This window comes from Sciurus carolinensis, chromosome 17 (genome assembly GCF_902686445.1).
Source record: "Sciurus carolinensis chromosome 17, mSciCar1.2, whole genome shotgun sequence".
Lineage (NCBI taxonomy): Eukaryota > Metazoa > Chordata > Mammalia > Rodentia > Sciuridae > Sciurus > Sciurus carolinensis.
In genome coordinates this window covers 13032082-13099273 of record NC_062229.1, presented here as the reverse complement: position 1 = coordinate 13099273, position 67192 = coordinate 13032082, and the positions used below count along the sequence as shown (strand labels likewise).

Here is a 67192-nt window from a genome sequence, read left to right as displayed (position 1 = left end):
GGCCTCCTCTGAAGGCTTGACTTGGGTACAATCTGCTTCCAGCTCGTGTGGTAGCTGATTCAGTTTATAATGGGATGTTGAACTAAGAACCAAGAGTTGTTTGTTGGCTATTGGCTGTGGGCTTGGGGGACCTCTCTATAAGGTAGCTCACAACATGGAAGCTGACTTTCATCACTTAAGTTAGAAAGCAAGAAAGTAAGCAAGCAAGACAGATGCTACAGTCTCTTTGCAACCTATTCTCAGAAGTGATATCTCATCATTTTTGCTGTATTCTATTTGCTGGAAGTGAGGTCCAGCCTATGCTTAAGAGAAAAGGCACTCAAGTGAGGCTGTTGGTTTGATCCCAAGCACTGGGGGAAAAAAAGAATGAAGTGGAGAAGGGAGGACTGGAAACATAATTCCATGCTAGAGCAACTACTTAGCATGTGGGAGGCCTGGGTTGAATCCCCAGCACCAAAAAAAGAAACAAAGATCCCACTCCATTACCCTTTTATATAGTAAAACAATAAATAAATAAAAACCTATCAAAAATACTAATTAAAAAGAATGGGACAGAGAATTTATATAGATAACATATGCATACAAAAAAGCAAGCTGCTACATGATGAGTATTACAAAATGTGTAATTATTCTATTGTACGAAAACTTTAAGTTGCTATTTCAGAAAATTCCTAGATTCATTCAAATATGTTAATGATTTCCAGAGGCAGGAGGGATGGAATTAAGAAATAAAGAAACCAAATTCTTAATAAAATATTTGAGTTTTTTCTTATAAGCATATAATTGTATAGACTTATGGCTCTAGCATAGTCTTTTTTTTTTGTAGTTATAGATGGACAGAATGTCTTTATTATTATTTTTTTTAATGTGATGCTAAGGATTGAACCCAGTACTTCTCACCCAAGCTAGGCAAGTGCTCTGTCACTGAGCTACAGCCCCAGTCCTCTAACAACCATCTTTTAAAAACAAAATTGAAGTTTATATAAATGCACTGAAAAAGGCCTATCCCTCAGGAGAGAGAATGGGGTAAGGAAAATGGTTTTACCATTAGCTTATATACTTATAAGCTGATTTTGAAATTAAGGAACACCTTGTTAGAGCTGTCATGTAATTTAAAAATATTTTTGTTTTGAGCTGAGCTTGGTGGCAATATGCCTATAATCCCAGAGGCTCAGGAATTTGAGGCAGAAGGATCTCCAAGTTCAAAGCCAGGCCCTTAGCAAGTTCCAAGCTCAGGAACTTAGCCAGGCCCTCAACAACTTAGTGAGACTGTCTGAAAAATTAAAAAATAAAAAGGGCTGGGGATGTGGTTCAGTGCCCTGAGTTCAATTCTTGAACCACACCCTCCCAAAATCTAAAAACAGATTTATTTGTGTTTTGAAATAGGTAATGTGGAGACAGCTTAAGAATAGGAAGACCACGGGTACCAAGAGACATTACTGACATGTCAGGAAGAAATGGAGTCCTAGAGACAGGAGGGAAGCCATGGGCACCAGTAGGGAGGTGATAAGAGAGACTAAGTGGGACCACTCTCAAGAAGCTGTAGGCCAGTAGGATCCCAGACAGTGGCAGGTCCACCTCCCAAGAAAGGGAGGCAGAAGATGGGGGAGGAGATGCACAACAGCCTAGACTTGAACATGTATACAGAGAGGGTCAGTGGGCAGTGTCCATAAGAAGGAAGAATGGATGGAGCAAGGTTCTGTATGATGGCTTAAGAGCTCCAGAATGAAGCCAAGCCCAGGTGGCTCTCTTGGTCTGTAAGAAGAGAGGGCCAAGGTCAAAGATCTGTGGTCAGGGGAAGAGAAGTGGGGCATCTGGCTTCCCATCTATTCATACCCAGAGGAAAAAACTAGTAATGCTATGTGCCAGGCATCCTGCTGTTTTAATTGCTTTTTCTTATTGGAATGAGTTCCATCAGTGTTTTCTATTATTGTTTTGGGGTTCGTTTTTTGTTTTTTTAGGTACTGGAGACTGAATCCAGGGGCTCTGAACCACTGAGCTACACTGCTAGCCCTTTTTCTTTTTCTTTCCCTTTTTTTTTTTTTGGTACCAGGGATTGAACCCAGGAGCCACATCCCAGCCCTTTTTGTATTTTATTTACAGACAGTGTCTTACTGAGTTGCTTAGGGTAACTAAGTTGCTGAGACTGGCTTTGAACCTGCAATCTTCTGTCTCAGCCTCCTGAGCCACTGGGATTATAAGCACGCGCCACTGCACCCGGCTCCTAGTCCTTTATATTTTGAGACAGGGTCTCACTACATTGCCCAGGATAGCCTCAAACGTACAATCTTTCTGCCTCAGCCTCCCAAGTTATCAGGATTATACACACGTACCACTGGGTCCCTTTTAGAGGAGAAACCTGAGGATCAGAGGTATAACATCCGGACTGCCTTCTTTTTGGTCACTATGATCTCATTTTTGTCTTTAAAAGAAGTGCCAGGAATGATGAATGTTTATGCATGCTACATCTCATCTCTTTACAACATAGAAGTGAAGTAGACATGAAATAGACAGTTAATTCATTAGGAAAAGGAAGGCATTAGTATTTTCTGTTGCTGTAACTGAACACCAGAGGCTGGATAATCTGTAAAGATTAACAGTTTATTCAGCTTGTGGTTTTGTTGTCAAGTCCGGGGTTGAGGGGTCTTCTAGGGGGTTCTGCAGAGTTTCCAGGTAACACAGGGAGTCAACAGACCCACTCTTGACATAACCCATTTATCCACGAATAGATCAATTCATTCATGACAACAGCCCTAATGATTTAATCACTTCTTAAAGATCCCAACTCATATTACCTTGTGAAGGAGATTAAATTTCAACCTAAGTTTTGGTAGGGACATTCAAACCATAGCAAAGACTTACGGAGGTTAAGTAACTTGCCCAGGGTGACTGGGTTGTTGGTGGCAAAGCTGACATTCCACTCATGGTTTGTCTGAATCCAGAGCCTATAATACTAACTACTACTACATCTGTCCCTACCTGGGAGCTCCATGGTCTGTTAGGGTAATAATACTCCCAGGGCCTCCTTCCCTGCAGAGAATCACAGTAAACCCCATAGCTCAGGGCTCCTAGTTTGCTGGTCTACTCTGTCACTGATCCAGTCATTCCTAAACTCTCATTAAGCAGCTATGTACTGACGTCATGAACAGATACATGAGATAGATCTTAAACAAAGATGGCAACAAAGCAGCATCTAAGTCTTTATTAATGTGAATTTTTAAAAACAAGTATCCACACCAGTGTGAGAGGTGAGCATAGGACAGGGGGGAAGGAATTCTGCTCTATTGGTAATAAAGCTCCAGGTTCATCCCATCGTGAATTTCATCTGAAGTAAAGGTGTCAAGGAATCTTCACTGGGGGGTTCCATAACCACCCCTCATCCACTCACAGCTAGATCCAGGGGTCCTACGGACTCAGTCCCTGGCTAAAGAAGTCACTTTGAACTGGGTTAATTTTGACTGAGAAAAAAAATCAAAACAATTTTTTGTTTTACAAAGTTGATACTGCTGCATAACAGACTTGCCTGAGTCTCACCCCATCCTGACCTCCTATCTAACAGGTGGAGCTCAGTAATATGTTGAACTTGAGTGACAAAGTCCTTTTAAGACAAGTCAAACGAATTCACCAGTAAACCACCCTCTTCCCTAACAAAATAATTACATAACTACTATTTTCTCAGTGCTTACCATGTGCCATATTCTAAGTTAATACCTATGTGCTTAATATCCAACACGCTTCAACACAGAACCAAGAGAACCAGAGATGGGTATGTAGACTCTTCCTCAAGAGGTCAAACAAAGGATACAGTCCCCCAGAGACACGTGGTCCTTAAAAATCGTGTACCTAGGGAAATAGAGACCTTTCAGAGAAAAGCCTAGAAAACTCTTCACCCTAGAAGCAGGCTGAGCCCAGTGCTTCCCCACCCAAAACCTTCTGGCCTAGGCCTGGGTCCAGCCGGCAGCCCCACCGCTGCACTCACCACTTCTTAAGAACAATCTTGTTCCAACGGGTGCCAGTTTGGGCCGCGATCAGTTTCTTAAGGTCCCCGATGGTGTCATCGGTGCTGGGTGCAGAGAAGTTAAGGCAAATGGAAGGGAAAGGTAGAACCAGGAAGATGACATTCCGGGGCTGAGTACACCGCACTCTGCCAGGCGCCCATCCACCCCCTCTCCTGGGTTGAACTAAAACCACCCGACCACACAGGCTGGGCTGCCTGCCTCACGCCAAGCACCGCAGGGAACACTGCCTCTCGGGCTGTCGGTGGATACTTGCACTTAACGCGGACTTTCTTCCCCAGACGGTCGTTGCAAACAACCTCGATCATCCTGACTGGAGCTACGCGGGGTGGGAGGGGAGACAGCGGTCAGGACTTCCGGGGTCTCCCAGGCCCCCGAAGGCCCCAAGTACAAATCTTCCAGGTCCCACGCCCTAAGACCCTGCTTCTGCTCACCTCCTCTCACCCCCAGACCTGAGTCCTCTTGGGCCCCAAGAAACGCGTCCCAGGACCCGGGATCCCAAACAGCCGGCGCTTCCGCCACTTCACGTCGCCTGAAGGCGAAGCCCCAAGGCTCCCGGATTCACCTCCCGCCGGCTCGCGGACCCTCGGCGGTCGACTGCCGGCCGCTGCCCGCCACTCAGGGCTCCTCCACTTGACCCGCTCACCTCGAGTCGCCTCGAACCTGAAGACGCCACAACCTCTCCGCTCGTGCACTGAAGCCCGGCCGAAGTCGACGCTGGGAACCGGAAGCGGAAGTGCGAGACCGCAAGCGCCCGCCCTTGTGTTCCGGGTACCTTTTAGAACCGGGTCGGGTTCTTCGGGGTTCCGGGCTTGTTCTGGTCCTGCGGTTCATCCCGGCGGCTTTAGGGTTCAGAAACTGAGCAGTCGGACGCCTGAGATAGGAACAGGGCATCGGTGGGCGCGGAGCCGGGGAAGGAGCACCCAGAGAGACCAGGAGCCGACGCCCAGCGCGTTGGCAGCGGTCGTTTAAGGCCCCTTCGCTGTGGGAAGACCCAGTCAGCTGGTGGGAACCCTAGAGGGTCCCCCGGGCGGCCTCTGCTGACCTGTTCGAGGGCGTCTCGCTACGGCTTTGGGGCCACCGGGTAGAGGGGATCCAGCCCTGCAGTCACCCGTCCGGCCCCCGCCTTTATGCAGAACTCATTACCCCTTGCTCGCCCCTCACCTCTAATACACAGGTTGCAGACTCCAGTTACAGGCGAAGCCCCATCCTAGACTGGAGCCCCTGTCGCCCACCAGCAATGCCTAGTAGGAAGCTGAAAACCGCACAGTTGCAAAATCATTTGCTTTTGTGTCTTCAAGGAGCATTTTGTTTCTTATTCAGGGGTCATGAGGACTGGTGGGACAGAACTCCACAAATTCAACCAGCTTCTGCCAATGGACCTGTTGAATAATTACTTTTCAGCAGACAAGATTCTAAGCCTAAATTGATTCATTCTGAAGGGAAGCTTCCACTTTTTACCGACCGATCCACCTTCTCAAACTAGAACGTGAGATTAGGTAGAAGCCGTGAGAGGCTGTGTGCTCTGGTTTGGATATGGTTAGACTGTGTCTCCCAAGGATTATTGGAAGTTTGGTCCTGGTGTGGTGATGATGTTGGGAGGGGGCGGAATCTTTAAAAGGTGGAGCCCAGTGGGAGGTGATTAGGTCATTGGAGGTATTTATGCTAGTTTAGAAGAGTAAGTTCCCTTCAGAGTGGGCTGTTATAAAAGAGTGAGTCTATTCAGATATGGTGGGATATTGTTATAATCCCAGCTACTTGGGAGGCCAAGACAGAAGGATCACAAGTTCAAGGCCAGCTTGGGCAATTTAGTGAGGCCATGCCTCGAAATAAAAAAGACTGAGGCCAATGACAGTAGCTCATGTATGTAATCCCAACAACTCAGGAGGCTGAGGTAGGAAGATCAAAAGTTTGAGGCCAGGGGCTGGGGAGATAGCTCAGTCAGTAGAGTGCTTGCCTTGTAAGCACAAGTCCCTGGGTTTGATCCCCAGCACCCCCCCCAAAAAAAAAAGTTTGAGGCCAGCCCTTGGCGGGCCGCCAGCGCGCGGGACTGGAGGCAGCGCCCCGCCCGGCCGCGAGCACAGGCGGCAGGCGGCGCGTGGCCGGCAGCGGACACCGAGGCCAGGAGCGATGCCACCAAGAAGAAATGGGAAATACAAACTTCCTGTTCCACTTCCAGAAGGCAAAGTTCTGGATGATGTGGAAGGAAAACAATGGGTACTAGGCAAGATGATTGGCTCTGGAGGATTTGGATTGATATATATATTTAGCTTTTCCTGCAAATAAACCAGACAGAGATGCAAAACATGTTATAAAAGTAGAATATCAAGAAAATGGCCCGTTATTTTCAGAACTTAAATTTTATCAGAGAGCTGCAAAAAAAGACTGTATCAAAAAGTGGATAGAACGCAAAGGACTTGATTATTTAGGAATTCCTCTGTTTTATGGCTCTGGTCTGACAGATTTCAAGGGGAAAAGTTACAGATTTATGGTAATGTAAAGACTAGGAATAGATTTACAGAAGATCTCAGATCAGAATGGTACTTTTAAAAAGTCAACTGTCCTGCACTTGGGTATTAGAATGGGTGGTTTGGCCATTGGGCTCTCAAGAGCATAACCATTGCTGAATTCTAGTTTCCTTCCATCAGAGGTTCAGTTAAAACACTTTGTATTTGAGGATCATGTTGAATTTTTTTCCCCAATGAACAACCAGAAATTATGGTATTTTACAATAATTAACCGATAATTTTGAAAAAAAAAAAAGTTTGAGGCCAGCTTCAGCAACTTGAGCAACTTAGTAAGACCCTGTCTCAAAGTTAAAAGGACTGGAGATATATCTCAGTGGTAAACTGCCTCTGGATTCCATACCCAGTATAAAAAAAAAAAAAGTAGGGGGAGCATTAGGGATATAAACTAGTGGTAGAGCACTTGCCTACCATGGGTAAGGCCTTGGGTTCAATCCCCAGTACCACCAACAAAATAAAACCAATCAAACAAACAAAAAACAACCCACCATGTGATGCCAACTTTCATAAGGCCCTCACTAGAGGACCAACAATGTGGGCCACCCAATCTTGAACTTAGGCCTCCAAAACTATGAGTGATGTAAACCTCTTTTTTTTATGAAGTATACAGCCTTGGGCATTTTGTTACAGCAATGGAAAACAAATTAATAATATACTCTGTGACCCTGTTGGGGGCCTGCCCACCTTAGGGAGCTGGCTCAAGAGGTCCCATCACAAGGCTGCAGATTGGTGCAGCCACTTTGGAGAGCAGTATGGAGATTCCTAAGAAAACTTGGAATGGAACCACCATTTGACCCAGCTGTCCCACTCCTCAGTTTATACCCAAGGTGTAAGGAATCCCACGAAAACCACGCCGTCATGGGAAATCACATAAGGGAGTTTATTAAGCAAACAGAGTGTCTCCCTGCAGGGTAAGAGAGAAAATGAGAGGAAAAGAAAGGAGAAGAGAAAGGGCGCATGCTAGAGAGGCTCTGGATCATTTTCCTCATCTATGGACAAGGAATAGCAATTCCCATGGTTGTATTGTTATAAAGATTGATCTCAGACAATCAGAATTTGCAGAATCCAGGCATGTTGGTGCATACCTCCACACTGCTTAGGAGGCCAAGGTGGGAAGATCACTTAAGCCCTTGAGTTTGAGACAAGTCTGGGCAATATAACAACCACCCCCTGCCCAGAAAAAAAGTTTTAGAAGAATGGATAGGAAGTTAAGAGAGGTTGGAAGTTTGAGGGTGAGCTAAGGGGACTGGTATGTCTGGAGAAGCAACATATCTTTGCGTTCACATAGAAATACTGGGTCACACAGGTCCTTGACAGTCCTTACCACTAGATGGTGGAATTGCTGAGAGTCTGATTTTCCTTTTAATGCTTTTTGGTGTTTTACAGATTTTTAGCATTGAACACATGTTATTTTGTAAGGGTGGGAGTAAATTTTTCTCAGTGTTTATTTCAAAGATGGCGCAAAGGGCTGGGGATATAGCTCAGTGGCAAAGTGCTTGCCCATCACGCATGAGGCCCTGGGTCCCATCCCCAAAACCACACACACAAAATTCACTCGAGAGCAGTGTTATCCTGTGAGCTGTGGGCTGGGGCGATGGGAAGTGGGGGGTGCTCTGATGAGCAGGGAATATCAAGCCTGGGATTGACGGGGGCTTGGGCTCCATGGGGACAGGTGAGGGTCTACTGGGGGACTACGCCATCCTGGGGAGTGGGTGTGGGCAATGGGAAGTCCCTGAAAGAGACTGCCACAACTGTAGAACTCCTTCCATGCACCCCAGTGGGAGGACAGGCACCTCAAGAGACAGGACAGCTCACCTAGTGTGACTCCTCCTCAGACTTTGGTAATTGGAACTCTGGGCTGCTGTGAAGGGACCTGGGCAGCAACTGCCCTTTGAGGCAACCCCATCATGCTGTCAGAGTTACTCCTTCTGGGGGAGATGGGTATTTCTCAGAGGTGGATTTCTGGGTTGAAATGCAGGGAGTAAGTTGGGCAGGTCTCCACTACCCTTGTTTCCTGGTTTTGGATCCAGAAGGAGGTTATACATTGTTTCCTTTTCTCTTACCTGACTTACCTTCCTCCCCCCACTCCTGTGTGCTGGTGGTCCAGGAGATACTTTTTAGGACCCCCTGTACCTGAGCCAGGAGCATAGACACCTGGATTCTGCCAAACATAAAGGCAACCCACCACCGAAATTCACCAGAAGAAAAATAATCTTAGGGATGTTCAGGAGGTCCCTTTCCTCACCATCTGAGTATCTCTGCAGGCCTGGAGAGTAAGCAGTAAGCAGTAAAGCAGAACCAATGTCATAGTTTGGATCTTCTTTGCTTTTTTCTTTTCTTTTTCAAAGCAGTGCTAGAATTACTACCACAGAGCACTGTGATAATGGCTAAGGCTCAGTTTCAAAAGGTTCTGGTCTTGCAGTCCTGGCAAGTGACTTGACCTCTAAGCTTCAGCTTCCTCCTAGTATGATCATCTGCTTATGGCTGTGGAAGTAAAGTAAGCTGATACTGGTAAAAACACTCCAAAACTCAACAAAAAAGTGCAGCTGTTTTAAACTTTTCTTACTTTTTTTTAAAGTTGTAGATGGACACAATGAATTTATTTATTTTATGTGGTGCTGAGGATGGAACCCAGTGCCACACGCGTGCTAGACAAGTGCTCCACCACTGAGCTACAACCCCAGCCCCTTTTAATACTTTTTCTTAGCCAATAGGCTAGGCAAAGGAGTTGTTAGTAATTTTCAGTGTTCCAGGCAAAGAGAAGAGCCTCGAGGTTTTTAGTTAGCAATACTTTTGGCTTCAAGTAACAGAAAGCCTACAGCTGCTTAAACTGAAAACTGATTGTATTTCTCATAACGAAAATTCTGAAGTAGGCAGCACCTGAAGCAGCAGCTTATGGATGTCTGAGGTTTGTCTTGTGCATTTCTTTTGGTCTTTCCCTCCGTGGTCAGAAGATGAGTGCCAATACACAAAGTATTTTACCTGTACTCTTGTTCGAAGAAAAAATATCAAAGGGGTTTGAAGTATAAATACACATTTGGAACTTATGTTTCTTTCTTTCTTTTTTTTTTTTTTAGGTATTACTTGCACAAGATAAAAAATGTGAGCAGCATAAAAGGCAATACAACGACTCATGGTCTCCTCACCTTCCAGGGACCCTCCCACAGTAAATGCTATTAATTAAAATTTTGTGGGCTGGGGAGATAGCTCAGCAGGTAGAGTGCTTGCCTTGCAAGCACAAGGCCCTGAGTTCAATCCCCAGTGCTGAAAAAAAAAAAAAATTGTTTCCTAGAAACAGCATCCTCAAATGTGTGATCAGGAGCCCCCTAAGAAAACAATAAATCTTTCAGATGCCATAACACATTTCAGTAGGTGGGGGGAGACTGACTATATTTTCAAGCATTGTACAACATTTCAAATTATATCAGAGGTTTGATAAACAACTTGTTTTCCATGCAGGGCTTTCTTTCTTTTTCTTTTTTGCCACAAGTCTTGCAAATGCTAGACAAGTGCTCTACCCCTGAGCCACACCAGCAATCAAGCCCCCTTATAGGCCTTTATGTATAAAGTAAAACACATAATAGTTTGCATTTTATTGGAGAAATAAGAATTCATAAGTGTATCAAACTATACACACTGCTTTGTTTTTTATTCTATTTATTTAATTAATTAATTAATTTGTGATAGTAGGAATTGAACTCAGGGTCTTGCCCATACTAAGCACTGAGCTACACCCCTAGTCACTCCAATTTTCAATTTTATTTTGTTTTTCTAGTACGAGGGATCAAATCGAGGGGCCCTCTACCACCCTTTTTATTTTTATTTTGAGGCAGGGTCTGACTAACTTGCTCAGTATGGCTTTGAACCTGTGATCTTCCTGTCTCAACCTCCTGTGTTGCTGGGATTTTAGGGGTGTACCACTTTGTGCCTGGCTGAAAAGGTATATTTCTAACATACTGACAGCAATTTTACTGATCTTGGGCATTTTGAGAACCATCACAGTAAATTACAATCTATTTAGGGAAGGGACTATATCTTCTTATTTCCCACTGTATTCGGAGTCAACACCACCAATCCTGCAACACAGTAAGTCCCTGAGAGGACACAAGGAATGATGGCAATCCTACCTACTATGGCTAGGTTCTAGTAGATTTCCAGGATCACATCACAACACTGTTTACAGGTTTCTCAGAATTAGATCCAGGAAAGTCCACAGCCACAACATCAAAGCTCACTGATTCCTGTATCATCACACATATTACTGATTTGAAGCAAGTAGCATCTTCACCAACATTCCCAGGAGAATGAGGAAGTAGGACCCAATGCCTACACAGGGTCTCAAGGTCTTCAATGATCTACACCAGGTTCAAAATTTCTACAATCTTCTTTACCTAAATTCACACACTCTATCTAAATTTGCACATTCTTAATCTTCTCAAGTCCTATGGTACTTCCTGAATATGAATTTATCTCACCATAACAAGGCTAGAAAAATCTTATTTCCCTCTGAGTTCACTGCCAGGACATTCCAGTCCTGGGAATCGCACCCAGAGCCTCGCATATGCCAGGCAAGCGTTCTGCTACTGAGCTATATCCCCAGCCATTTTCTTCTTTTCTTTTTAGATACGGTCTCCTACGTTGCTCAGGCTGTCTTTGAACTTCCGATTCTCCTGCCTCAGTCTCCCGAGTCACTGGGATTACAGGCGTGTGACTCCGGGCCTCGCTTCTAACAGCACTGTGGCCACGCCCCCTCGCCCCGTTCCCGCCCGCCTTCCAGGCTCGGCCGGGTCCCCATTCCGCCCGCCAGCCACGCCTTCTGGGCTGGCTCTTCGTACGGGGTCCCACCCTTAGTGCTTGGACGCGCCCCAACCGGTTCGGTCTTCCAGGCTCCTCCGTGACATCTTTTTCCCTTTTCTTGCTGGGTTGCGGACTGAGCCCAGAGACTTGCGCATGCTGGGCTACACTCCCGGGCCCAGGCGTGGTCTTTGTCCCCTTCCAAATCAGGCTTTCCGGGCTTGGTCCATGTCGTGAGACACAGTCCTCGGCCTCGGCCCCGCCCACGCCCCGCCTCACCCTCGGTCTCCATTCCCAGCCCAGCCCCCGTCTTGGCCACGCCCCCGACTCGTTCCCGCCCAAAGGCGGGCTTGGTCCTCGGTCCCGGCCCCGCCGGCGCCCCGCCCACACCTCGCCTCACCCTCGGTCTCCATTCCCAGCCCAGCCTCCATCTTGGCCACGCCCCCGGCTCGTTCCCGCCCAAAGGCGGGCTTGGTCCTCGTCCCCGCCTCGCCCCGCCCCTGGGCCCCGCCTCGCCCCGCCCCTGCGACGCCATCCGGGCTTAGTCTTAGTCCCTAGCCAGGGGCCCCCCACCATGTCGTGGTGGTCCTGTTCCCGAACCTGACCACATCCCTGCGAAAGGAACGCGGGAGACCTTGCCGGGTACTGGAAGTCCCGGCCGCCGCCTAGGCACTCCCGGGGGAATTCCGACAGCGCTTTGACCGGAAGCGGAAGTGCGTGGCGGCGGGATCATGGTGACTCTTACTGACCTGCCGGATTCGGTGCTGCTGGAAATCTTCTCTTACCTCCCGGTCCGGGACCGGATCCGCATCTCCAGGTGCGGCCCCTCTCCTCGGGGGAAAGAGCCGGGCAGGGGGCTCACCCAGAGATGCGGATCCGGCCCCAGCGGGGCCGGGGTCGTTCTAACGGCGGGTCCCCTCCCCCAGGGTGTGTCACCGCTGGAAGAGGCTGGTGGACGACCGGTGGCTGTGGCGACATGTCGACTTGACGCTCTACACGGTACGCGGGGTCGGTGGCGCGGGCCAGGGACTTGTTTGGACTGGTTGGACCCCGAGGGCCACCCTTTCTACCCTGGGGCAGTGTGTCAGGAATTGCAAGAATTGTTTTTTCGTCAGTCCAGGCTTGGGATTTCCAGTCGGGCAGTCTGGGGCCTGTCTCTGGACCTCAGTTTCCCCATCCTAGAAACCTGCGGGACCGGTGCGCCTGCTTAGTATACGCGAGGCCCTGGGTTCAGTCCCCACAACCGAAAAAAAAGTTCCTTCCCGCGGCGGTGGTGCAGGGAAAGGGCATATAGCATTGTCTGCCATATACGCCCCATACAGTAAATGCTAGTTTATGATTACATTAGCAAACACTAATACCAGTGATTTGTAGTGGAGAGATTATTTTCCCGAGTCAGCTAACTTTCCAAGTAAATTTCCTGAGTAGTGCAACCAAACCATTTCCACTTTCTCTCATTTGCATTTTATTTTTCTTGTGTTTATTATGAAATATTTCAACTATCCAGAAATGTAAAGAGGATGATTACAACCATGTCCTCACCACCTAGATTTGACTTTTTTTTTTTTTTTTTACCGTACTGGGAATGGAACCCAGGACTTGGCGTATGTTAGGGAAGCACTCTACCACTAAGCTACATCCCCAACCCATTTTTTTTCTTCTTTGTTTTTTCTTTTCCTTTTTTCTTTTTCCCCTTGGTCGTACCGGGGATTGAACCCAGGGACCTTCTACTACACTCCCAGCCCTTTTTATTTTTGTTTTGACACAAGTTCTGGCTAAGTTGCTGAGGCTGGCTTGGAATTTGTGATCTTTCTTCAGTCTCCAGCTGCTGGAATTACAGGCCTGTGCTGCCATCTCCGTTGGTCCTTTTTTTACTTTTTGTTTTTGAGAAAGGATCTCACCAAGTTGTCCAGGCTGGCCTGGGACTTTCAATCCTAGTCTCTCACCCTCCCAAGTAGCTGGGATTGCCAGTGTGTGACCCTGTGGGGCGCACTTAATCTATTTTAACTTTTTGTTTTATTTACTGCAGATCATGCATGTGAAAGATACCTACATGTACTTAGCCAAACATTTATAGATCTATTTTTTGTCTTGAAATCCTTTTCACAAGTAGCCAGTATTATAAAAAGGATTTGTACCCTTACTTTCAATCATTTCATACATGTGTTCATAAGTATACAGTATGGTGAATGAATTTCTGAAGTTTAATAATTTTCTATTTAAATAATGTTATTTTACTGTATACATCACAACTAGATTTTACACAGCGTTGCTTTTGAGATTCCTATTAGCACATATAAAGCAAGTTCATTCCTTTTAACTTCTGTATCCATTTTCTGTTAATAGATGTTTAGGTTGTTTCCAGCTCTTCAATATTATAATCAGCTTCTCAAACTTTACTGTGTATATGAATCACTTAGGGATCTTACTTGATGGGGTCCTCCCCTGTGCATTTCTACTCCAGGCATTGTCCTCATTCCATACTTTGGGTTACAAGAATAGCCTTGTGATTGTCTTCTTTTCTTTCTTTCTTTCTTTCTTTTTTTTTTTTTTTTCTTTTTGTACCAGGGATTGAACCCCACTGAGCCACATGCCCAGCCCTTTTTAAATTTTATTTAGAGACAGGGTCTCACTGAGTTGCTTAGTGCCTTTCTAAGTTGCTGAGGCTGACTTTGAACTCTGATCCACCTGCCTCAGCCTCCCAAACCACTGGGATTTCAGGTGTGCTCCACCACACCCAGCGATTGCCTTATTGTGTCCAGGGAGATGTTACACTGAAACCTAAAAGTGAAGTTTCTTTTTTTTTTTTTTTTTTTTTTTGCGGTGCTGGGGATCGAACCCATAAAAGTGTAGTTTCTGAGGAGTAAGATAGTTTATACTTTACCATCATCAGTTCTTAATCCAAAATTCCAAAATTAGAAGGCTTGCAAAGTGAAGTTAGACTTAGTCAAGCACTCCTGTGGTATCAGTTACTCAGGAGACTGAGGTTAGAGGACTACTTGAGTCCACAAGTTTGAGACCAGCCTGGGCAACATAGCAAGATCTCATCTCAAAAAACAACTCCAGGCAAGGTGGTGCATATCTGTAATCCCAGCAGCTCAGGAGGCTGAGTCAGGAGGATCGTGAATTCAAAGCCTGCCTGAGGAACTTGGTGAGGCACTGAGCAGCTCAGTGAGACCCTATCTATAATAAAATATTTTACAAAGGGCTGGGGATGTGGCTTAGTGGTTAAGTGCCTCTGGGTTCAACAACAAAACCTCTTGCAAAGTGAAAAGTTTTTTGTTTTTTTGTTTTTGTTTTTTTTTTGCAAACTGGGCACAAATTTATTTGGTAACAATATCTGCTCTAAATTGGCATAAGGTTATCAATACCTCTTTCCTTTTCCTGCTCAATGTTTTTTTCCATGTTGTTATAAGAGATTATGACTCTGTAGAAAAATTGTTTTTATTGAGATCAACGTTTTTTGAGACCTGATCTTGTTATGTTGTCCAGCCTGGTCTTGAGCTCCTGAGCTCAAGTGATCCTTCCACCTCAGCCTTCTGAGTAACTGGGACCATAGGCATATACCCCTAAATCTGTTTAGTTTTTTTTTGTTGTTGTTGTTTGGTGGTGCTGGGGGTTGAATCCAGGGCCTCAATCATGCTAGGCAAGTGCTCAACCACTGAACTATACCCCCAGCCCTGAGATCAACTTTTTAAAAACCAGTTTTTTATAAATACATAAAATGCATCAAAGTAACCCAAGTACCCAACCTCAGTGTTTAATTACATTTATTACCTGTTCATCCATCTATGCATCTGTCTGTTCATTGCTTTTTCTGTTCATCAGTCCATTTTATTTTTTAAAATTCATTCAAATAAGTTGCAAGAACTTCTACTTCTAAACACTTTAGCACACATGCCATTAGCAGGAGATGAGCATTCGTTTACAGTTTTCCTTTTTTTTTTTTTTTTTTGAATGAGGTTTAGCTATGTTGTTCAAAGTGGCCTCAAATTCCTGGACTCAAGCAATTCTCCTGCCTGTGCCTCCTGAGTAGCTGGGATCGCAGGTACATCACTGCACCCAGTCTTTTTTTTTTTTTTTTTTAAGGTATGTTTACCAGTGAAAGTTAATTTTTAAGAAATTATGCAAGTCATGAGTGATTCTCCTGGTAAAAACATTGAAATTGCCACAGGTAGAGCTAAGAGCTGTTGAGAGTTGTCTCTGTTAACCCCTTCCCCACAGTCACCACTGTCCTTGCTCTGGAGTATTTCCCTCTCTCCCATCCTTTATGCATTTATATTTTATGAATTACAGTGCACATTATGCTTTTACAATACAGTGATTACAAAATCCAGATCAGGCTTTGGAGTCAGGCTTGTTGGAATCCTAGCTTGACTCCAACCTCTCCCCCCCTTTTTCGTTCTTTCTGTTGTGTGTGTGTTGTTGGGACTGGAACCCAGGGTCTTACACGTGCTAGGCAAGTGCTCTATCACTGAGCTATACCTGGTGGTTGCATTTAAATAAATAAAGCATTGTTTTTTTTAAAAATGATACATATGCATGATTCAAAATGCAAAACAGCAAAAAAATTCATGTCTTCTTAAGACCTTAATTAAGATCTTTCTATTTCTGCTTACCTTGTTCTTTCTGCTAGAGGCAGCAGATGTTCCTATTTGCTTTCTTGTTGCATGTATGTGTGTATAGAGGTGGGATACTGGGGATTGAACCCAGGGATACTTTGTCACTGAGCTGCACCCCAGCCTTTTAAAAAAATTTTGAATTTTGGCTGGACACACATATAATTTTAGCAACTCCAGAGGCTGAGGTAGGAGGATGGCAAGTTTGAGGCCAGCCTCAGCAACTTAGCAAGATCCTGTCTCAAAATAAAAAATAAAAGGTCTGGGAATGTAGCTCAGAAGTAAAGTTCTCCTGGGTTCAATGCCCAGTACCATATTTTTATAAAAATTTATTTTTTGAGAAAGGGCCTCACTAAATTCCCTCTCTATCCTTTTGCTTCAGCCTCTGGAGTTTCTTGGATTATAGGCATGTGCCACTGCCACAGGTTCCCATTTGCTTTTGTATTTTAGGAACACAAACAAACAGTTGTCCATTGGTGTCTGCAGGGGATTGGTTCTAGGATCCCCTCAGATTCCAAATTTCTTAGATGTGTAAGTTCGTTTTTTAAAAAAATGGTGTAGCATTTGCATAGAACCAATACACATTCTCCTATAGACTCTTTCTTTTTCTTTCTTTTTTTTGGTCCTGGTTGTTCAATTTAGGGGCACTGAACATATACAGACTAGTTTTTTATTTTTGTGTCATCATTCCCTAAACAATACAGTATAACAACTAATTTCATAGCATTTATACTCTAATAGGTATAATAAGTCATTCAGAGATGATTTAAATTTCATAGAAGCTGGACATGGTGGCTCAGGCCTGTAATCCCAGCAACTCAGGAAGCTGCCACAGGAGGATTGCAAGTTCAAAGCCAGCCTCAGCAACTTAGTGAGGCCCTGTCTCAAAATAAATATATATATAAAAAAGCTGGGGATATGGCTTTTTTTTCCCCTTAGTAGTCTAACCTACAGTTGGTTGGGTCCACTGACATAGAACCCATGGTTACAGAAGGTCAACTGTATTCTTTCAAAACAAAACAGGTGGTAGTGGTTGCCCACATTCTAAATTTCTGAAAAAACTACCAGATTGCTTTCCACAGCAGAGCATGAGAAAATCTGCCAAGATCCTGACTCAAACACATTTGATGTTGTGAAAGTTAAGAGTTTCTTATATAACATCTTTGAAATAAAAATTAACTTCGTCTATTGGCTTTGTGCCCATTTTAAATTTTAACAACCATAGCTTCTACCCTTATAAGTTACTAGTTAGTATCCAGTATTTCTAATGAGTTAGTTCTAGGGACCCAGACTTGCTGATCTATATTTGGCCAGGAAGTTTGTTTCGATTTGGTACTGGGATTGAACTCGCGGCACTCGACCCCCGAGCCACATCCCCAGCTCTATTTTGTATTTTATTTAGAGACAGGGTTTCACTGAGTTGCTTTGTACCTTCCTTTTTCGCTGAGACTGGCTTTGAACTTGAGATCCTCCTGCCTCAGCCTCCGAAGCCACTGGGATTATAGGCATACAGCACGGTACCTGGCTATTTATTTTTGATTGGTACTTTATACATAAAGGCGGAATTCACTATGGTATATTTATACTTGTACATGGCATGATTTGTTAGATTCATCCAGCATTTCCTCCCCTTTCCTGTTCCTCCTCCCTTTCTCTCAGTCTCCTCTGTTCTACCGACCTTTCCTATATCCTTATGATATCCAATGCACCCCATTTTTTCCCCTTATTTTGCTCTAGCTTCTGCATATGAAAGAGAACATTCCACCCTTGATTTTCTGAGTCTGGCTTATCTCACTGAGCATGAAGTTCCATCCACTGGTAAATGCCAACATTTCATTCTATATGGCTGAGTAAAACTCCATGTGTGTATGTATTACATATTCTTATTTCTGTCCATGAATATTTGATTCCTGTGTCAAAAGTAGTCAACAAAAATTATAATATGGACTGGGTATGAAGCTCAGTGGTTGAGCATGTTCTTAGCATGCACATGACCCTGGATTCAATCCCCAGGACTACATAGATAGGTAGGTAGGTAGGTAGATAGATAGATAGATAGATAGATAGATAGATAGATAATATGCTAGACATTTTGTTTCTTCCTTTCTTCCTTTCCTTTCCTTTCTTCTTTCCTTCTTTCTCTCTTCTTTCTTTTTCTTTCCTTCTTTCCTTCCTTCCTTTCTTTCTCTTTTTTTTCCTTACCTCCCTTCCTTCCTTTCTTTTTTCTTTTCCTTGTTTCTCCCCTTTCTTTCTTCTAGGAATTGAATCCAGGGCCTCATGCTTCCTAAGCAAGTGCTCTGTACCACTGAGCTACATCCAAGTCAATTTCTTTTTAAGGTAATATGTACATACAATGAAATGCACTGTGTTTTCAGTTTTATATATATATATATATATATTTTTTTTTTTAATTTATTTGTTTATTTTTTTTTTTCCTGTACTGGGGATAAACCCAAGACTCTACCACTGAGCTATATCCCCAGACCTTTTTTTAAACTTTTACTTTAAGACAGGGTTTCACTGAGTTGCCCAGACTGGCCTCAAACTTAAGCTCCTCTTGCCTCATCCTCCCGAATAGCTAGGATAAGGGGGTGTGCCACCCCACCTGGTTCCTCTGTTTGTTTTCTATTAATTTCCCGGAGTTAGGCAGCTCTGACTGTTTCTGTGAGTCTTTTTAATCTCTTTTTTTAACCTAGACCCTCTGGGTAATTTTAGCCTTTTTTTTTTTTTTTTTTTTTTTTTTAAGCTTTATTCTGTGTGGTATCTCTCTCCCAGAGGTGGTTATTAAGAAAGACTTATAAAGGGGTAGGTCATTTTGTTTTCTTACTCCAGAAGATAACTCGAATTTATTCTGATCCCCCCCCACCCCCCCACCCCCGCCACACACACACTGGACTTGTTCAAAGTCCTAGCAGTCAAAATGGTGGAATCAGACCCTCTTGCAATTCCTGGGGAGGAGGTGATGTGGAAGGGCAGAAACCCAAGGAAACACCAAAACCCCTGCCACCAAGCAGACAGGGTCCTTGGGAACGCCCCGCCTCTCACCCAGTCACCCCAACCTCTGACTCTTACAGATGCGGCCTAAAGTCATGTGGCACCTCCTTCGCCGATACATGGCATCTCGGCTCCATTCCCTGCGGATGGGTGGCTACCTCTTCTCCGGCTCTCAGGCCCCCCAGTTGTCTCCTGCCCTGTTGAAGGCCCTGGGTCAGAAGTGCCCCAACCTGAAGCGCCTCTGCCTGCATGTGGCTGACCTGAGCATGGTACCCATCACCAGCCTGCCCTGCACCCTGAGGACCCTGGAGCTACACAGCTGTGAGATCTCCATGGCCTGGCTCCTCAAGGAGCAGGACCCCACCGTGCTGCCCCTGCTCGAGTGCATCGTGCTGGACCGTGTCCCTGCCTTCCGAGACGAGCACCTGCAGGGCCTGACACGCTTCCGGGCCCTGCGTTCACTGGTGCTAGGTGGCACCTACCGTGTGACCCAGACAGGGCTGGATGCCAGCCTTCAGGAGCTCAGCTACCTGCAGAGGTTCGAGATGCTAGGTTGCACCCTCTCAGCCGACAGCACCCTGCTGGCCATCAGCCGTCACCTCCGAGGTGTGCGCAAGATACGGCTGACGGTGGGGGGCCTCTCTGCCCCCGGTCTGGCCGTCCTGGAGGGAATGCCAGCCCTGGAGAGTCTGTGCCTACAGGGCCCCCTCGTCACCCCAGAAATGCCCACTCCAGGTGAAATCGTTTCTTCCTGCCTCACCATGCCCAAACTCAGAGTACTTGAGCTACAGGGGCTGGGCTGGGAGGGTCAGGAGGCTGAGAGGATCCTGTGTAAGGGGCTGCCCCACTGTATGGTCATTGTTAGGGCCTCCCCCAAAGAGTCCATGGACTGGTGGATGTGACTGTGTCACTGTCCCAGCTTGCAGAGTTGAAAGACCCTCTGAGCAGCAGATTGAAGAGGGCAGGTTATGGGGCTGGAGGGAACTGAAGGTGACAGGCAGAGACAACCAAGGCCTTTGGCCTCCAGATGGTGGGCGTCTGGCCAGCTGTGTGGCCTCAGTCTCAGCCTGCTTCTCCAGGCCCAGTTCCCACCTAGACATGAAGATCCTAGCTACCTCAGGATTGTGTTGCATAGCCTTACTCTATAGCCAGACCTCAGAAGCCCTTGATGAAGGGGCATTCTCCAGGTCACCCTCAGGGTTGTCCTCAGGAACAGAATGGGTGGAATTAAGAGCTAGAAGGACCTGAGGCGCCGATACCCCAGGGATACCTGGAAAGATTTTATACATGTGTACCCACATGCCTGCACACCAGAGATCAAGGGCAGATGAGGCTTGCCATTCATAATCAAAATGTTCATGAAGGTTCTCAGTTGTATTTTCTGTATTTTCTACCTTTTCCAAGTTTTCCACAGCAGATATTATTTTGCTATTAAAGAAAAATAATGAATTTTTTTCACAAAAGCATTCAGTTTATTCATTCCTCGAGTACCTGTTTCGCAGACACCACTCAATACTGGGGCTGCAGCAGTGAGCAAAACAAAACTCCTCATACAGGACTGGGACTGTAGCACAGTGGTGGAGCACTTGCCTACCATGTGTGAAGCGCTGGGCACTGCATAAAAACAAAACAAATAAAATAAAGGCATACTGGTCATCTACAACTACAAAAAAAAAAAAAAAAAAAAAAAATCCTCATACAGTCCCCAAGAGGAAGGCAGGGTGATAAACACATTTATGGAATAATCTTGGAGACTTTGAGACAGTAAACCAAGGTTATGTGATGGAGGCATGGGTGCTTGGTAGAGATCTAAGTAGTAAACCAGCCGCAGGGCATGCTGGGGAAGAAAAGATCCTGAGGTGGGAAAAAACTTGGCATTTTCCAGTAACAGGAAGGTCTGTGCCAAGTGAGCAGGGAGGAGGAAGTGAGGTTGGAGAGAGAAATGGGGGAAGGGCAGTCAGGGCCTCACAGGTGGCTCAGGTTTTAGGGTTTCAATAACAACTTCTTTTCCTGCCTTTTGAGTCAGAACCACTTGAAGGATGCAGGTGTTAAGATCCTGAGCATTCGCCTATGAGATGAGCGTTACTTCTGAACTGGGTCTGAGGGTATGTGGCTAAGCCCCTGGCTGTGGGCTCATCACCTGCCTGGCAGGAGGGGCTGAGACTCAGAGAAAAACCAGGCTGGGTCTGCTTGATTCCTTATTCTAAGCTCACCCACCAGAGAGGAGCAGGACATGTTTCTTCCTGCTATACCCACTTTGGGCTGGAGAAGAAATTCCTTCTCTGACTTGCCAGGACTGGAGTGTGGGTGTGCACCTGATGAGGCCACAGTTAGGGCGTAATTGTCCAAAGCTATGACCAAACCTAGCAGCTCTAGCCCAGGACATTTGGGAGGCAGGGATGAACCAAGTTGGAGCAAGGAGATTGAGATTTCACAGCTGCTAGGGGTGGCAAGGGAAATGAAATTAGGCTGCCAAGGGAGCTGGATTCTGTTGTGGGGAATATGATGGAGCATCCACATCAGCCCCACACTGGTACTATGGTTTGGATATGATTTAAGTTTGTCCCCCAAGAATTCACGTGTTGGAAGTTTGGTCCCCAGGGAGGCAATGTGAAAGGTGGTGGAATCTTCAAAGGATGGATTTAGGACTGGGGATGTGGCTCAGTGGTAGAGCAATTGCCTGTAATGAACATCAGCACTGAAAAAAAAAAAAAAAAAAAAAGATGGAGTTTAGTGAGACGTCCTTGGGTCAACTGGAGGTGGGCCCTTAGAAAGGATTGTAGGATCTGAACCTCTGGCTTCTTTGGTGCTATTGTGACACAGCCAGTCATGAGATTCTTATTGGAGCCAAGCTAATACTGAGCATCATGCCCTTGAACCTCTAGAACTGAGAATAAGCCTTTTTTTTTTTTTCCATTATGACCTTAGCCTGCCTCTGTCATTTTGTTAGAGTAATGAAAAACAGATTGATACAGAGTTGGGCTCTGCAAGTTTATTTTGGCTTATGGTTTTGGAGGCTCCAGGCTAAGATCAGGCAGATCCATTGTTTGGGGGCTCTGGTTAGAGTGCTGGATGGCAATGGCAGGGAGCATACAGTGGAACAAACAGCTCACTGCATGAGCCAGGAAGCAACAGATAAAAAGGAAAAGACCCTGGTCACAATCCCAAGCAAGGGCATGCCCTCAATAAGAATCTACCACCTAAAGCTTCCACCAGCTTAGAAGAAGAAGCCTTTAACACATAGACCTTTAGACAACACATATAACCCCCTAAAATTATATGTTGAAATTCTAGCTCCCAAGGTAATGATATTAGAAGTGGGGGCTTTGGGATGTGATTAAGTCATTAAGGACATGGCCCTCATGAATGGGAATAGTGCCCTTATCAAAGAGGTCTCAGTCGGGCATGGTAGTGTACGCCTGTAAGCCCAGCTACATGGGAGACTCAGGAGGATTGTAAATTCAAGGCCAGCCTCAGCAAATTAGAGGGACCCTCAGCAACATAGTGAGACCCTGACTCAAATTTTAAAAGTGGGGGTGGGGCTGGGAAAAACAAAACAAAACACTCCAAAGAGACCCTTGCCCATTCCACCATGTGAGGACACAGAATGCACTATGAACCAGGAAGCCCTCACTAGACATTAAAACTTCTGGAGGTTGATCTTGGACTTCCCAGCTTCTAGAATTGTTAAGAACAAATTTCTGTTACCCAGTTTATGGTACAGTTGTTCCTCTTTATCCACAGGGATGGTTCTAGAATCCCCCACATATACCAAAATCCTCAGAAGCTTAAGTCCCCTATGTAAGTATTGGCATAGACCCTGCACACATCCTCCTGTATAAGTAATCTCCAGGTTACTTGTACCAATATAAATGTTACAAAATTATTGTTATATTGTGCTGTTTAGGGAATAAAGACAAGGAAAAAAATGTCTATATCCAGGCATAGTGTCCTACACCTATATTCCTAGAAAGAGCCTGAAGCAGGAGGATTTCAAGTTCAAGGCCAGCCTGGGCAACTTAGTAAGACCGTGTCTTACACTATAAAAATATATACATAAAAAAGGGACTGGGCATGTAGCTCAGTGGTAGCGTGTCCCTGGGTTCAATCCCCATTACCCCTCCCCTCCAGACACAGTCTGAACTTGTTCAATGCAGACACACACAATTATTTTTTCAGATGTTTATCATCCAAGTTTGGTCAGATCCACAGATGCAGCTCTCTGTGGATACTGAGGCTGGCTGAATTTTGTCAGAACAACAAAAACAGACCTTCCTTGGGATTACATTGCAGGTCATGGTTCCCAGGGCTTTTAAGGAAGACTGTCTAAGCTTCTTTCTTCCCATAAGGACCTCAATCCTCAATACCCTCAGTGGAAACCAATGTGGTTATTGAGAACATTCACTCCTTAAACAAAAATATCCTCTGAATTTTTTTTACTTCTTTCTGAAAAAGATATTCCCTTTCTACCTGATCTTTGAGATATTTCTGTGTGTTCTTATTGTAGTAATGGATTTCCACCTGCTGCAACAAGTGCACTCTTTCCCATTCATATTCTCTCTCTCTCTCTCTCTCTCTCTCTCTCTCTCTCTCTCTCTCTCTCTCTCACCAAGGGATTACACCCAGGTTCTCATGTTAGCTAAACACTGACCTACATCCCAGTCCCATTCTCCTTCTCAAAAAAGAATTTTTTAAACAATGTCTATATTTACCAATGTCCAGACTCATTTTCATTTGACAATGCAAAACAGACAAATGGACAAAAGTCCTGAGAATCATGAATTAAATACACCTTTAATCCATCAGCAGATAGCTATTGACTGTCTTCAGTTCAGCATCAGATGACTTCCCACCCTCTCATGCTCCAAACCACTTTCTTCCTAACTTTCTAGCCATCCTTGCACATTATATCTTTGCTTCCCTAGAATTCACAAATGATGGCGATATTTTAAAATGTTTCAGATAATGTTGTATCTTTAGCTCCAGATCCTTCCTTCAGTGGCTCCCCATTGCAATCAGAGTAAAACTCAACATTTTTAGAGTTGTTCTGGTGACCCTGTATGATCCGACTGATTTCACACTTCTCAATAGTTTACATTTGACATGATTCACAATTCATTCAAACCATTTCAGACACTGAGCTTCTGCTGCTGACAAAGAGGTCAAACACTCTCCTCTTTCAGGGCCTTTGCACTTGCTATTTATTCTTCCCTCATAAATTCACATTCTCTAAATTCCTTCAGCATTTTGCTGGGGGTGAAGTGGAAATATCAAGTGTAAATAACTCTGGGTGTGTTTTCTCATATGTTAAACTGTTGCTCTCCACTCCCATCCCCAGCCCAAGTAGTGGGCACATACTACAATCCAAAGATATAGTGAGACAGAAAAAAAATTTTTTTTTACGGTGCTAAGGGGTTGAACCTAAAGCCTTAAGCAGGCTATGCAAGCACTCTACCACTGAGTTATATATCCAGCCAGAAAGTGTTTTTCTTATTTATTTTTTAGTGAGAACTTTCCAGTACAGAAGATTTTATGGTTAGCTGCAAAAAGCAGCTGCTGGGAATGGAATGTAAAACCACAGGTATCCAGCAGGAGGCAGAATATCACCTGATTTGCCAAGTAAATCTCAGGAATAAGAGAAAACACAAGTGTATATCACTTCACCCTTTCTTTGAGATGAAGTGAAAAGAACTACCTATTGGGTATCAACTGTGTCAGCTGGATACTCTGGTTCGTTAGGTCCTTAAGTCAAAGTAACTCCATTTTGAAAATCAGCACCTGTCCACCTAGGCATGACCTTCCTGGTAGACCCACCCTGAAAGAGTCCCTAACTACAGAAACCACAGCAAAGACGTCAAAAACAATCACAGGGCAAGACAGTTTATTTTTTAACTACTCCATTATACATGACTATGTAGTTTAGAAGTTTTTCCTGCAGGCTGCTGTGCCTTGCAGAGGGGCAACCTGGCAGGCTCTCTCTGTCAATAAACCTTGGCTCGAATTCAGAGCTGTGTCTCTCATTGGATATTTGCACCAGCTCCCTATCATGGTTTACATTTGTGACTTAAATCAGAACATGTCCCTCATTTACCCAAAGTCCCCCACAACAAATAAAGTAAAATTTAAATGAAACTTGTTGTTTCTACACAAGAAATACATGTGTTGTCTAATATGTCATAAGATGTCATTTTTGTAAATCTGTATCCATATTTAATTCTGGTAACTCACTTCATAATTTGCATTTTCATTGTGCAAACTAAATATGTCCTATTTACATATATATCAACTGACATTTTTATTTTCAGGGCTGCCAGGGATTGAACCCAGAGGTGTTTTACCACTGAGTTACATCCCCAGTCCTCTTTTTTTTTTTTTTTTGCGGTGTTGGGAATCGAACCCAGGACCTTGTGTTTGTAAGGCAAGCACTCTACCAACTGAGCTATCTCCCCAGCCCCCCAGTCCTTTTTGAGAAGGGCCTCACAAAATTATTGGGAGGGTGGAAACTAGCTAAGTTGCTGACACTGGCCTCAAACTTGCAATTCTGCCTCAGCCTCCCAGGTGCTGGAATTAGGGCAACTCATTACTTTTTTTTCCAGTGGAGAGTATTGAAAAAATCCAACAGTTGGTAAGTAAATACATCAGCTGCATCTCCCTTGTCTTGGAATTTTAAAAAATATATATATTTTAGTTGTAGGTGACACAATGCCTTTATTTTCATGTGGTGCTGAGGATTGAACCCAGGGCCTCATGGATGCTAGGTGATCACTCTGCCACTGAGCCACAACCCCAGCCCCTTAGGATCTTTTTTTTTTTTTTTTTTTTTTTTTTTTTTTTTGGGTGCTTGGGATGAACCCAGGGCCTTGTGCTTGCAAGGCAAGCACTCTACCAACTGAGCTATCTCCCCAGCCTCAGGATATTTTTTTTAATTTTTATTTTTTAGTTGTAGGTGGACACAATATTTTATGTTTATGTGGTACTGAGGATTGAACCTAGGGCCTCATGTGTGCTAAGCAAGTGCTCTACCACTAAGCCACAATCCCAGCCCCTTCTTAGGATATTCTTTAGATTGAACATTTCTTAATCCTGAAAGGATCTTTATACTGATTCTTTATAAAAATTTTTTTTTGGTTGTAAACACACTTTATTTTTTAATTTATTTTTATGCGGTGTTGAGGATGGAACCCAGTGCCTCACATGTTCTAGGCAAGCACTCTACCACTGAGTCACAACCCCTGCCCCTTTATACTGATTCTTGGCATACTGATTATTGCAGAAACACTTGTTTTGACATAGTTGTACTTAACTTTATTGCAATGTGAATGAATTGCACTGCTTAGTAGGAAGATGTGTAACTTTTATTGCTATTCACATTTGAATTTTTTCTGTACACGCAACATTACATTGACCATTGACTCCTTTAGAGATTTTACTATAGTTTTTTTTTTTTTTCCCACATAAATAAAATGCTTTAAAAAAAAGATTAAGGAAGAACAGCATTAATGTATGAAGGTTCGACCTATTTTGTGGATCAGTAAAAGAAGATAAAGAATATTTGAAAGAAAAACACTTAGAGCGTCCTGAGATCTGGTCAATGGAGGTCCCACCCCACCGACTTCCCACCTCCAGCCTGGTCCCCATCATGCCTCCACTCACTGGGCTTGGAGTCTACTTTAGCCGGATCCACCAAGTCTCACGCCCACCCTGAGCCTCCTCCCTTTCTAGGACTGGTCTTCATCCCCGGCCACGCCCCCAAGCCTGTGCCCCGCTGTAGCTCCGCCCACGGACGCAGGACCAGGTTCTCGCTTCTTCAGGTTCCGGTCTTCTCCCTCTGATTTCCCAGGAGCCCTGGGGCCCCGCCCCTTCCTGGCTACCAAGCAGGAGGCGGAAGTGCGGGTCTCCGGCCCACAGACCCAAGCGGCTTCCGCCTGCGTGGGCGGCCGGACCCCGCTCAGTCTAGTTATGATTGGAGGACAGGAGTGTTTGGCGGAGGAGTACCGGGGACAAGGGGCGAGTTGTGGCTCTGCCTTCCCGCTCTCTTGGGGTCCTAGGGTCCGGCCCACCGCCCTGGGTCTCTGTTTCCTCAGGAGAGGTGGGTTGGCGGGGCCTCTTCACAAGTCGCCAAAGCAACATCCGTGTCTTTTCTCCAGAAAAGCATCTCTGACTTCCGGGTCACCATGGCTTGGGCCCCAGCTTCCTGCTGTTCCCGTAGACGTGGCAATGCCAGGGTGTTCATGATTCGAGAGGGTCCCTCCGAATCCTTACATAGACCTTCTCAGAATAGCAGTATTGAGGAGTAATTCACATACAACAAACTGCAGGTTTTATTTAGGCACTAGGGATTAAACCCAGAGGCACTTTATCACTGAACTACGTCACCAGCACTTTTTATATTTTTACTTTGAGACAGGGCCTTGCTAAGTTGCCCATGCTGGGCTTGAACTTGTGTACCTCCTGCCTTGGCCTCCTGAGTTGCTGGGATTACAGGCCTACCCTATGCCATGCCCAGCAAACTGCACATATTTAAAGTGTACATTTTCATGAGTTTGGACATACATCTACAAATCAGTCACCATCAAAATATTAAACAAGGACTGGGGACAGTAGACTGTGCTCCAAGATAGGCTTAAATGAATTTTCATGCAGAATAGCCTTAGTTTATAAGAGTTGGTGCATTTCAAAATAGCAGGAAACTAAAGAGGCTAGGGTGGAGGTGTAGCTCAGTAGTAGAGTGCTTGCCTAGCATGGACAAGGCCCTGAGTTCCAATCCTAGCACTGGGAAAAGAAAAAAAAAAAAAAAAAGGCAGTTTTAGGTTCACAGAAAAACGGGGCAGAAAACACAGAGTTTACATGGTATCCTCTCCTCCTCACATCAGCCTCCCCTTCTTTCAACATCCTGCACTGGAGTAGTACATTTAATATAATCGATGAACCTATATTAATCGACATGTCAATACGATCCAAAGTTCTCAGTTTACATTAAGTTAACTTTTTGGGGGGGACTACGGTTGGAGATTGAATTTGGGGGGCACTTTACCAATGAGACACATCTCCAGGTTTTTAAGAAATTTTTATATTGAGACAGTCTTACTCTGGGTTTACTCTTTATATGGTACATTCTATGGATTTAACAAATGGATGATGACATGTATTTCATCATTGTAGTTCCAAACAGAAGTTTTGCTGCCCTAAAAATAGTCTGTGCTCCACTTATTCATCCCTTCCTCCCCTCAACCCCTAGAAACCACTGATTATTTTAATGTCTTCATAGTAGTGTTTTTATAGAATGTCATATAGTTGGAGTAATACAGTAGGTAAGCCTTTTCATGTTGACTTCCTTCAGTTACTATGCACTTAAGGTTCATCCATATTTTTTGTGACTTGATAGTCCATTTTTTTTTAGCACTAAATAGTATTCAATTGCCTAGAGGAAAACCATTTTTTATTTTTCTGCAGTGTTGGTGATTAAACCCAGGCCTCTCGCATGGTAGGTAAACTAGGTAGGCGCTCCCTGTTAACCACTGTGCTACACAGACATGCTAGGCTGCCCCAGAACTTTTTAGTTTAGTTTTTTATTTGAGACAGGCCTCACTAAGTTGCCCAGGATGTTCTAAAATTCTGTATTCAAAGGGTAGTGCCACATATCTGTCATCCCACCTACTTGGGAGGCTGAGACAAAAATTAAGTTTGAGGCAAGCCTTGGCAACTTAACAAGAACCTGTCTTAAAATAAAAACTAAAGGACTGGGGATGTGTCTGAGTGCCCCAGGACTGTGAATTGAGAGGTGGAAGGGGGAATGTGAGAAAGGAGAGTGTAAGGGTTAGGAACAACTGGATGGGTGGGAATGACCACCTTGTTAATTAGGCGGAGGTCTTGGACCAAGCAGTAGGGCCCTGGCAAGATGGGGGTATTGCAGGGGGAATCAGTAGGAATGGGGAGTCCCTGGTTAAGCAATGATGGGTTTCAGTCCTTCTCTGTGAGCACGGGAGATAGGAAACTGAAGACAAGAAGGAAATTTAGTCTGAGGTTTCAGTTGGACAGGGATTGGTTTGTGGTGGGAAGCTATGACTGACTTGGAGGTGTCCCAGACTTGGGGATCGACTAGGTCTGGGGGCAGTGGTAGAGTAGGTGGTGTAGGAGTGCTAGAGAGTGTAAGGATCAGAGGTAGGAGGAGGTGTGTAGTAGGCTCCCTGGGGAGAAGTTGTAGGGAGCCCCTAGTAGTTGGAGAATGTCCCTGCCCAGCAGGGGAAATGGACAGGAGGGGATGACTAGGAAAGTAAGTGTGAAAGGGTGTCCCTCTAGGGTACAGACTAATTTTGCTATCATTTTTGGGAAGGAGGGTGCCTCATCAATACCCATAACAGAGACCTGAGAAGGAAACAAAGGTCCCAAGCGGGCAGGCAAAACAGAATAGGTAACTCCTGTGTCCACAAGAAAAGTTATGGACTTACCTGCTACCTGGAGCGTTACCCTGGGCTCCACGAGGGTGATGGGGTCCTCGAGTCTGGGCTCCTTTAGTCTCCCACGAATTCTAACAGCTCAAGGGAAGGGACCACCTGGCTGGTCACACCCCTGTGTGGAGGCGCTGGGGAGGGGCCAGCCACAGGGCAGTTGCTCTTCCAGTGTCCTGCTTGTTTGCAGATGGGACATGGCCTGGAGGGGGGTTGTGGGTTTGGGTACTGAAGGGCCCAGTGACCTTTGCGACCGCACTTGAAGCAAGCGGCAGAAAGGATTGCTGGTCCCCCTTTTAAATTCTTGCTGGAGCCGCAGGCCACAGGGAAGCTACCAAGGCTTGGGATTGGAGTGTCACCTTTTTCTATAAATGAGCCTGCTTGGCCAATTAGATTCTTCTTGGGCATTATAGACTTTAAAAAGGCCGTTTTTACCAGATCTTGGATAAGGGTCTGAGGACCCTCCTCAGCTTGTTTGAGCTTTTTTCTGATGTCAGGAGCCAATTGAGAAATAAAGTGGGTTACTAACACTGTAGCCCCAGAGGGAGACTCAGGGTCCAGTTTAGTATACATAGTAAGGGGCTCTGTGAGTCGATTAAGGAATAAGGCAGGATCTTCATCTGCATCCTGGGTATTTCCCTCAACTTATCAAAGTCAACCACTGTGTTGGACACTGCCTGCATGCCCGCTATGAGGTACTGGATCCTACGGGCACAATGGCAGCAACCCTGCTGGTGTTCTTGGTATTCCCAACCTGGTTCTGTTGTTGGCATTGCTGCTGCCCCTGTGGGTACAGTTACATCCATTAGGTGGACTTGTCAGCATGACCTTGTGCTGCCTGCTGGATGCAGGCCCATTCGTCTGGAGTGAGAGTGGAAGAAAGAACAACGTAAACGTCATACCAGGTGAGATCATAAGCCTGAGAAAGGTATCCGAATTCCTTAATATAAGCAGAGGAGTCAGCAGAGAAAGACTTTTTGATCTGGGAAAGGTCCTGAAGTGAGAATGGGCCGTGGGCTTGCACAATGCCCTCCACACCAGTTTGCCAGTCTGACTGGATGTGGGCTGGAGAACTCGCATGCAGCCCGATGGGTTGGCGTCTTTATAACCCAGAATGGGCGGTTGCGGGGGAAGGTTGAGGACTTCGTGTCCTCCTGGGATTGGCTGGGAGCTCCACTGGTCATCAGGTGATTGTGAGGCACCATTGGGGGGTGGTTTGTCAGTGCCTGACTGGTTGCTCCTTTGTGCATGCGCAGGCTGCTTAATACCCTGCCTCCATCCAGTCGCCTTGGACGGCTCTAACAGTCACCTTATATAAATATAAAATATATATATACATATATATATATGAATGTATATATTCAAAAAGGAAAGAAGATCTGCCTTACTCATATTCTTCTAATACATGAGAATTTTTTGGAGGGGTGGGGATTGCTTGGGATTTAACCCAGGGGCACTTTATGATGAGCTGCATCCCCAGCCCTTTTTATTTTTTGAGATAGGATCTCACTAAGTTGCTGAGGCTGGTCTCAAATTAGCAGTCCTCCTGGCTCAACCTCCCAATCACTGGGGTTACAGGTGTGCAGTGGCTTGCTTTTTGTTAAGACAGGGTCTGGATATGTTGCCCAGGCTGGCTTCAAACTTGCTATACTCTTGTCTCCCCCCTCCAATAGCTGGGATTACAAGGGTGCTCCACCACACCCAGTTCACAGAATTCTTACAGAATGAACATGAGACAGCATCTGATCATGAAGTATCCTTGAATCAACAGGAAGGAGGATGCACAACAGAAGCAATCTATGACTATGAACAATGTGGATGATGGTGATTCTGCAGTGCTGGGGATTGAATTTAGGATCCTGCACAAGCTCAGCACATTCCCTACTATTGAGCTACACTCCCAACCCTGTGGAAAAAAATTTCTTACAGAACTCTATTCTAGCCGCCCCCTGCCCCCGCCCCCATCCCTGCCCTGGCTCCCACTGGCCCCTCTGGAGTGAAGCCCCAGCTCCCGCCCAGCTCGCGGTGCTGCGGTATATAGCCAGCGCCTCTGTGAAGAGTGAGGAGGGTGCATCGGAGACCCAGCCCAGTGCTGCCCGACCTCTGCAGACCTGGAGGAGCCGCAGCCCTGTCCGCACTCCTCCCCTTGTCCACCTTCCCTGCTGGCGGAGGTGCCCACTTGCACCCAAGCCCCCGCCCCAGCCAGCGGTTGCACGGCAGACGCAGTCGGGACTGGGCAACTGCTCTTCGGTGCCAGGATGCTGAGGAGGGGCTGGGATGTATGCCTTGTCCCGGGAGTGGAGCGATGGACCCCCAAGGTGTGTGTGGGCAGCCTCAGAGACACAGATGGGGACAGAAACAGAGCCTAGCTGAATTGGTTGATTCTGCTGCCTCTCCTCTGCCCTTCCAGGGGTGGTAGGGGCAGTAGCATCTCGCTCTGGAGTGTACAATGTGGGGCCTCAAGCTCAGCAGCTAACCACCTGCCACCCCACCCCAAGGTGCGGGAACCCCAAGGTGAAGCCACAGCTGGAGTGGCAGGGAGGGCAGAACTGGCAGGTCAACCCACTCCTCAACCCCCTCAGGCCTGTCCCAGGCTCTTGCGCTGGATTCAAGGAGGTCTTAGGAGCCCCCACCCCTACACAACCTTGCAGGCAATGGGTGGGAGGTGGGGGGCCTTGGGGGCTGCGGTAGCCTCCCCCCAGAGGAAACTTCATTAAAACAAAATCTTGACTGTCCTGGGACAAGTGGCCCTGGACAGGCAGAAGCCAAAGCCGGAAGAGACCCAGGAAGAACAGAGGAGGCTCACTGGGACCATGCCTCCTCCCCTGGCAGCACAGAAGAGACCCAGAGGAGAGGGCCAGCACTGCTGCTCCCCGGCTGTGCTACCTCCAAAGGAGGAGAGGAGGGGCCACTTTCTCGGCTCCAGGCCTCTTCTCTAAAGCAGTCCTCACCACCAGCTAGATTTTTTAAAGGCTGTATAAATGCTTGAATGTGAACACTTCTGCATCTTCTGATGGTCTCGCCAAGGTCCAAGAAGTGGCAAGCTGGGTTTTGGAAATAAGTCAGGAACTTCTCTATGTGAGCAGCAAAAGAGAACCATCTGGAACCTGTCTGAGAGGTAAGAGCAACAGGAGCAGCAGCAACCAAGACAAGAGGAGGAGGAGCACACTGCAAAGAACTGTGAAGTTGTTGGAACAAAACCTAGTCCTGGACACCAAAATGATTCCCAGTAAGCACAAGTGGGAGAAAGCAAGAGTGGGTTTATTTCAGTAGACAAGGACTTCTTGGGAAGCCAAGAACAGGAGGAAGATGGAGGACATGCTGATGAACAAGAGGAGGATGAAGAGGAAGAGAAAATGGACCAGGAGAGTGATGATTTTGGTCAGAGTGGTGACAGTAGCAGAGAAGATGAACATACCCATTGTAACACTGTCACCAACTCCAGTACCGTGGACCTGCCCATTCACCACCTCTCCTCCCCGTTCTATACAAAGACAACAAAGATGAAAACCAACCTGGACTGTGGTTCTGTGGTCTCCTTCTTTTCTTTGGGAAAGGAATTATGTAAGCCTCAGAATGTTTAAGTGCCACTGGGCTTGTGCCATGATCAGCAACATCAACATCTGGGGACCCAAGGACAGCCAATGGCCTAGGGCAAGTACAACACCAGGTGACAAGGTGTCCAACTATCTAGCCTCCAGGAATGGCTGAAAATGCTTCAGGTGACCTATGTGCATGTACTAATTGAAATGTTTCACCTGCTACAAAATGTGATTATTCATCTATAAAATGGAATAAAAAGTGGATAGAAGTATATTGTTAGATTGTGTGCATGTACAAAATATGTAACAATAAATCCCAATATTATATATAATTGTAATACATCAATAAAAAGTTTTTTAGATGGGAAAAACCCCCTCTTTTCTATATGGATGTATAATTCCACTTACTCAGGAAGCTGAGGCAGTAAGATACTAATTTGAGGTCAGGATGGGCCATTTTTTGGGGGGGGTACTAGGGCTTGAACCCTGGGGTGTTTTCCCACTGAGGCACATCCAGTCTTTTTATTTTTTATTTTGAATTACTGAGGGTCTAGCTAAACTACTGAGACTTGCCTTGAACTTGCAATGCTCCTGCCTCAGCCTCCTGAGTCTCTGCGACTGCACCACTATGCCTGGCCAACCTCGGCAGCTTAACAAGGCCCTGCCTCAAAATAAAAAATAGAAAGGATGTAGCTCAGTGGCAGAACACCTGAGTTCAATCCTCAGTACCACAAAAACAAAAACAACCCTATTCTTACTCTGAACAAAAGAACCCATATCGGAGGGTTTTATAATTATAAACAACGTGGCAAGACCTTCGCCACTTGCCATGTTATTTTTCAGACTCAAGAAAGACCCTATGAATGCAGTGACTATGGGAAAACCTTTGTTGATTCCTCAGACTGTCACTGTAAGGGGTCTGAGGAGGTCTCTCTAGAGGGAGAGGGGACCTCTACTCAGATCTTCTAGTCTCTTGATACATTGAAGAGAAGAATTTAAGCACACATCAGGTTTCAGCAAAGAGGAAAAGGTTTATTAGAAAGTGAAAGGGGAAGCTGGGCGTGTTGGTGCAGGCCTGTAATCCCAGCGGCTCTGGAGGTTGAGGCAGGAGGATCACGAGTTCCTCACGAGTTTGCAGCCTCAGCAAAAGCAAGGTGCTAGGCAACTCAGTGAGACCCTGTCTCTAAACAAAATACAAAATAGGCTGGGATGTGACTCAGTGGTTGAATGCCCCTGAGTTCAATCCGTGTACCACCCCAAGCAAAAGAATAAAGTGAAAGGGGAAGACACACGTTGTCAGAGCAGCATGTGAGCTATCTTCAGAGAGATAAGCAGTGCTTTTGGGGCCTCAGACTCTTCTTTTAAAGGAAATGCTGTTGTGAGGGGTGGCATGGGAAGTATGCCAGGATGGCCTCAGCCTGGTGGTCACCAAATGGTTTGTGGCAGTCCGGTTGTTCTTAGGGTCTTTGGTTGACATTGTCTTCTCTGTTTGATCAATAGATAATGTTGGGAAGGTAACTATATTATAGGTTTCTTAAAATATCAACCCCCTTAACTTTTTTCCTAAAAACCCATATGTTAGTACATTGCATAGGCTAATTAGCAGTGCAATTTCCATAAGTGAGTGAATTTACAATAACTTTCAGATTGTGAAGGCGTTTACAGTAATTTTAGGACTTAAAAATTTGTCAAGGATTTGGGAGTGATCAGCCTAGGAGAAAAACTGGCTGGGGAGAAAAGGTTTGAGGAACTTCAGCACAAGGCTTTTCCTTCCCCTTTTTCTCTTTCCTACCTACTGATTTTCTGTCATATCATGATACCTTCTCATACCTTAAGTTACACATGAGAAGTCCTCTAGACAGAAGCTCTGAACCTAAGAAGTGTGTGGGAAGCATTTACTGATGCCTCACATATTAGTGAGCATCTTAGGAACTACTGATAGAGAAAAACTGTGTTTGTAAGGAAGATGTGGAAGCTTTCAGCTATCCCACAAAACTTATTTATACATGCAAATGTTGGGGTTGGAGAAAACCCCAACAAATGTAAGAATTGTGAGAAAGGTTTCACTAATTTCTCCTATTCTTCTAAACATGCAAGACCTTACAATGGAGAGAAGCTCTATGAATGTAAGGAATGTGGGAAAAGCTTCAATTGCTTAGTAGATTCAGAAGGACTCACATTGGGGGAAAAAAACCTATAAATGGAAGGAATGTGGAAAGACTATCTTGTTTTTAGCTCTTTTCACATACATGAAAGGATTCACACTGAAAAAAAAAACCTATGGGTGTAAGGAATGCGGGAAAACATTCAGTGAATTTTTCTGATCTAAATATCTATATTAGCTTTCACATGAGAAAGAAATCCCATGAATTTAAGAATTACGGAAAATCTCAGTGTTCCTAGGAGACTTAGAAACACATGAGAACTCACACTAAAGAACAGCCATAAGAGTGTGAAGGATGTGGGAAGACCTTCAGTTGTCCCTCCCACTTCAGGAAGCATGTGAGAATTCACTCTGCAGAGAAATTCTATTGGTGTAAAGAACATGGTAAAGCTTTCACCGATTCCTCCAATCTTACCATACATCTGAGAACTCACACTGGAAAGAAACCCTATGAACGTAAGGAATGTGGGAACACGTTCAGTAAATGTTCATCACTTATGAGACATAGGCAGATACGCACTGGTGAAAACACCTGTGAATGTAGTACATGTGAGAAAGCTTTCAGGCAAATTCTCTTACATGACAGAAATTTCCTGAAAGAATACAAATAAATGGCATGAATATAAGATTCCTTTTTCAGAGCTTCATCATTAAGGTGGAACATAGCTGTGTTACTTGGGGCCTTCATAAGCAGATAGTGAAACAGGAGAGCAAAAGATTTTTATTTTTTAATTGGAGGGAAGGGAGAAACTCTTCAAACCAAGTTGCCTCTGATAAAGTATCAGGCAGCCCAGCAAAGAGCACTGGAGCCTGATCCACCTGTTAGAGGAGCCCTGTGTTGAACAGCAACCACCCTTTTGCTGAACACTGGGCATGACCTTGGCTCAGGAGGTAAGGTTGGCTCTGGAGAAATTAAAGGCTAGAGGTGATAAGCACAGCATGTTTTTAAAAAATGTGTTCACTTCTTCCTTCCTTCCTTCCTTTCTTCTCTTCTTTCTTCCTTCCCTCCCTCCTCCCATCTCTCTTTTCTTTTCCTTCCTTCCTTTTTCTTCTTTCCTTCCCTCCCTTACTCCCTTTTTTCTCTCTCTCTCCTTCCTTTCTTTTGTAGTGTAAGAGTAGGATTTATTCAAGTGTCTTCCTTCCTTCCTTTCTTCTTTCTTTCCTTCCCTCCCTCCTCCCTCCCTCCCCTCTTCTCTCTCTCTCTCTCTCTCTCTCTCTCTCTCTCTCTCTCTTTAGTGTTTAATGTAAGAGTAGAATTTATTCAAGTGTGGGCAGAAACAGAATTCCCATAGGGTGAGAATGGACCCAATAAAGGCTGCCCATTCACTTACTTTAATAACAATACACACGCCATGTTATCACTAGTTCAGATTAGACAAGGGAATTTTACAAGTGCATTAAAGCATTCTGTAGTTTACCCAAGATTCTGTATAATGTCTGACCAGACCAGCTTACTCATAAACCATCAAGTGCTTCCATTTTAGGTAATTTGTTTAATTTAACATTTGCAATTATTACAGAGAAAATAAAAATACTGTACACATTTAAAAAGTATCCTTCATTTACATGTGTATTAGTACTTAAAATACACCTTTCCATTTCTGGATGACACAAAAAACTTATTCTTCTGGGTATGGTGGGCATGACTGTAATCCCAGAAGCTCAAGAGGATGAGGTAGAGAAATCGTAAGTTCAGAGTCAGCCTCTACAACTTAGTGATACCCTAAGCAACTTAGGGAGACCCTGTCTCAAAATAAAAAGGACTGTGATGTGGATGTGGCTCAGTGATTGTTAAATGTCCTTGGGTTCAATCCTTGGTAGCATAAAAACAAAGTAATTTCATCTTAAGGGTTTAAGAAGGTGAAGACTTTAACACTATCAAGGTGTTAGGTGACATGTTTCTTTTGTGCTAACTTGACTTCCCTGAATGACCTAGTCAGTGAACTAATCACTAATCATTTGGCCACCAGGCAAATCAAGTCTACAAATAAAGAAGTCATTATACAAAACACTGCCGGGCATGGTGGTGCAGGCCTGTAGTCCCAGTGGCTTGGGAGGCTGAGACAGGAGGATGGCAAGTTCAAAGCTAGCCTCAGCAATGGTGAGGTACTAAGCAACTCATTGAGACCCTGTCTCTAAATAAAATACGAAATAGGGCTGGGGATGTCACTCAGTGGTCAAATGCCCCTTAGTTCAATCCCCACTACCAACACCAAAAAATACTGTGTTATAGCCTGAACCCATTTAACTGGTTTATTTTGACCAAAACATATAACCTTGACATTAGATGTCTAACTAAAGCAAGCACTTCCAAGTAGACCAAGTCAGAATTTCTTCTCCCAAGGTTTATGTTTTGCCTAGAATTCCCCACACATAGAATAGCCCAAGATTTACTGCCCCTACAACAAAGCCTTGTATTGCCATACACATGTGGATCACGAGAGTGAACAATTTAGTATTTCCTCTGTCCTTAATCTGTATAATCCATATGCACCAATTGCTGCAAAGACGACTGCTTGAAGAAACTCCGGAAAGCGACAAAACCTTTCACCACTCTCACCACACTCCTACGGATTCCCATTGGAGGGATGGGCTGGCTGCAGAATAAAAGCTATGAAATGTATTTATCAGAAACAATGACAGAAGACAGAATTATCTTAAGAGTAGGGGAATGACCAGCTGTCCAAAAAGGTCTGGCTCTTACAGAGGAAGGAGCTTGCGCTTGTTTTATTTATAGTGGTAGAGAACAAAAGGGGTGTAGGAGCTTCTTCCCTGAAAAACAGGATGGGGATGTGGAAGTAAGCAAGCCATTTGGCTCTAGTGGGTCACTCCCACATTCAATGCTTATATTTGAACTTGAGCAGTGAAAGCAGGGTAACCACATGACATAGGCATTCCTGAAAAATTATCAATAACTAAGTTCCTGAGGCCGAATCCTCCTGGTTAGTGACTCAACTACGCTTGGTTCTCATACAAGCCATGGATGGCTTCCTGCACACCACCCTGCAGCTTCTGGACCCAGCCCTCTGGGGAGATCTGCTGGCTTCTCCCACTCCAAACCACAGCCCACCACAGTCTATCAGAATCTGGCAACTGGCTCATGCTCAACCATGTTTTTTAACTCCTGTGATTGCTTATATTGCATTAGATAAAACCTAACTTGCTAGCATGCTTTTTCTGGTCCCAATTGAAATAAAAGTTCTGTGAAATATCTATTGAATAAATGGATGAAAGGGAAAGCTTATTAAGGGAAATTCTTTCAACCACATAAAAGTAACACCAACAAATCACAAATATGTGAAAGACCTAAACATGCACATAACTACAGTTCTAAAACTCTTCACTATTTATGGCATTAAAAAGGAAATATTTATGGGGCTGCAGTTGTGGTTCAGTGTAGAACACTTGCCTAGCGTATATGAGGCACTGGGTTCAATCCTCAGCACTACATATAAATAAATAAATAAAAGTAATGTATTCATCTACAACTAATAAAATTTTTAAAATTAAAAAAATGGGAATATTTAAACAAAGTCAACCATTGCCAGAATAGTATACAAGTGTAAACCAATTTAAAAAATAGTATTGATATTATACTCAGATAATATTGATAACATTGAAAAGTTACTAAGGACAAGTAAGTCTAAACTAAAGAAGAGTGAAGAGGGACATATCAGTTATTTACCACTGCATATCAGACCACCTGAAAACTTAGCACATCCTTGTACATGCTGCAAAAAAGGCCATAAGGGGAAGCATTTTGTTTTGTTTTTCTTTCCAGGGATTCATACATGCTAAGTAAGTGCTATGTCACTGAGCTACATTCCCAGTCCTCTTTTATTTTGTGATAGTTAGGCTAGCCTTTAACCTTCAATCCTCCTGCCTTAGCCTCTGGAGTAGCTAGAATTCCTGAGATTATACCACATCCAGCTAAGAGAGGGTTTTTTTTTTTTTTTTGGCAGTGCTGGGGATTGAACCAAAGGCCTTGTGCTTGTGAGGCAGGCACTCTACCAACTGAGCTAATCCCAGTCCTAAGAGAGGTATTTTTAAGCTTCTAACTGCCTCTCCCAGCATGGGTAGATGCAGACCCTGTCTACCTGACTCTGGATTTTTCTGCCTGTCAATCTTCCTGCCTGGTTCTGTTCTGGAGGTTTGTAGTGGAGCCCCCAGGAGGTCCAGCTGCACCCTGGTAGGAGGAAACTAGGAGTCCTCTGCCAAAGTAGGAGGAAGCTGCCAGATCATAACTTCAGGTGTTCCTAGGTCCACCCCTGTGGAGAACAGGCTGTGTCCTGCTCTGAGTTACTCCATGATGTAGAGAACAGTAGCTTCCAAGCTGTGCCTAACCCTGAGGACTCCCATTTAATAAAGCAGTAGTTTGCCATTAGTTACTCCATTTTGAGAACAAGTGCCAATACAGAATGATTGTATACCTTGTTTGTACAAGTACATGCCATCTACCCAGTACAGCCATAAGGAACACATTGATAAATAACTTATTTGTGCCAACTTATCAGTCTGTATCAAAAGCACCTATACACATAGCCATCCTGAATCATATCAGATACACAAGACACAGGAGCTTATCAGCATCCCCAGATCGAACCCTCATCTAAGACCCATAAGAGGAGCCACACAAAACTGGACATGGGGGTACCCTGACCCCATTACTTGTTTCACTTGTCATGAAATCAACTTGCCCAGGAAAATCACAATGATAACCTCCAATTCTGCCTCCAGGGTTGAGCTCAGCATGGTTTCTCCAGGCTGTGAGGATGAGGAACCATCAACCTCACGCTAATACTTCAGGAGGCCCCTCTACCTTGACAACTCTGCAGAACTGGTTAAAACCCTTATCTGACCACCTACAGTGATTCTTTAACTTTTTCCACTTATATCTGCTCTCTGCCTGTGTTCTCCTCTTTTTTTTTTTTGGTGGGGTTGGGGGCTACCAGGGATTGAACGCAGGGGCACTTACTACCGAGCCACATGACAGTCCTATTTTGTATTTCATTTAGAGACAGTCTCACTGAGTTGCTTAGTGCCTTACTTTTGCTAAGGCTGGCTTTGAACTTGCTATCCTCCTGCCTCAGCCTCCAGAGCTGCTGGGATTACAGGTGTGCGCCACAATGCCCATTTCTGCCTGTGTCTTGCCACGGTATTCTTTAGCCCTGCAGCTGCCTAAACTCTTTCTTAGTGTCCTGTGTATAATCATTGTGTGGAGAATGATGTGTTACTTAAGTGTTATAAATTATTAGAACATGAGATTGGAATGGAATAAATGAATTTGATTGCTCAGTTTCTGAGTACTAAGTGACTCATGAGTATTCAGTGATTTGGAACTGCTGAGAGTGATCGTAATTGTTATTTGATAAATTCTGGCCTCGTGGAAAGGCACAAACATGTTTGGTGAATGTTTATGGCATAGTTCACGCAAGTTAGTCCCTCAACTCCTCCCAGGTCCAGAAGCAATAGTGTGAGTCACCTGAGTAGCTGCTGTCTTCCCTGAAAAACTACTGGAGGAGGATTTCCCTTTCCAGGGGACTCACCAGCCCACACAGCTTCAGGTGCAGTCTCCTGATGGCAGGACGACGGTGCTTTTAGTGGCTGAGCCTCCACAAAGACAGGACCATGGAGGTAAGGTCTTGAGGGTGTAGCAGAAAGACCTCTGAGGGCAGGATGGCAGCAGGAATAGGAGATGAGGGGGCAGGCGATATGGGTGGAGCCTCCACCAGAGCAGGCAGACAGAAGCCCCAGGAGTATCTGGTCTCCTACATTGGGAGGCTGACTGGATGTGGCCTGGACCTGCATCGTTTGGTCCTCCTAATATGTAGATTTTTGTCAGTTTTGGGGGTGAATGAAACTGGTGAAATTTGTATCAAGGAAGTTCCCTTTTTACCCAAAAGGACTTTCACCTGTGACATACTTGGCAACCATAGTGAAGTGATATCTTAAATTTTTTGTTTTGTTATTTATGTTTAAGAAGTTCATTTGAAGATATACTTCCACCCCGACCCTGGATTCTAGGTTAGTGTAAATAAGTAAGTGTAATAAAGAAAAGGAACGAAAGCAAGGTGCTGTGTCCCACTCTTGTAATCCCAGCTACTCAGGAGAATGAATGAAGCAGGAGGAAAGTTTGAGATCAGCAGGGGAAATTTAGCAAGACCCTATCTAAAAATGAAAAAGGTTAAGAATGTAGCTCAGTGGTAGAAGGTCCCTGGGTTCAACACCACAGTACCAGAAAAGTAAATAAAAATAAAAATAATTCAGGGAACACTGATTGCTGGTGGCAATGTAAAAGGACTCATAAATTGTTGAAAAACAGCTTGGCAGTTTTCTAAAACATCAATTTACCATTTGACACCAAGAGAAATGAGATACATCAAGACTTGGATGTCAACATGTTCATAACGGCTAAAATGGGGGCAAACATGAAAGTCCATCCACTGGGGAATGGAGAAACGATAAAAGATAGTTATCCACACAAAGATTTTAAAAAATTGAGAATTCGGACAAATGCTACAACATGGATGAGCCTTGAAAACATGTAAGTAAAAAGAGCTCAGTACAAATTCCACATTTCAAATAATTTCATTTAAGTGAAATGTCTAGAACAGGCAAATCGACAGAGACAGAAAGTAGATTAGCTGTTGACAAGGACTCCATGGGGGCGGGGCAGGATGGGAGGATCAGGGAATTATGGCTAAGGGGGTGTTGGATGTATTTTTTATGGCCATAAAAATGTTCTAAAATTGGTCATGATGATGGACGCAAAACTGCGAATATGTCAAATTGTATACTTTAAATGGGTTAATTGCTTTGTGAATTACAAATTGAACAAAACCAAAGGTCTAAAGAAGGGACTGGAATATATTAAGGGAAGAGACCATTTTATGGATTTGCAGGTTCGTGTACGTAGATATGTGCACGTCGTTTGAGAGGGCTGAAAAAACAAGGAGAAAGACTCGTGGGAAAGCATTTGCAGCACTCTGCAGCCAGTCCTCCACGCCCGGGCTGCTGTCTCTTCGGAACCACGCACTCCTGGGACAGCCCTCCACGCAGGCCACGTCCCGTTCCCACCTCCAACCCTGTCCTCGTCGTACGGTTCCCGGCTCGGGTGTCGCCCTCTAGATATCCACAGTCGGCTCTGGATCCAGGCCCAGCGGGAAGAAACGGAATTTTCTGTTTGCTTCTGAAAGCAGCGGCCGCCGCCCCAGCCCACCCCTACCTGCGCCTCACATCACGCAGATCCCAGCGCTCCCGAAACTCCGCCCCTTACGCCCATCGCGTGGCAGAAACCGGAAGCGGAAGTGCAGGGCCTGGAGGCGGAAGTCATCTCCCTCACGGTTCCAACCTGAGTCTGAAGATTCGGTTCTGTGCGCTTTTTCGCCTGGTCCTGGTGGAGTCGGCGGAGGCCCTGCTGCGAGGGTGACGTGCGTCCCCCGAGGTCGGGGCGCCTCCTTCCCGCCAGGCCCCGGCTCCCCGGCCGCCCTGCCTCCAGGGAGACTGCTCGCTGCGCTCGCGCAGCCCTGGTCCTACTCGGGCGCCGAGTGGAGGCCACCTTTTCGTCAGGCACTGGGACCCTCTTAAAAATCCACCAAGCAGTCCTTTCTGTCTCCTCCTCGCTTTTCTCTATCCTCCTCGCTTTCCACTCTCTCTAGCGCGCGCCCTTTCTTTTCCTTTCTCTTTTCCTCTCATTTTCTCTCTTACCCTGCAGGGAGACACTCTGTTTGCTTAAAAACTCCCTTATGTGGAAAAAAAAAAAAAAAAAAAAAAAAAAAAAAACACCAAGCAACGTTTGTGTCTTTTCTCCAAAAGAAAAAAACATCTCTGCTGTTCTGGGAAAAGGGCCCCCCTCTTCTTTTGGTCACCGACGTGGCGATTGCGTTTTGTTCCGGTGAGCACTAGACCGAGATGTCTTTTTGTGGAACATCGTCTATTGATGTTTGAAAATTTATTTATTCAGGAGCTTGTGCTTTTTTAGTTTGGAAGGATTTGTAGGTACATAGAAATAAAAATGTCGCAAGCCTTTCTACTTAGGGAAGGCAGCAATATCCTGTGGGTTTTATTTTTTCGCAGTGCTGGGGATAGAACCCAGGGCCTCCCACGTGTTACACGAGCACTCTACCACTGAGCTACATCCCCAATCTACTGCTCTCTTGAGACCAAAAGTAGCTGAACTTTCTAGTTAAGTCGGTCACTGAAGAGCTTCAAAATGGAGAGTCTTCCAGCAAGTAGGATGCAGCATTTTTTATGCTGGTATCAGAAATTAGGGATGTGCCTATTGTGAAATGATTGATTTTGACCAAGTGTTTCCTCACTTTTGTTTTGATTTAAATTTTCTGAACTTTCAGGAGCAGCGGCCTATGCCTGTAATCCCAGTTATTAGGGAGTCAGAAGGACCAGCAATTTAGCGAGATCCTGTCAAGGGGTTGGGGATGTAGCTTGGTGGTAAGAGTGTTTGCCAAGCATGCTTAAAGCCGGGGGTTTGATCCCCACGTACTACAAAGTGATAAAGTAAATAAAAGGAACTGCAGATGTAGTTTAGTGATAACCCCCCCCCCCCGGGTTCAATCACCAGTAACCCCCAAAATCATTTATACATAAATTTGTACATAAATATTTCTAAGCCAAAAAATTGAAAATCCTCAACATTGAACATCTGTATGCCCATGTTGCAGATTGTCTATTTGTTAATATTTTGCATATTTCCTATATTTCTGTATCTTCTTCCTGTGCATACATAAATATTTATGATAAACTCTGAGAGCAGGGATTGAAATTATTATGGTGTTTGACCTTAAATACTTAGTTAATTGCCTCACATGTAACAAAAGAGTTATGTTATAACTACTACAAATTTAATACAAATCCCAAGAGATTAATTTGCAAGAGATTTGGGTAGGCTTTTCCATAAAGAAAATGCCCAAATGGACAACAGTATGGAAAGGTGCTCATTTTCGGTAACCAAGTAAGTGCAAATTCAAACCATAAAGTGACTGTACTACACACAGCTGAATAGGTAAAAGTAAAACTAAAATAAATGGCAACCAGATGCAGTTACCACATGCCTGTAATCCTAGCTACTGGAGAGGTTGAGGTAGGAGAATTGCAAGTTCAAGGCCATCTTGGGCAACTTACTAAGATCCTGTCTCAGTGAATGAATGAATGGATAAAACATCTGGGGATGTAACTCAGTGGTAGAGTGCTTGCCTTGCAGGTGCGAACTCCTGTGTTCAAACACCAGTACTGAAAAATAACAACAACAACAATAACAACAACAACAAAACACAACTAAAATGAGTGACAGTAGCAAGTGTTGGTTAAGATTTGCACACATTGCTGGTAGAAACACATTTTTGAACAGTAGCAACTAACTAGGAACTGTTGACAATGCAACAGTAATGCATGCACATGTGCACCAAAATACATATAAAGACTATTCAAAGTAACATTATTTGAAATAACCCTAAGTTGGAAACAACTGAAATATGAATCAACAGGACAAGTGTGTGAATTGTGGCATATTTTTTTATGGCATGCTGTCCAGCCGAGAGAAAGACAAACCACTAGTACAGAGATGCAACAACTTGACAGAGCCCCACAAACATCATGTTAAATGGGAAAAGCCAGACACAAAAAATGCATAGTGTTTCTTTAAAATTTAAAAGTGGGGGGAGGCTGGAGTTGTAGCTCAGTAGTAGAGCACTTGTCTAGCACACCCGAAGCACTGGGTTTGATCCTCAGCACCACATAAAAATAAATATTGTGTCCGTCTACAACTAAAACTTTTTAAAAAATAAAATTTAAGAATGGACAAAATCAACTAGAGTGTAAGGTGTCAGGGCACTGGTTTTGATTAGGAGGCAAAAGTTGGGTTTGAGATGTAGGGTATAGGAATGTTTTATATCTTGACCTGAATAGTGGCTATATGGGACAGTTCATTTCTTGACAGTTATGAGATTCTTACTCAGGATTGCTTCCTTCCATTGTATATATACTGTAATTCAGTGAGAGAAGTTCAAGAAATAGAACTAAGTGTGAACATTTCATAAGGTTGAATGAGAAATAAGAACAAAGTGTTCTGAAACCATGAACTATAACAAAACCAGTACTTAATGGGCAAAAGTAGAATTGATCAATAAGGTAAAAAGTTGAAAAGATTTTGTATTATTCATAGCTAACTGTGAGATAATATGAAGCTACTTCAGTTTGAACATAAAAATGTTGTCATGATTAAGACCTTGTTGAAATGGTCATCATCAGAAATGTATTTTGGTTCTTTTAAAACCATAATATTCAAGTACAAGTATCTTGGGTCAAAAGTGGAACACCTCCAGTGTGGTCATTTTCCTCTTCTGCCTTTGTCTCTCCTTCTTTTATTTTTTTAAACCAGATATTGAACCCAGGGGCACATAATCACTGAGCCACATTCCCAGCCCTTTAAAAAAAAAAACAAAACTTTTTTTAGTTGTAGATGGACACAATACTTTTATTTATTTTTATGTGGTGCTGAGGATTGAACCCAGTTACCTCACCCATGCTAAGCAAGTGCTCTACCACTGAGCCACAACCCCAGCCCCACCCCCCACCCTTTTAATTTATATATATTTATATTTATATTATATATATTATTTATATATAATTATATATATTATATATATTATGGATACATAAATATATATATTTTTTAGAGACAGTGCATCACTAAGTTGCTGGGGCTGGTTTTGAACTTGTGATTCTTTTGCCTCAGCCTCCCAATCACTGGGATACAGATGTGCAACACCCTGCCTGGTGTTTGTGTGATACTCCTTATAGTTTACTGGGATTCTTAAAAAAAATACTGCTCTTCTGCAACTGATAAATCCATTATTTGTGCCCCACTGAAATTTGAGATTCAAGAGTTACTGGTCAGCACCTGATACCTGGCCTGCCACAGTGAAGGACCTTAATTAATATTTGCTGATTGGTTATAGGAAAAGCAAAGGTTTCAAGTCCATCCAAGCTGCAGCAGAGCACATCTGGGACCTTCCAAATTTCATAAAGCCTTTTGTATATGTATTTGTTTTCTTCATATGCCTAGCAGAGGTCTGGACTGAATTCTAGTCACATCAGGGATAACAACCCAGGAGTTAAGGCTTTTGACACATTAACCTGTCATCTAATCCTGGCCCATCACTTCCTAGCTGGAGAATGCAGGACAATTACTGATTCTGTCAGATCCTCAGCATTCTCAGCTATGAATCAATAATACTTAGACCAAATTTATAGAGTTGTTAGGAAATTTAAAGGATGTTATAAATGTAGAAGTCCTAACAGGTGCTAATTAAATGTCAATTGTTGTTATTAATGTTGGACTGGGATAGTGTTAGACAGCTTTAATGACTGGTGTTTGTCTTATCTGCAGAGGGGGCCAATGAGTAATAATTCATGGTCAAGGAGAAACATCTGAGGCTTAGTGACTGATGTTATTAACCCAGTTACCTAGACAGTAATGTACTGAGAAATCAAGATCAACCTATTAATTTAAATTCCCAAAATTCTTCTGAGCAAAAAATGGAATGTTTCAGATTTCAGTGCCACAGGATGGCAACCATTGATCAGACTCGTGTGTTGAGTCCGTGTTGATATTCTTTTCAGATCATCTACTTTGTGAGGTTCCTTCACAGATGATTGATCCATTGCTTAGGAGTGGTTACACAGCGGGTCTAGAAGATATTGAAGTGAACCAGGGTGTCTACAGATTAGGTTTCTGGAATTTAGAATGCAAAAATGAGTGCATGTGTTTTTTTTGAGGGGATAACCATCTGTGAATGTTGTCATGTCTGGCAAATAAACAGCTCTGCCTGTCTATGCTTTAATTTGTGTAACTAGAAAATGAAATTAATCTCCACTTCAAAGGTGGCAAGATGCAGATTTCCCTTTTTTTACTCGAGGTAACTCAGAACCACTTCGGCATGGTATGGAACTAGTGTGTCTAGTTTGTTCTCTGTGTTATGTGAAACAGTACTTTGGCATGTGATTGTTGCTATTGAGGAAAGACTTGAAATTTCATGCAATTTTTCTTTTCTCTAAGATATCTTTCTCAGGATCCTTTCTGTCTTTGTGAGAGGAACCTCAAGGAGGCAAGGATGATGACCGGGTTACTGATGAATTCTTCTCAGGCAAGTGGAAAGTAGTCCTTTCTTTAAGATGTCGTGCATGTTTCCATCAGGTGGCCTCATCCTCTTCTCATGGATGTAAGCATCTTACATAGTTAGGGCATTCCTCAGGAATGAGTGCGCTCCCAGGTGAGTTTCTCCAGGAACTATACCATCAGGTTTTACCATTAGGGATTATATTGGCAATGACTCTTTTATCTCAATATTTCCTAATTCTTTCTTTTTTATTTTTGTGCTAGGGATCAAACCCAGGGCCCCACACAGGCTAAGCATAAGCGGTGTCCCTAAACTACATCCCCAGCCCTTTTATTAATTTTTTTCTGATCTTCAAACATGCTTGTTGGCTTGTTTTCCAAGTGTCATATAACATCATAAGAAAGTGATGAAGGTATCTAATCTGAAGGAGTGTGTGTGTCATTTACCAGACTTTATAGAATGCTGCAATGTCTTCAATGCCAACTATGTCCTAAAAATAGAGGATGAATAAGATGAAAATCCATAGTAGTGTTGTGATATGGTATATTTAGACATGGGTCAGTTATACTGGTAATCCATGTGACCAAATGGATTTACCAGACAGCAATGATAGGTAGAGAAGAGAAAAGATCTGAGACCCAAGAGTGCCGTAGACTTGTGGTTCCTCAGTCCCTTGTGACCTTTCTTGGGACACCAAAGAAGATGGTAATTAGCTAAAGCCAGGATGTATTTGATGGTTTAGTATTTAGTGACCTTTGGGGATGTGACTGTGGACTTTACCCAGGAGGAATGGACTTTGTTGGATCAAACACAGAGAACTCTCTACAGAGATGTGATGCTGGAGAACTACAGGAATCTTGTTACATTGGGTAAGGCATCATTTCTCCACTGAGCCCTTTATGAAATGAGTGTTTCTTAAATGCTCATTGTCAGATGGGAATACTGTGATTTAAAAAAAACATGGACATAGCCAGGTGTGGTAGCATATACCTGTAATCCTAGTAACTTGGGAGGCTGAGGGAGGAGGATCAAAAGTTCACAACCAACCTCAGCAACTTAGTGAGATGCTGTCTTAAAAAAATAAAAAGAACTGGGGATGCAGCTCAGTAATAGAGAGCTCCTGAGTCCAGTCTCCAGTGTGCTCCCTCCTCCTCCGCCACACGAGCACAGACATAGACCCTGGCCAATGGGCAGACAGAGCATTACCCATGTAAATGAAGACTTCATTAAATAAATGACTGATAAAAACTGCAAACCTTTAAATATGAGTAAAATTCATGGATTTTAGGTCTTAGAGCTCCCCAGTCATTTGAGGGCACATGGAGAGAATGTGCTTATATTTTTGTTCCTTTTAAAATAACTTTGCTACATTATTAGAAGTGCTGCATGATTAGTTTGCTGGTTGCAAGGTTGGACTTGACCATTTTCAGAAGTCCTGTAAGCAGAGGTGTTGATTTCTTGGTTTACAGAGATGACTGTCATGTTTTACCCAGTCCTCATTGTGTGTTTTCCTTCAAGAAAGATCCAAATTATATAAATCCAATCTCATCTTTCAGTTGGACAGAGGGGAAAGCTGAGGACAGGAGGGGAGGGACTCTGCAGGTTGTGTTCACAAGCAAATATGGTATTATGATGAGGAGTTGCTAATCTGGGTAACATGGTACATTGCAAATATCACTGTGTAAATTCAGGGTGTACTCTTTTCCTGAGAAGACTAAGACCACTGGTTTCTGAGTTTCCTTGGGTACCTTCAACTTCTGTTACCTTTAAATTTTCATCAATCTTATCAATATTTTTCTGTTCTCAGGAAGATCTCTGGCTTATTTGAAAGCTTAATTTTGTGTATGTTACTCCTTTGCTAGTATTATCTTAGATAATTTTCTTGATTGTATTATCTTTTTCACTTACTGTCAGCCTCAACTTTCCAGAATAGTGTTACTTGGTAAATTGCCTACAGTTTTTGTTTTGTTTTGTTTGTTCGTATGTGTGTGTGTGTGTGTGTGTGTGTGTATGTGTGTGTGTGACTGGGGATTTAACCCAGGGGCACTCTACCACAGAGCTAAATCCCCAGACCTATTAATTTATTATTTTTTGTTTTGAGACAGGGTCTTGTTAAGTTGCTAAGGCTGGCATCAAACTTGGAATTTTCGTGCTTTAGCCTCCTAAGTAGTCATTTGGTTCTTTTTAATATTACCTGTGTCATTATTGGTAATCGCTACTTGTTGAGAAAAATTCTTCTGATTTCCTTTCGTTCTTTGTTTATGGATTCTGTTAGCTCTTTTTTTTTTTTTTTTTTTTTTTTTTGGGTTTTTTGGGCAGTACGGGGGATCAAACCCAGGGCTTTATACTTGCAAGGCAAGCACTCTACCGACTGAGCTATCTCCCCAGCCCTCTGTTAGCTCTTTCATCATGTTTAAGAAAATTGATTTATTTTCTTTATTCTAGTAACCCCAATGAATTGACTTTCAGGGACAGTTTCTATTATTTTTGTGAATTGGTGAAATAAAACCAAACCCTTGTACTTGAAGAAACTGCAACCAAGTCAAATCACCTGATGACAATTCTTTGAGAATAAGGTCGTTATTGCTCCTTTTGGCACTAGCAACTTCCACAAGGAGTGCATACTGCCATCTACACAGCTGCAGCTGATCTGGAGAGTGGGTGGTAGGCAGGCAATTTAAAATGCCACAGATTTCTAGTGAAATGCTGCCACTCTTTCTTCCTTAAATGTTTCCGTGGTGGCTACAAGTTTCAGATTAGATTCCACAGTTCTGCAACCCTTGATTCTGATAGCTTTTCTGAACTTGTGGTTTTTCTTGTGGTGAGAGGGAGCCTTGGAGTTGCCCACTGTCGTATTCTGTGCCATTTCTGGGTCATATTCATTTTTTTTTTTTTTTAAGTTTTAAGACAGGATCTCACTAAGTTGCTGAGACTGGCCTTGAATTTGTAATCCTCCTGCCTCAGCCTCCTGAATAACTGGAATTGTAGGCATGTGTTACTGTGTCTGGCTTGCCATATGCTATTTATTTATTTATTTATTTAGGGGTCCTGGAGATTGAACCCTAGGGAATTTTTCCACTGAGCTATATCTCCAGTCCCTCGCTTTTTTATTTTCAAAAAGGAGAAGAAGAAAAAAATCTATAATGTGGCGGCTGACGCTGGGGATCGCGCCACAAAGACCAAGCTAAGACCAAGCTAAGATGGTGGCTGGCACAGCACCAGTGGGCGTGTAGTTTGTCTCTCGCTGTAAACAGGAAGATGAGCACACTGGCTTTCCCTGTCAGACCATGCCTAAGCTACCAATAGTAACATTCCAAGACTTACTTCCCCTTGGCAACAAGTTTCTGATTGGTTTGTTAACTGTATATAAGTGAGTGTTCTTCCTGTAATAAAGGTTCTTTCTGTCCAAGCAAGTAGAGTGTGGTGCGTGTTTCACTTTGTGTCCCGCTGGTCGGCGACATTTGGTGGCCGGTATGGGGATTTGGATCTTCAGATGCCCTTCAGGTTCCCCACCTGGTTGAACTTTTCGCAGTGAGGGCACTTGTGCTCCCTGTCGGTGTCCTGGGTCTCCAGGTGGCGCATCTTGGACGTGAGGTCGGAGAAGGAGCGGCCACAGTAGTCGCACTGGTAGGGCTTCTCCCCGCTGTGCACCAGCTGGTGCTGCGGAGGTAGTGAAGAGCTTGCCGCAGTCCTTCCAGCGGTTGCGCGCCTAACCCTAGTGCTGCTTCTTGTGCAGGTTCAGCAGGCTGATGAGCCGGTAGCTCTTGCCACACTCCTCGAAGCCCTAGGGCTTCAAGGAGCTTGTGTGTCTTCTCGTGCGCCTTGCACGTGGCGGGGTGGGAGAAGGCCTTGCTGCATTCCCCGCAGAGAACGTCTTCTCCCCCGTGTGGATGCGGATGTGCCGCTTGAAGTTCCCCATGTGCGTGAACTCCTTCCCGCAGTCCTCGCACTTGTGGATGACGGAGCCTTAGGCCTTGGACTCGGTGCGGTCCCCGTAGGTGCCAGAGCGCAGGCTCGGGGCCTCTGAGCTGAGCGCCGCCCAGGCCCCGGCTGCCCTCCCTCGGCTCCCACAACTTTTGAGGTGGGGAGCGCGCTCGCAGCCTCACTCCGCTCACTTCCCCTGGCGGCGGGGCAGAGGCTGCCCGCTTCCCTCGACCAGCGCCGCCCCGCGCCCTCCCCGCGTGCCGGGCATGTGAGCGCGGGTGGGCGCGGCCACCATGGCCTCGCCGCGCGCCTCGCGGTGGCCCCCGCTGCCGCTCCTGCTGTATCTGCTACCGCTGCTGCTGCTGCCGCTACCGGCAGCCCCCTGGATGCTGGGTCAGCCTCCCTCCCCAGCCCGCCTAGCGCTCCTGTCCAGCGTATGGCCGGCTGGGCCGCCTGACCTCCGCAGGGAGCGCGAGGCGCCGCCGCCGCCTTTGCCCCAGAAGCGCCGTGAGCCCGCGCCCCTTGGCCCCAGCCACACTGCCCCCGCACCGGGAGCCGCGACACCCAGGGGATGCTTCGGCTGGGCCCCCGAGTCGGGAGCACGGCTACTGTGGGTGACCACTGGCCAGAGAGTGGTGCTGGGCCCCGCATAAAGAGCATCGTCTTTTGTTAGGGTCGGGAGGACTTTTCGGCAGTGGACTCCGGGGAGGGCACGGTGTTTCGGACCTCTGGAGTGAGCCAGGTGTTTTCCGGGGCTCCGGGAGGCCTCTCTCTCCTGGTTGAAGCGGTGACTATTGGAGGGGGTGGTGGGGGCGAGTCTTTGGGTGGAGCGGACTTCACCATTTTGCCTGTTGGGCAAAATGTCTGGGATTGCAGCGGCTCTGGCATCCCGGGGCAGCGCCTTGAGCTTGGAGCGGCTTCACCTTCCATCCAGCAGTTCAGGGTCAGAAGGAAGAAAAGCTCCTTCTCAAACGGAGATCAGAATACCCCAGGTCACCCTGGGGAAGGTGAGGGGGCTCCCAGAAGAAGTGGCTGTTCACACCCAAGTGACTGGCACTTCAGATTCAAGCTGGTCTTCCCTTGCTGCTTCAGAGTCAGGAGAATCAGCACAAGGATAAGGTAAGTAAAGACAGTTTCGCTAGTGTAATTAACTAGAAGGTTTCCCTATTTGAGGAAACAGTGGCCTTAAGGTTTAACAGAAGGCTGTCCCGAGAGACAGCAAAAAAGGTTTAACGGAAGGCTCCCCTAGTGAGGGAACTTAACAGAAGGTTGTCCCGAGAGACAGCAAAGGACGTCCTATAGTAAATGAATGTGTTTAAAGTGTTAGTTGTGTTAGTATTTTTATTGCTTTTATTTGCTTGGTTACTGTTTGTTGTTACAAATTAAAACAGATAATGGTCCTGGATATACGTCCCAGGCCTTTAAACAATTTTGTTCCACCTTTGGTATTCAACATGTCACAGGAATTCCCCTGGACAAAGCATTGTTGAACGTGCCCATTTAACACTTAAAAACATGCTTTATAAACAAAAAGGGGGAATAGGGGCATCATACAGATCCCCAAAAGACAAATTATCTGTCGCCTTGTTCATTTAAAATTTTTAAAATCTTGATTCTGAGGGCCGCTGGATGTCAGTCAAGAACCTCACCTGTGTTTATTGATCAAGGACATTCCTTCACCTTTTCTCCTAATTTTCTTACTTATAAAAATGAGACTCTCCAGGGATATAACTTTACTAAACAAAACCCCACACAATTTATCACTCCAGATCCTTTTGATGTTTGGCTCCTCTGCAATTCATTTGGAGTGTGTGCAGATATTTCAGCTTTATCTATGATTCTAGGAGGAGTTCTAAAGAATTGCACGTATATACAAAATATGTCTGCTACCTTTGAATCTACAGTCCAAGTACAAAATTGTACTAAGGAAAATGCCTTCCCTCCTACACCTGTGTGTGTCAGGCCTCCCTTCATGTTCCTTGTATCCAATGCTACTACTAATGGTAGCCACCTTACTTGTCCAGAAAGTTCTTGTTTTCTTACAGAATGTTGGAATGCAACCGATTTCTCCATAGCTGTCATGATGCGCATCCCTACCTACCTTCCTATGCCATACAAACCCAAGAGGATGAACTGTCTGTTATACTCAGATCCAAGAGAGACTTTGGCATCACCACTGCTATAGTAACTGCAATCACTGTCTCTGCTGCTGCTGCCACCACAGCTGCCGTTGCCTTGGCCACCGTAATTCCCACAGCAGAAGCAGTCAATAGCTTGTCAGAACACACCGCCTCTGCCTTGACTGTTCAATCAGAGGTCAATCAACAGCTGCGAGCTGGAATTCTGTTGATCAACCAGAGAGTGGACTTAATACAAGAACAATTAGACATCATTACTCATTTGATGTCAGTGTGATGTGTTCATTATTTACCTGCCATGTGTATAACTTCTGTAGAATATCAAAACTTAAGTTTGGCCGCTAATCTGGCCAAAAGTCTATCCACGTATCTTAATGGAACCTGGAACTCTAAGTTTGGAAACCTTACATTTACCCTAAGATCTCAAATTTTTGCTATTAACAGTACCCGAGTGGAGGTGGCCTCTGTACGCCAATTAGCTTCCTTTGTCCAGTCTGTTGTCCAATGGGGAAAAGATCAATTTGGATTTTTGTCCCTTGGTGGTCTATTGTGTGTTATATCTATCCTGTGTATCTGGTGTTTATACAAGGTACATAGACGTCAGCAAAGAGAGACAGCTATCATTCACCAAGCTCTGGTTGCTATAGATGTGGGAACCTCCCCTCAAATCTGGCTAAATATGCTAGACCGGTAGTCAATGACGGGTAAGATTCGGGAGGAGCCCATACCAACCTAAGACAGGTATTGAAGGACTTAGACTTCAATACCCAATGACGGGTAAGGATGTGGCTCCGTCCTGGACAACTTAAGACAGGCACGGTCTCTTTTATAAACAGAAAGGGGGGACATGTGGCCGGTGATGCCTGGGGTCGCGCCACAAAGACCAAGCTAAGACCAAGCTAAGATGGCAGCTGGCACAGCACCAGTGGGCGTGTAGTTTGTCTCTCGCTGTAAACAGGAAGATGAGCACACTGGCTATGCCTGTCAGACCATGCCTAAGCTACCAATAGTAATATTCCAAGACTTACTTCCCCTTGGCAACAAGTTTCTGATTGGTTTGTTAACTGTATATAAGTGAGTGTTCTTCCTGTAATAAAGGTTCTTTCTGTCCAAGCAAGTAGAGTGTGGTGCATGTTTCACTTTGTGTCCCGCTGGTTGGTAACACTCTAACAGTCAAATAGTATTCAAACCTCCCAGTCTTAAGTAGCCTGATGCATGAGAGGTACCTGACAATGAGCTTCCAGTCTCCACAGGCATCACAGGATGGAATTTGCTCCCATGGGAGCTACTGCTTCCAGGATAGCCCAGGAAGGCCACTCTGGCTTCCAAATGTGTTGGCAAATGGGGAGCTGTAGCTCAGGGTGTGGATATGGTCAGCTGGGGGTCCTGGAGGCAGGGTGTGGTCAGTCAGGCTGAGGGGTTCTGGAGACGGGGCTCAGTCAGTACAGCCAGGGATCCTACAGGTCCTGGCTGTTGTCTCAAGATGGCAGCAGCCATGTGTAACTAGACCTGCAGGTACTGTGACAGTGGACTTCCAGGCAACAGCAGGTAGCTGGAGATCCACTAGTGGTCTGCAGTCAGTCTTCTGGCTACCAGCAGACAATTGGCAGGTGGACCTACGGTGGGGGGTGATGGGTAGGTGAAAGGCAGGTGATGTGTAGGCAAGAGGCAGGCAAACTGGCAGATGATAGGCACCAGTCAGCGAGCAATCTTCACTCAAAAAGTAGTCAATATGCTGGCAGACTGCAGGTGATTACGGAACAAATGGGGTAAACAGCAGGAGATCTATAAACAGCTAAGACTGCCTCACAGAGAAACAGATACCCTCTGCTTGAAACCCAAGTTACAGAGCAACAAGGAATGCAGCCTCCTTCTAGTTCACCATCTTGGATCCTGCTTTTTTTATTTTGAGACAGGCTTTCACTAAGTTGCTTAGGGCCTTGCTAAGTTTTTGAGGATGGGTTCAAACTTGTGATCCTCTTGCCTCAGCCTTCCAAGCTGCTGGGATTTCAGGTATGCATTACTGAACCTGACTGCCATATGCTTTTAAACAACTTTATCCCACGATTTTTCTGCAAAACTATATTTTCCCACTTTATTTTAGATTTGGATTTGCAACTCAATACCAAAGATTCTGCACAGCTTCAAGACATTTGTGCAGAAGAAACATCAAATGGAATACAATTGGTAAGATTTCCTAGTAACAAAATTCTTCCACATTAGAACCAGAAGCACAAAATCCATGAGATTATATGAGTCAAATGGCATTTACTGAAAGAAAGCAGAGTATGTGAGAGGTTCTCTAAATATCATGAATTAAGGGACCACTCTAAACTTACTTCAAACCTATTTCTTCTCAGATCTCAAAAAAAAAAAAAATCCACATATAACTCATGTATTTCATTTTTTTACTTGAATTCCTTTTTTATTTGTTCTAATTAGTTATACCTGACATTAGAATGCATTTTATGTATTGCATTTTATGTATTATATTTTTAATACATAATTTTTATCAGACATTAATATAGCAATTATCAAACACAATCTTTAAGAAGCTCTGTGAAAGTTAAAGAAGCTATATAGGCTCTTGGTCTCAGATTATTTAGTATCAGGTAACTCAGGGCTGGGGATTACTTTGAGCTCAGTGCTCAAAGCCCTAGATTAGATCTCCAGCAACCACACAAAACAAAACAAACTGCAAAAGCAGGGCAGTATTTCTGTATACATAGTAGAAATGGCAAACTGTTCAGTCATGATAATATTTCTAATACAGAAATGTGTGATGGGGAAGACATTACTATACCAAATGTAAAAAACTCTTTATTTATCATTCATCTCTTAATATGCAGAAAAGAAACACTGCTGCAGAGAAACTCTATGGCTGTAACCATTGTGGAAAAGTCTTCAGTGAACACTTACTTCTTATGATTCATTTGAGAACTCACATTAGAGAGAAAACATCTAAGGATAAACAGAGTGGAAAACCGTTTAAAAAGAACTTAATTCATTTTCCGCCTAAAAGAAACCATGTTGGGGAGAAAATTAAGTGTGTACAACATAAAACCTTCAACTAAGTTCTAAATACTACTTGGCAGAAGAAAACTCATACACAAGACAAATTGTATGAATACAAAGATCATTGGAGAACTTTTCTCAATCAGTCATCCCTTAAAGTGCAAATGAGATCTCATGTTGGAGAAAAACACTATGCTTGTAAGGAATGCGGGAAAGCCTTCAGTCATTCTTCATACCTTATAAGACATGAAATAATTCACCATGAAGAGAAGCCCTATGTCTGTAAAGAGTGTGGTAAAGTCTTCACTCAGTCCACAGGACTTCTATTACATATGAGAACTCACACTGGAGAAAAACCATATGAATGTAAAGAATGTGGGAAAGCCTTCACCCATTCCTCCTTCCTCACAGATCATATAAGAACTCACAGTGGAAAGAAGCCTTATGTGTGTATGGAATGTGGGAAAGCCTTCACTCGATCCACAGGACTTATTTTGCACATACAAATTCACACTGGAGAAAAACCATATGAAAGGAATGTGGGAAAGCTTTTATTCATTCCTCATACCTCACAAAACATGGGAAGATTCACAGTGGAGAGAAGCCATATACATGTAAGGAATGTGGGAAAGCTTTTATTCATTCCTCATACCTCACAAAACATGGGAAGATTCACAGTGGAGAGAAGACATACATATAAGGAATGTGGGAAAACATTTACTCGTTCCTCAGGCCTTGTTTTACACATACGAACACACACTGAAGAAAAACCTTATGAGTGTAAGGAATGTCGGAAAGCCTTTAATAATTCCTCAATGCTTAATCAGCACATAAGGACTCACACTGGAGAGAAACCATATGAATGCAAGGAATGTGGGAAAGCCTTCACTCAACCATCAGGTCTTACTACACATTTAAGAACACACATTGGACAAAAGGCCTATGAATGTAAACAATGTGGGAAGGCATTTGCCCAGTCCACAAATCTTAACATGCACATGTGCACTCACACTGGGGAAAAGCCCTATGAATGTAAACAATGTGGGAAAGCCTTCCGTTATTCCATATGCCTTAATGTTCACAGGTGAACTCACAGTGGAGTGAAGCCATATGAATGTAAGGAATGTGGGAAAAACTTCACTCTTCAGTACTTACTAAACATCTAAGAATAAGGCATGTGAAAAAAACATGAAATGTTCCTGAAACCTTAGTGTTGACACCTAAATGCACCTGGAAAAGCCCTTATGAAATAAAGACTGTAAGTTAACTCAGTTTTCATGCCTCCCATAATGGATTTCAAACTACCATGGGCAGGAGTCCCATTAACATGAGGAACACAGGAGAACTGCAGTTCTTCCTTACCCAGTGTGTGGGAGCTCACATTTGAAAGGGAAAACATCTGGAGTAAGACATGGGAAAACCCTGCTTTCTTTTCCAACATTGTTATCTTACATATCTAAATTTACTGTGAAGCCCAATTGAAATAAGGATAAGATACAGCCTTAAAATATTTTACATGCTTTCATAGTACATAACAATCCACACTAAAAAACTCTTTTGTAAGAAATGTGGTTTTTTTGTTTTTGAGATGGAATCTGGTCATGTTGCCCAGGCTGGTGTCAAATTCCTGGACTGAAGCATTCCTCATGTCTCAGCCTCCTGAGTATTTGGGACTACAAGCAGATGCCACCAGGACCAGCCTAAGAAATATGGTAAAAATTTACTTAGTGATTAGGTACATGGGAATTCACAAATATAGAACCCTACAAATGTGAAGTCTGCAGGAAAACCCTTCCTCATATCATTTTAAGGACTCAGTGATTGACTGGGGATGTAGCTCAGTGTAGAGTGCCTAGAATGCATGAGGCTCTGGGTTCCATCCCTGGCACCACAAACACACACACACACACACACACACACACACACACACACACGGAGATATCAGCTATGTATGCAAATATCTGGGAGAACCTTCAGAAGTATGACAGTATCATGTGTAAGAAACCTCACAACTTTAAGAAATGCTAAATGTTCTCCTGATACTGCTAAATGACTCAACAGGAATGGAGAGAAACGCTATACAGATAAGATGCAAGAAAGCTTTAGTTCTGCCTCATATGTTAAAATCTCACAAAGGTGGCCCATGCCTTTAATCGCAGTGACTTTGGAGGCTTAGGCAGGAGAATCACAAGTCTGAGGCCAGCCTCAGCAACATAGCTGGGGATATAGCTCAGTGATAGAGTGCTCCTAGATTCAATTCCCAGTGCCAACAAAAATTTTTTTAAAAGAAGGAATATGGGCATGCTTACACGTGCGTGCGCGCACACACACACACACAGGGAAACATGTTATTTTTGCTTTCATCCTTTAATGAACTTAATAATTCATACTGGAGAGGAATTGTGATTGTAGAGAATGAGGGAAGTGTTCAACTCCTACTAAATATGAAAATTCACAATGCAAAGGAGCTGTATGAATGCAAAAATGTAGGAATGTTTTTAGTAGATGCACATATCTTTAGAGATGCAGAAAATATTCATTGTCCTTCCAGAAAGGATAAACCACAAATTTGAAAAATTTGGAGAAGATAGGTGGTATTATAATTGCATATAAGATAACTCATTTTTGAAATAAATGAACAAATTGAAATGAATGATAGAAAAATGAGATTACTTTTCTGTGTGTCTTATTCTCAAGGCACCTAAGCCCTCAATTTTCTGTGGATGTTTTACATTTTACTGTTTGTTTTAAAAATACCTTCTAAGTAGAATTTACCTGCAATATTATACTGAGGATAGCAAGAGGGAAGTATGGGACTGGTATAATGCAATAGGCATTAGGATATTATGTTTAATCTTTATGGCAATCACAAAAACATGTAGAATATACACAAATGAAGAGGAAATTTCAGAGGAACATGTATATATAGAATGCAAGACAAAAATCCCATAATAAAATTTTCATTCTGCTCATGAATCCTGGAGCCAGGAGTCACTGCCTGGCCCTGCTGATACTCAGAGTGCCCTGCCAGCCATGTCCAGACATCCGGATAGAATTCAGCAGAATAAACATCCAGCCCATCCCCACACTCCAGGACTTGGTGATACAGAACCTACTAAGCAATGAGGCCTTGCCCATCTCCATTCTGGAGTACCTGACCAAGGTACTCATTCTACAATTGTACAAAGCAGCTTTAATGGGGATCACGTGGCAATGCTGAAGAAGATGGTGCTGTCCTGCCCCTTGGCCTACCTCCCTTGAGTCCCTGATGAAGACATGAAATGTACCTTAAAAGACATTTTGGGGCCTGGAGTTGTATAGCTCAGTGGTGGAGCTCTTGCCTAGCATATGAGGCACTGGATTCAATTCTCAGCACTGTATATAAATATAATAAAGGTCCATCAACTACTAAAAAAAATTTTTTTTTAAATCATGTTGGATGGGCTGGATATGCTGCTTGCCCAAAAGGTTCACCCCAGGCAGTGGAAACTGTAAGTACTGGATTTTTGGAGCATGACTCAGCACTTCCCAGTCATGGGGTCCAGAGCCCCAGTGGGTGCCTGCTTACAAGAGGCCACGTGTCCAAAGAAAAGAGGGAAATGCAGCCAAAGGAGAGCAAAGTAGAACTGGAGAGTGTTCATAGATCTCATGATGGATGAACCCACCAAAAATGAATTCATTTTCAAGCTCATGATGTGAGTCTTGGGGAGAAAGGCCATGGTTCCTATGTACCGTGAGAAGCTAAAGATAAGTGATTACTTCTCCCATAAAGTCATGTGTGCTCCGCTGTTGGTCTGTGTTCAGGAGCTGTAAATGGATATTTCCTGGGGTTGGGAAAAAAAATGGAATGTTTTGTTTTTCTTTACCTGAGCAGGATTGAGGAAACTTCATGTATTTTATTTCACCAGCACGAGTTGGCACATCTTCACCTACCACTTGCTAAATAGATGGTTCTCCCACAAATACAGCCTTCACTTAAGAAAGCTAGACAACTTCCAGGAACTCTACATGCAGGCTGTCTTCTTCCTTTACAGAGCACTACATAAAATCCTCCTGAACCAGAGCCCCTTAAAGACTCTCTCTCTGACATCAAGTCCACTTAAAGAATTAGACATGAAGCATCTAGCTGCATGTCCACGCACTAATCAACTGAAGCATCTGGATCTCAGCAAATTATCAGTGAAAAAGATGAGTCCCAAGCCCCTCTGTGTTCTGCTAGAGAAGGTGGCAGACACCCTTGAGACCCTGGTCTTAGAGTTTTGTGAGATCACAGACTCCCAGCTGAATGCCATCTGCCAGCCCTGGGTTGCTGTTCCCAGCTTAGAACCTTCCGCTTCTGTGGAAACCACATCTCCCTGTCTGCCCTGAAGAACCTGCTGCACCGTACAGCTAGACTAATGCTGTTGACACAAGCGCTGTACCCTGTCCTCAGGAGAGCTATGATGTCATCCCCTGGACTTATGCAGATGAAGTCAACACTGTGAAATTTGACCAGGTTCAGAAGGAGTTGATGCAGTCAGTAAAGGACGTTGGGCCTGGTCACAACTTCCAGGTTCTTGCTTCCTGCTGTGTTCTCCACCTAAATATACATATTTTATTGCCCGAAATTCAGTAGCATTTGGGTAGTCAGGGGATTATTGACATGCACATAATGTTAGATGTTTCTTGGGCTGGGGAATGTGACTCAGGTAGTGTGCTTGCCTGCAGACATGAGGTACTGAGTTCGATCTCCAGAACTACAAAAAAATGCATCTTATAAACTTCTAATGGGATGCATATGTGAGGATCTCAAATTCAAGGCCAGTCTTGGCAACTCAGCAAGAGTGTCTCAAAATAAGGACTGGGGTTGTGTGGCTCAGTGATGGAGTGCTTGTCTAACACATGTGAGGCACTGGGTTCAGTCCTCAACACTACATAATGAAGTTTTTGTATCTATCTACAACTAAATAATATTTAAAAAAAAACTTTAAAAAAGCACTATCTCAAAAAAAAAAAAAAAAAAAAAAAAAACGGCTGGGGATGTTGTTTTGGTAAGTGCCCAATCCCTAGTACCACTGAAAGATGGGTTGGGGTTGACCTTCAGGATGGTAGGTATAAGGGACTCCATTTTAATATATGTTACTTAGTCTTTTGCTTGTATTATTACATAGTAAAAATGTCTTGCCGGGTGCAGTGGCACATGCCTGTAATCCCAGCAGCTTCAGAGGCTGAGACAGGAGGATAGTGAGTTCAAAGCCAACCTCAGCAAAAAGTGAGGTGATAAGTAACTCAGGGAGACTCTGTCTCTAAATAAAATAAAAAACATAGGGCTGGGGATGTGACTCAGTGGTTGAGTGTCCCTGAGTACAGTCCCTGGTACCAAAAAAAAAAAAAAAAAAAAAAAAAAAAAAAAAGTGTACTGAAGTTTCACTGCTATATGTTAATTTGATGGCTCTTTTTTGGTACTGGGCATTCAACCAAGGTGGTCAATGCTGAGCCACATCCTCAGCCCCTTTTATTTTACGACAGGTTCTAAGTTGCCTAGGACATAGCGAAGTTGCTGAGGCTGGCCTTGAATTTGATTCTCCTGCCTCAGCCTCCCAAGCCACAGGTATTACAGGTGTGTGCCACCTTGCCCCGCTGCTAATTTTAATCCTTTAGAAGCTTGGAGCATAACTGCACTATCCACCTTGCTGGGTTTGAAGCCTTGATTTTTCTGTGCCTCTGCTCAAGGCAAAGAAGCAAATCTGAGCTACCAAAACAGACGAGCAAGGAGGAATCTATAAAGCCAGGTGTTACCTGCAGGTTTGTGCAGGGAAGTGAAAGGGAAAGTTAACTCTGAAGGATCAAACAGCGTTGCCAAGATCAGAGAGAAGGACAAACCATAGGTACGTTAGAATTTTAGTCTAGTGCACTATATGACTGGGCTAGGCTAAAACTTCTATTTGCCTAATTCAGACACCAATGGAGGTTCAAGGCTATCTTCTGGTATAATTGAGGAACAGGATTCAAGACTAGTTATGGGGTGTCTTCTCTTTTGTGAGGGCTCAAAATGGATCTTCTGTATCATCATTTACTCGGGCTCTCTGGAAGACAATCTGGCCAGTGCAATAAATAAAGCAGGACATTCCCAGACCCCATTCTTCTGTGGATTTAGCAAAAAAAAAAAAAAATATATTCTGCTAATATGTATCAGAAGAAAAACAAAACCTGTGAATGGATGCTGAGGATGTTAGAGTAAGAATGGTGAAAAGTAAAACTAGAAAGGACCAAACATTGACATGGAGGCACATATTAGACATTCTGGAGTTCATGGGTCCGGGTATGACTAACAGTTACATTGGTTGAATGATTGTAAATTGGATTTGGTGGTGACCTAGACTTAGGGAGCTTCATATGCCAGAGCTTCCCTGGCATAATGTGAAGGAAGGAACCCTAGAGACAAGAAGGTTGCCCTGAATTTCTTATGTGTGATGTGCACGACCCTCCTTCCGGAATCTTCCTGTGTTGAGGACGCAGAAGACACTCTCTTCATGAGTTCTCCACAGATCGGTTGGTGATGGGAGAATCTCCATCCTTGAAAAACTATGGTTATACTGCTTTACGTGCCAAGTACAAATGTAGGGGAGACAATCACTGAGGTGAGTACCTTGATTTCATTGGGGATGCTGCAAACCCAGAGTAGTGACAATTAAGTGGGTAGCCCTAAACTATCAGAGACAATGAGTCCACATCAATAATCAAGAGCAGATGACACATACCAGAAATCAGAATGATTTGATTGGCAGAGATCATTGGTGATGGCAAAACAATGACAGTGCTGCTGGGGATGACAGTGATAACCAGCCTGGTAGAACTGGAATCCACAGACATTGTCCTAAAGGGACGTGTATTAAATATTAGGCATTGTGGGTCAAATGTTCTCTGTTGAAAATAGTCAACTTCATCCATATGGTGTAAAAAAAAAAAAGAGACAATGTGTAGGGAGATGAGCACAGTTGTGTCCCAGTGAAATTTTATTTTAAAGTTAGGGCAAGATGTGTCCCATGGGCCATAGTTGCCAACCTGAGCACTAGAATCTTACTTATCTATGTAAGAAGTCTCAAATTCTGTAGACAAAACACCTGACACAAGTCTCCACAGCAGAGAATCACAGCCTTTCCCCCAATTTTCAGAAGTAGGTAACTTCTACTCCTCAAAGTTGCCTACTTCTGAAAATCAGTAGGTAACTTGACCCGTGCAGAATCATGGAACTTGGAGAAGTGAATTATCATAAAATTGGATTAATTCCCTTGTTCTCTGCCTGTGTTAGCTTTCCATTGCTATAACAGATACCTGAGATAATCAACTTATAAAACAAAAATTTTACTTTGGCTCACAGTTTTGGAGATTCCAGTCCATGAGTGATTAGTCCTGTTGCTTTGGGCCTGTGACAATGAAGCGCATCATGGCAGAGCAAAATGCACTCACCTCATGGTAAAGAAGCAAAAGACAGGACAGAGCTGGGGTCCTGTCTTTAAGAGCCTAACCTTTAAAAGCATGTCCCCAGTGGCCTGAAGACCTCCCACTAGGCCCCACCTCTTAAAGGTTCCACTACCTCCCAATTGGAACTCACTAGGGACCAAGACTTTACCATATGGACCTTTGTGGAACATTCCAGATCCAAAGTATAACACTGCCCTAAGAGAATTTTCAGAGGTCTTTACATCACATAGGTCATCATTCCGATCTACTATGTTGACTATGATGTGGACTGAATCCCATAAGCTGGAAGTACTAAATAATCTAGATATCTTTATGGGATGCATACAAAACAGAATGGAGCTTCAGGGGCCAGCTAACTCAATGACTTTTTTAGGGTTTGGCATTCTAGAGTATGTCAAGATACACCTTTCAATGTGTCATTCCTTGTTACTGTACCTCACACCACCTGCTCCTCAGTGAGGCACAGCATTGTTAGAACTTTCAGCGTGTTTTCCCCCAACTTCAGTACTCAGGATCAATCCCAGCACCTCACACATGCTAGGCAAGCACTCTACCACTGAACTGACTCCCCAGCCAAACTTTCAGATTTTGAATACATCATGTACCACAGATGAATGTGCTTTAACCCATCAGAGCATCCTAGAGGCTTCAAGTTTCAATTGGGACAACAATGAGAGCACTCTGCATCAAATCCAGGCTGCAGTACAAGCTTCTCAAACACTAAGTCTGAATGATTCACTGACAGAATGAGTGTCCACAGTAAGTAGGTTGAGGTTGGAAGACTCTAGAAAGCACTAATATGAGACTCAGCACAGACTTCTGGTAGTTTAGAACAAATATATGCCCTGTTCTCACTCACATCCTGCATGGGCGAGGGAATGGGTACCCCTCAAACGGATGGACTGGCTGTGAAATAAAAGTATGAAATTTATATATCAGAAAATAAGACAAAAAGTTAAGAATATTTTTAAAGCAGGGGTGTGACTGATTGAGCCATCCAGAAGGGTCTGACTCTAACTTGCTTTATTTATAGCTGTACAGATCAAAGGGGATTGGGAGGTATAGGTTTCAGTGTGGGAGGAGTCTTTTTGATGCTTGCTTCTTGGTGTGTCAGGGACCTTGCAGTAAGCAGGTTTGGTGTTTGGTTCCTGGTGGGTTACTCCAATGCCCAGGGCCATGGTAGAACTTGAGCTGTGAGCTAGAACAGGGTGCCAGCTTGAGATGGGCATTCTTGCTCCAAGGAGTTTCTGCCTGAGAGTTCCCAAAACAGGGCTTCCCTGTTTAATGGCTCAAACATCACTCATTTCATACATGGCACATAGATGGATTCCCACATGTTGTAGTGGAAACAATTCTACTTTTGAGAAACAGCTTTTGATTGGTACACAATAGAAACTGAACAAACCATGAGACAAGAAGTGACCACATAGACTGAGCTTCCCATTAAGAAATGGATATTTCCGTCTTGTTGAACCATAAGTTTGGGCACATGCAGAAAAAAATCTATCCTCAAATAGAAATGGCATAGATGATATTGATCACAGGCAACTCCAGTAAGTAAAGAGAATTCTATGAGGAGTAGACAAACATGTTGCACTACCTCCTCTCCCTTAATCCATGCCCATGGCTTCCTGGAATATTCCTTATTACCAATTGTTGCTGACAAAAAGCCTGGTTTACAGATGTTGTCTGTATGACATATAGTTCTACCTGGAAGTGAATAACTAAAGCACTATGTTCCCACTGAAAGGTGATCAGGAAGACAGTAGTAAAAGAAAATTTTCCCAATGGGAGAACCTCAGTTACTGCATTCAGCAGCCATTAAGTATGGAAAGAGAGGAGATGGCCACAAAGATGCATACACATTGATTTATGAATTGTTGCCAGTGGTTTGCCAGTCAAGAATACGGAAGAAACAAGGCTGGTGACAAGAAAACCTTGGAAAAGACATGGCCTTTGATGGAGGACTGTATACCTCACTTTAGAGAAGGGTAAGAACTTCTTCCCTTGTATCTTGTTAGGTGGAAATATACAATTGTTTTATTATAAGTAAATTCAATACATGTATAAGGGTACATATGGATGTTGACAATCCAAAACATGAACTGTGGTTATTATAAATTAATTCATCTCAGCTTCAAATTCACCTTCAAAATCTACCATAGAAAAATGAACTGGATTTTTATTTTTATTTTTGGTAATTGTAGATGAACAGAATGCCTTTGTGTATTTTTTTAATATGGTGCTAAGGATCAAATCCAGTGCCTCACATATGCTAGGCAAATGCTCTGCCACTGAGCTACAGCTACAGCCCTGAACTGGATTCTTTTCATTTATCTTTTACACTAACACGTTAGCATAGGAGGCACTGGAGACAAACAAAAACAAAGAAATCCTCTTGCTGCATCTAGTTGGTGCACAGTGGAGCAGCCATGTGGGGGTAAAAGACATTTTCTGGTGCTCTGCCCATTCCACATGCTCAGAACACAGTCCCCATATGGATGTCAGTTTTCTGTTACTATAACAAAATATCTGAGAATGGACACTTTATAAAGAGGCTTATCTAGTTCCAAGTTCTGGATGTGCAAGGGTATGACACCAGTATTGGCTTAGCTCTGGTGAAGACCCCATGGCAGATGGCATCACAAGGATTGAAACGGTGTGACAGCTTATATGGTGAGAAAGGAAGTCAGAGGGCAAAGATGGGCCTGTCTTGGGACCTGCAACTAGGTTCCACCTCTTAAAATCCTACCACTGGGCTGAGGATATAGCTCAGTTGGTAGAGTGCCTGCCTCGCATGCACAAAGCCCTGGGTTCAATCCCCAGCACCACAAAAAAAAAAAAAAAAAAAAAAAAAAAGAAAAGAAAATCCTACCACTGTGTTAGAAGGGATTGAACCTAGGGCCTTGCACATGTAGACACTAGCACTCTGCCTCTGAACTCCATCCATGCACCACCCTTCTTTTTGTTTAAAGTTTGAGATAGGGGCTTACTAAGTTGCCCAGGCTGGCCTCAAACTTGTAATCCTCCTGCTCAGCCTCCTAAGTAACTGAGAATACAGGTGTATGCCACCACACCTTACTCACCACCTCTTAACACCTCCACACTGAAGACCAAGCTTCCAAAGCATGAACTCTTGAAAAACACATCATATTCAAACCATAGCACTAGAGGATCTTGAGCTCTGACCCAGGCATTTCCTTTGCTGGCCCCCCTAATTTGGACATCTAACTTTGAAAGGATGTCCACTAGAAGAGGGACACCTCAGCACATGTGCCAACCAGATTAACAGATTGTGCATCCCAGAATGAATGCTGCATGTAAGTATGGGACCTTCTGTGCAACCTGCCACAGTAAGCCTATGTCTCAGAGGCCTATTCACCATAGCCCTCCAGATGTGGACACTGAGGATTTA

The 67192-nt window shown here is 44.0% G+C and overlaps 2 protein-coding genes and 3 pseudogenes across 7 annotated transcripts; 4 read left to right on the top strand and 1 right to left on the bottom strand.

The window, feature by feature from the left end:
- Window positions 1–3187: 3187 nt before the first annotated feature.
- Ubl5 (ubiquitin like 5) lies at window positions 3188–4759 on the bottom strand. 3 transcript variants are annotated; one of them, XM_047531751.1, is made up of 5 exons: window positions 4663–4759; window positions 4269–4335; window positions 3980–4063; window positions 3806–3843; window positions 3188–3325 (listed from the first exon to the last, which is right to left on the bottom strand). In XM_047531751.1, exons 2-5 carry the CDS (start codon window positions 4322–4324, stop codon window positions 3282–3284), a joined length of 222 nt encoding a protein of 73 aa, XP_047387707.1. In that variant the 5' UTR covers window positions 4325–4335; window positions 4663–4759; the 3' UTR covers window positions 3188–3281. The 3 variants fall into 3 exon arrangements, with proteins under 3 accessions (XP_047387707.1, XP_047387709.1, XP_047387708.1); XM_047531753.1 differs by lacking the exon at window positions 4663–4759 and adding an exon at window positions 4582–4646; XM_047531752.1 differs by lacking the exon at window positions 4663–4759 and adding an exon at window positions 4451–4592.
- A 7102-nt stretch (window positions 4760–11861) lies between these two features.
- On the top strand, window positions 11862–20391 carry Fbxl12 (F-box and leucine rich repeat protein 12). Of its 4 annotated transcripts, XM_047531514.1 has the most exons (5): window positions 12093–12152; window positions 12262–12334; window positions 17692–17772; window positions 18701–18759; window positions 19029–20389. In XM_047531514.1, the coding sequence occupies exon 5, from the start codon at window positions 19029–19031 to the stop codon at window positions 19848–19850; it is 822 nt and encodes a 273-aa protein (XP_047387470.1). In that variant the 5' UTR covers window positions 12093–12152; window positions 12262–12334; window positions 17692–17772; window positions 18701–18759; the 3' UTR covers window positions 19851–20389. The 4 variants fall into 4 exon arrangements, with proteins under 4 accessions (XP_047387467.1, XP_047387468.1, XP_047387469.1 ...); XM_047531511.1 differs by having other exon boundaries at window positions 11862–12334; window positions 19029–20391; XM_047531513.1 differs by lacking the exon at window positions 18701–18759 and having other exon boundaries at window positions 12087–12152.
- A 9828-nt stretch (window positions 20392–30219) lies between these two features.
- LOC124968079 (F-box/WD repeat-containing protein 7-like) lies at window positions 30220–42736 on the top strand (annotated as a pseudogene).
- Window positions 42737–42946: 210 nt separating this feature from the next.
- Window positions 42947–57505, top strand: LOC124968078 (zinc finger protein 846-like; annotated as a pseudogene).
- Window positions 57506–59284: 1779 nt separating this feature from the next.
- LOC124968077 (PRAME family member 12-like) lies at window positions 59285–60797 on the top strand (annotated as a pseudogene).
- Window positions 60798–67192: the final 6395 nt, after the last annotated feature.

Coding starts and splice junctions, on each gene's coding strand:
- Ubl5 (XM_047531751.1), bottom strand. CDS start 4,324: ATGATCGAGGTTGTTTGCAACGACCGTCTGGGGAAGAAAGTCCGCGTT. Junction 4,064..4,268: donor AAAGTCCGCGTTAAGTGCAA/GTATCCACCGAC, acceptor CTCTGCACCCAG/CACCGATGACACCATCGGGG. Junction 3,844..3,979: donor AAGATTGTTCTTAAGAAGTG/GTGAGTGCAGCG, acceptor CTATTTCCCTAG/GTACACGATTTTTAAGGACC.
- Fbxl12 (XM_047531511.1), top strand. CDS start 12,067: ATGGTGACTCTTACTGACCTGCCGGATTCGGTGCTGCTGGAAATCTTC. Junction 17,773..18,700: donor GCATGAAGTTCCATCCACTG/GTAAATGCCAAC, acceptor TTTTTTTTTAAG/CTTTATTCTGTGTGGTATCT. Junction 18,760..19,028: donor TAAGAAAGACTTATAAAGGG/GTAGGTCATTTT, acceptor TGACTCTTACAG/ATGCGGCCTAAAGTCATGTG.